At 38.3% G+C, this 72089-nt stretch overlaps 2 protein-coding genes across 3 annotated transcripts; both read right to left on the bottom strand.

The window, feature by feature from the left end:
• Window positions 1-9687: 9687 nt before the first annotated feature.
• LOC131227365 (uncharacterized) lies at window positions 9688-37849 on the bottom strand. Of its 2 annotated transcripts, XR_009162226.1 has the most exons (13): window positions 37416-37849; window positions 31370-31573; window positions 31115-31260; window positions 30657-30925; window positions 29265-29353; window positions 14983-15130; window positions 13964-14403; window positions 13308-13822; window positions 13162-13222; window positions 12323-12601; window positions 11387-11648; window positions 10217-10630; window positions 9688-10183 (listed from the first exon to the last, which is right to left on the bottom strand). XR_009162226.1 is itself a non-coding variant. In XM_058223151.1 (12 exons), the coding sequence occupies exons 1-12, from the start codon at window positions 37785-37787 to the stop codon at window positions 10302-10304; spliced, it is 3114 nt and encodes a 1037-aa protein (XP_058079134.1). In that variant the 5' UTR covers window positions 37788-37849; the 3' UTR covers window positions 9688-10301. The 2 variants fall into 2 exon arrangements, 1 of the variants encoding a protein (XP_058079134.1); XM_058223151.1 differs by having other exon boundaries at window positions 9688-10630.
• A 26109-nt stretch (window positions 37850-63958) lies between these two features.
• Window positions 63959-65364, bottom strand: LOC131227810 (probable calcium-binding protein CML25). Its single transcript, XM_058223635.1, has one exon. The coding sequence runs from the start codon at window positions 65031-65033 to the stop codon at window positions 64473-64475; it is 561 nt and encodes a 186-aa protein (XP_058079618.1). The 5' UTR covers window positions 65034-65364; the 3' UTR covers window positions 63959-64472.
• Between the last annotated feature and the right edge of the window lie 6725 nt (window positions 65365-72089).

Consider the following 72089-nt stretch of genomic DNA (forward strand, 5'->3'; position numbering starts at 1 on the left):
ATCAAATGGGTCATCCGAATAATAGGATGGATTGGTCATTTTGAAGATCTTAAAGTATATGACCAAACTACTGAGTAATAGTTCAACTAGATGTGTACAACTATCATTCTGAAGCACGAAGTGTGCTAGCCATAAAGAGAGCATCTTTGTCATCTCTAAGACATCAGAACCCAAACTTAACTAGACGAGAGATCTTAAAAAATTACGATGAAAATTAATCTCTTTCGGACGGTGCAATTAGGAGGAACAGATGACAGAACATGGGTCAATGGAGAAGGGGAAGATTATAAATATAAACTCACAACTTATATATACAGCGATGTGAAAATCAAGTAGATTTTTACGTGCGAGAGAAACTCACATGTTCTTGCAATGTGTGGCCCACCAATAGTTCAGATCCACTTCAAACTTGGAACTACGGTCCCACAAAGCGAGCCGAAGTTAGTGAACGGAGTGGATCTCCCAAAGGACATCCCAAGTGGATCCCACCCATGCCACAGCCAATCATGTATCTCGAAGGTTTCACAGGCATTAAGCCTCACCTAGCAACTCCTCATCAAGTGTGTTGTGGCCCATTGGAAACTCAGATCAACCCCATTTTGGACTCAACACAAGCCAAATGATCAAACCAATGAAGTGGATCTATCATGAACATCTCGGTGGACCCCACACTGATTGTGCACATGCACAAACCTCGTGTAGCCGCACTACACCGAAACCTAAGGCCCGCCTGAAAATACCAACACCCATTCGAACTCCTGCCTATGGCAGGATTCAAAACCGAGGATCGTCCGATTAGAAAGGGACCCACTGGTAGGGCAGGTCGACGGATCAGAACCAATCCCAAATTCCAACCGGCAAGCTTCACAAACTGGCCCTTTTCCCGGCCAAACCCAAGCTCACATGCCATTTCTTTTTCCGGCCAAATCAAAGATCACATGACTAATCTTGCGGAAATAGGGAGATTTCCATTCTTCGTGCATGCGGGAATATCCAACCTTAAAAGATGAGAGTCGGACTCTTTTCCAATAAGGAAACAAAAAGAAGACACCGACCAACCCGCCTGTTTTCACACAGCACAACTCGCCCATGTGAAGGAAGTTTTGCGGGAACCTATCGATCAGGACACTTGAAACACGGGATTTGTGGGACCCACAAGCTCTTTTTGGGCCGTCCGAACCACTTGAAATCACCGGATCAAAAGAATATGCAAGGACTTGCGAATTGCCATTAAAGACAATCACCTTCCTAGCCGAGAAACGGTTGCCGCATAAAACTCATTCGAGCAAAATCCTAGATCTTGTCCAACCAAAACGAGGCCATGCACATGAGGGACCATCCATGGAGACCGGAAGGAGAAGTGCGTAGCCATGAGTCAGCATAAACGGTGGACAAGAGAGCTGCGTAAATTGAAACTCGCATGGTGTTGTAACTGGAGTCGGAAAGTCCCTCACTTTGCCTAAAACTCTATATAAGCACATCCCTCATAGACCCTCCAACAACATCAAAACAGAGAGGGAAAGAAAGGAAACATCGGAGAGAGAGAGAGAGAGTTGGGTGCTAAGTCGACTCACTGAATCTTGGACTGAGTCAGGGCTGATGGGGATTTTCTCCCCAGGCTCGACCCGTCGAGAGCCTCACTCGACCGGTCGCGGGTGCTGGTCGATCGGTCGAGGACTGACTCGACTCAAACTCCAGCGAGCTTGGTTGTATTTTTTCCATGGTGCTCAACCAGTCGAGGGAGGTGCTTGACCGGTCGAGTGGGCCGCTCGACTGGTCGAGGACTCTGCTTAATTAATTCATATCATCTTAAATTAAAGTAAGCTTAAAGGAAAAACCCTCACCTCGGGTGGTGGCGTAGTCTCTTACTAAGTTAAATGATTAGAGGCGTACGATCAGGTTCCACTATAATCCGCATGGTTCGAATTGATTTAGATGTCATATTAGAGTTGAGGAAAACTTGACCTAAAACATTCCTTAGACAGGTTTACATGTTGTCTAAACTGATAAGTTTTCAACTTATTGTGTTTAGGCCCTTCTCATCATTGACTTGAAAATGGAATTCCATTGTTGAGGGATATATTAAATTTGGAAAGGGAAGAGGAGGATATAAAGAAAAGAAGGTTAGGAGTCGAACCAGGCCTCGGTGATAGCTCGGCGTGCAACTATCCTGGCCTTCACATTTTCTTCTCCTTTTCTCTCTCTTTCTTTTCTTTTCTTCTCTCTCTCTCTCTCTCTCTCTCTCTCTCTCTCCTTAGGAGTTGGGCATATGAGCGGAGAGGAGAACACATGCCCCCTCTTTAAAAGGGAGTGGGCGTATGAGAGGGGCATGTTTCACATCACACTTGGATTGGGTTTCTCCAATTTTTCCTTTTCTAACGATCTTTCTTCAGATCTAATTCCTCCATTATGTTAGGGTCGTCGAATAGAACTGGTGTATATGATTTTCTTGGTGATCCGAAATTTAGATTGGCCAATCTCGAAAATTCTCCTAACGGGTGTCAAAATGAACTTGATCTCAATTAACGGTCCACACTTAATGATCAGGGCCCAATTTTATGAGAATTGTGCAGTCAAGATAAGAAAATGGTTGAAAATTTTTAGTGGTTGATCGATGGTAGAAAAGGCCTAAATCTAAAATATCACCTTTCGCATTAAAAGGAAGGAACTGGCTTTAGTGTTTAACGGTGCAGGATCATAGATCGGGGTCTAAATTTTGTATAACCTCGTAGTTATATGAGACCAAAGTGTTGTCCAAATTTGAGTTAAGATAGATGGAAGGAAGTAGTTAAATCGGAAGATCAAGATTTATAAGGAGTTAATAGGCTTTGAAAGGATAACTTCACGCCTAAGGAAAAGTCTACAAAAAAGGGGTCTTCATATTTCTCACTTACTCTATATTATGGGCAATCCAAGTCATTCATATGAGCAGAAATATCCTACTACAACTATTCACGAGGTTTCTTCACTCGATAGACACCAAAATCAACGGTTAACGGGCCGATTTGTCAATTGGGTGACTTTTACAATGATCCAAGGGCCTAAATTTGACATGCATGGTTAATTTATGTACATAGGAATGGTATAAAATTTCACATCAAATGGATCATGGGAACCATGTGATCTAGAATTCAGGGGTCTAGGTTAATGACATTTTCGTAATTATTACTGATATGAGAGTTTTGAGAAATTTAATGGTTCTATATGGTTATAGACACGTTTATAAGTAATTCTTACAAATGGACTTATATCTAAATCATTATGAATAAAGAGTTATTCACCAAATTAATTAGGGAATGTACATATATCAAACTACACAATGGATGGTCAAATGACATGTTTAAAATAGGAAAACTCGATGGTTGGTACTTTAAGAGTGTATATAGGTATATGTACTACCAAATTTGTAAACAGAAGAACACAGAGTGGGTTTCCGGAGTGATTAGGGGATAAAACATCTGTATCGTTAAATTCGAGTGTCTTGTTCACATGTGTAAGTTTTGCGTATTGTAATTCTGATGGTGGGTTAAACATATTCATAGGCGTTGAACAATATGAACGGATCAGAATATCAACTTGATGTGTACGAGTGGATGTAGAAATCAAGTAGCTAGTTTACAACGATCGGGTGGTCCAAAATCAAAGTGGACGGTTAGATGTCTTTATCTAGTAGTGCATATTTGACTGAACGGTTGGTTATGATGGACAAGTGAGAATATTTAGGTATATAATGATCTTATCTTAAAAATAACGGTTAGATAGCTTGATCTATGAATGAAGATTATTCTTAACGGTCAGATTCGTGTTGGAGAATAGATGTAAGGTTAAGATAGCTAGATTGGTATCGCACTCATGTACATAATAAGTTAAATTTCATGGTAAAACTCAAGAACTTTCAATACTCAGGTATTAAAAAGTTCGGGGTGTTACAGTCTCAGTTAATGATTTGTTTTTTGTAGATAACTTTGTATATACTAACATGTTTACATTTTGATTTGATTGAAACATGTGTTATTGGTTATTAATGCTCATATGTTTGATAAATGCTCAAGTGAGTGTGTTATTTCTATTGATGCTCACATGCTTGATGAAATGCATAAGTAGTAATGTCATTGAATTTATGCTTTATATGAAAACTCTTTATAATTGCTTGTCGAATAGTTAGTCTGTAGTAATATTTAGAATTGCTTACAATGTTGGGACAGTCGAATAACCACCCAAAATAAGGGATGACCCAAGTTAGGTCGGCCACCCTAGGCATGTTTGATCGACATGGGTCAAACATGGATGACCGACAGTAGTTAGACTACGCGGGATGCTTGCACCCAATGCCAGTTGTGTCAGGATTCTCTCAGGTCAATCAAGTTAGTTTAACAGCTGACTAATCATGTGTGTTCACAATGTATAACACGACCAAATGGAATATATGATATCACATTCCCATTGAACGAGTCTACTTATAACCAAGTACAATTCACAATACAAATGAGTCGAGCATGGTGGTATGAGACATTGTGTCCAAGCTGTCAGCCTATATTACGGTAAAGAGCATCCCCATAGTAACCAATGAGCAATCATGAAGGCTATGAGCCTACTATATTATAAACAAAATGGATGTTGCGACCACACCACAATTGTATTTGGGTAACGACTCTTATGTCAATTGTGGTCATCCTCCACCATGTTGATGAGGTGACTAATCCTATATCATTCGGGTTACGTCATCCGGATCCTTTGAGATCGGTCCGGCCAGTCGATTGGGCCAATGTTAATCCCACATTGGCTGGGGAGTTTTCGCTTGGGTGATGAACTTAAAAACAGATCAAGAGACAGGTGAGGAGCCGCTACGGCCGCCTCGAGTCTTGTGATCCGATTGAGACTATGATAAAATGGTGGTAACTTAGCTTCATCAATATGCTGAATGAATGAGACTTAATAACTATTCAGCTAATATACACATCAATTGCATTGCATTAGTTGTGATTTGGCGTTAGATTCGCTTGTGAAGGAGTGTAACATAGGTGTTGGAGTCTCTTGTGAAGTAGTGTTGTATTGTAAGGGCATACATCATTTTATAATTTCATATGTGCATTTAATAAGAGTATCTAGGAAGTGATTGTCTATTTGCTTTATCATTACTAGCACTGATTGAGTCGATAACATGTGTAACTTAGAACTAATGGAACCATTGAATTATCTACTCACTCTCACTTGGGACGGTATTTTAAAACACCAACCAGGCGATGTTGTTATGCATGTGCTATCAAGATCTCCGGCGAGTAGGCTTGGATTAGCTCGTACTTTCGCCGTGAAGTCTTAGGAGTGCTGGACAAAATTAGAAAACCTTACATTTATTTTAATTTTTTGCATGTATATGTTGGAGTTCCTGACTGGGTGTACTCTGTGTGTTGATTTTAAGTATGTATATTCTAGCATATATAATCTTCATTTGTGCAGACACCACTCTTGGAATTTTACATTTTAAATATTAGTCATCTATTTCTAGACTTAGTTATCTCTACTTAACGTTTAATGTCGCTGCTTTAAAACTACTCTTATTAGTGAACCTTAACCAGACTACGCGGGCTTGTGGAAACTCGTCCACGTGCATTTTTGTTAGGTTCACATCCGGGAACTTGAGATCAGAGTCTCTATACTCGGGTGCCAATTTTCAGGGCGTGATAATCATATTCAAGTGAAAAATGAAAAAAAAAAAGTTTTAAAAGACCCAGTTAAAAAAATAGTGAACATTGAAAAGGGCTACCTGTTAAATAAATAAATAAAAAGAAATAGAAAGAAAAAAATAGAAGAAATAGTGTGAAAGCCGTTGATGGAAAAAATTAAAAATTGAAAATTATTAAATTGTAAGGTAAGTTTTGGTTTAGGCTTTGGTTCATCTGAACATTCCTTTGATTATAAACATTAACATGAAAGTAAGAAACTGAACTCCAACAATGATAAGTCTATATTTCACTATGCACTCATGGAACTCAATATTTTGAATTTTTTAATGATATGATTTATGCTTTGAACTTAATTGGGATACTTACTACGTGCTAGAGTTTAGGCGGATGTCATGTTCAACAATTGTGTAGATTTTTATTATATGGATTGTTTTTATAATTGCTTGAGTTTATAGGAGCCTATTCGTTTGGTTTTGAAAATATTTCGCTTGTTTTTCTTGAGAGTAGAAAAATGTTGGTTGGGGGTGTTAAGACTCAAATATTGCATATTTATACTCTCATTTATATTGTTTTTCCTATACATTTAAGTGTTAAATTGAGCTAATAAGATATGTTTTCTACATATGAAGTGATTTTGGAAACAAAGAAGAATATGCACTCAAAATGTCAAATTAAAACCCAAAGATGATCAAGAGTGAAGCATTTGAAGAATTGAGAGCTCAATGGATAAAGATCAAGCATATTTGAGCATGTGGACCAAAGGACATCATGAGAAAGTCAAACGATGCATGAAAACAAGTGATGAAACCAAGGTAAATGAGTCTTAAAAATTCGAGGCCAAGAAAATCAAATCCTGAAATTCCAAAGCCAGAAAAACTGCATAAACGACCCTTCGTTCCCATCGAGGACAACTTCAATCCATCGAAGATGGCTTCAATTCCATCAAAAAATTCATGAATTTTCTAAGTTAGTTGCTGGACACATTCTTTGATGCCATCAAAGAAGCTTTAATGCCATCGAAGAAGCTTTAATACCATCAACAAAGGTCCAATAGACGCTCAATGCCATCGAAGCGACGCTCAATGCCATCGAAGCTCCCTTTGACTGTGCACGAGGCTACGTAAATTCAAAGTCAGTTTGCAAAATTTTTTAGTTGGGAATTTCAAAATCAAGAAGAATACGTGCTTAAACAGATAATTTAAAGCCTAAAATCATAAAGTATAAAGAATTGAAGAGTTGAGGACTAGGAAGAAGATTTCGAGACATGAAGATCCAAGAAAATCAAGTGCCGAAGATAGAGAAAAGTATGAAAAATCAAGCAATCAAATAACATAAATAACATATTGTTCTGTCTCATTGAAGACAATTTCAGTCCGACCGAAAGTGCCAAAGACAGTCCAACAACAAATATTGGATTTTCAGAGTAAATTCGGCTCGACTGAAGGACTATTCGGTCCAACCAAAGTGATGTTCGGTGTGACCAAAAGGTCATTCAACTCGACCGAAAGGAGATGGAGTTCAAATATTTTTTAGAGAAATTTAACTCCAACCAAAGAAGTGTTAGGGTCTCAGTTCTCAGTTAAGTATTAGAGTCTCAGTTCTCAGTTGAGTGTTAAGGCCTCAGTTCATTGTGAATTAAGAATTGAGACCCTGACACTCAATTGAAAACTCTCTAAAATTCAACAAAGAACTAAGACCATAACACTCAACAGAGAATAGACACCCTAACAATACAAATAATTGAGACCCCAGCACTCAACGGAGATATGAGACCCTAACACCCAATAGAGAACTGAGACCCTAACAATACGGAGAAGTGAGACCCTAACACTCGACGAAGAAGTGAGACCCTAATATTAATAAAGAATTAAGACCCTAACACTAATGAGAGCACAGATCCTAATAATACATATAAGTGAGACCCTAATAGTTAACAAAGAACTAAGACCCTAACACTAATGAAAGCTGAGATCCTAATAATACATAGAAGTGAGACCCTAAGGGTCTGTTTGGGCGGTGGGATTATAAGGGATTAGGTGGGATGGGATTCATCTGGTCCTGTGTCAACTCCGCTCCACGTTTGGGAAGAATGGAAAAGCTTGGAATTACGTTAAATAGAATTGCATTGGTCCCGTGCTAATTTCACTCAATGTTAGCAAGTTGTTGTAGGTCCCACCATGTTGTGTGGACTATATCCACACCGTCCACCCACTTATCGAGATTATTTTAGATCATAGGCCAAAAAATCAAGTAAATCTAATGCTCAAGTGGACTCCACCATAGAAAGCAACGGGGATTGAATACTTACCGTTGAAAACTTCTTTGAGGCCACATAAGTTTTAGATCTACGTCATTTTTAGGCTCATGCCAGAAAATGAGGTTACAAAACAAATGAACAATTTAGATATAACACACGTGTATTATTCTCAGTAATTTTAAATGATGATGGGTATATCCATTCAATGTACAACTGTATTATCAACAAAGCAGGGCATTAATCTTATCCCATCGCAGCAGGGGACAATCCCTGCCACGAGTAATAATTATGCTTTTTTTAATCCCATCCCACCAAATCCCTTCTAATCCCACCGCCCAAACAGACCGTAATAGTTAACAAAGAACTAAGACCCTCACACTTAATTCACGGGTCTCGATTCGCGGTTCATGGATCTCAATTCATGGTACACAGTTTGTGAGCCTCAGATCGCGATTCATAGTTGCCCCGGTAAGGACAGGGTCTCAGTTCGCGAGTTTCATTTTGTCGTTCGCAGTTCCCCTTGTTAAGGACAGGGTCTCAGTTCGCGGTTCGCAGTTGCCCTTGTAAGGACAAGGTCTCACTTTGTTAATTTTCTTATTTATTTGTCTTTTTTTTATATATATAAGGAGGAAGGACAAAAAGAAGAATTTAAGTTGTTTTATTTATTTAATAATATTATTTTCATTCTCCTTTTATTTTCTAAAGTAGAAGAAGAATGAGTGGGGGCATTAAAAAATTAAAATAAAAAATTAAAATAAAATAAAAAATAAAACTGAAGAAGGAAAAAAATGAAAAAAGAAGAAAAACAAGAATATATTAAAGGTTTTTTCATATTCATTTTTCTTTTCTTTTCTTTTCTTTTTTTCAGGAAAAAAATAAAGAAGAAAAAGAAGAAAAACAAAGAGCAGGGGCATTTTCATCCATCAGAATGACCTGCTGCTATCAGAGGTAAAAAAGAAAAAAAGTTATGAAAAGACTACCTATTTACTTAATTAAGGGATACCAAAGGTCTATTTTTTAAATAAACCCATTGTTAAACCATGAGGATTTTAGAGAGATGAGCATTCAAAGGTCGACCCTACTCGAATGAAGGTCGATGTCAGTGCTTAGACCTTATTTGTATAGCCACTCATTTCCCAAACCACTAATAAGATTGTGAGGATAATATGATCAAAGTGATTTGAGACGGCTGGATCATCAACGGTGGGCCCCATACCATGACAATCCATATCAAAATGCTCAATCAGTAATCCGATGGTTAGGATTATCAAATGGACCATCCATTTTCTCAATCAGTAATCCGATGGTTAGGATTATCAAATCATCAACTGATTTAAGAACCTTTGAACAAAGAACCCACCAAAACTTTCCAACAAACATGTCACACTCATGAAGTCATCATGACCGTCAATTTGATGGGTCATCATGAAATGGATAATAACCCAAAATATTCAAGGCAAAAGTACATACTGAATGGGCCATCTGATCAAAATCCTGCAAATGAATAGAAGACCCAAAAGTTGAGCAATAGTGCCCATCAAACGGCCAAACTGACAGCCAAATGGATTAGATCATCAAATCACAGCAACTTTCATTCCGCGGCCCATCTACATGGTGGCCCACCAGTTCAACAGTTCCATGCCATGGAACTTCCATGAAGCACACAACATAATAGCACTTCTTGATTCTCAAAGCCAGTTAAGCAAGCCATTGGCAGAACTCACAAAAGCTGCAAACAAGCCCCACTCAATAAAATTCCTACATTAAAAGCTCCATTAGCTTAAAAAAAGTGCTCTTACATCCTCAAAAGAGAGCCATTGATGTAATGTGCCCAACTACACATTTCCAAGATACAGTTCACAACACCACTCAGGGGCCCATTTAAGATCTTACATTCATTTGATACACACATCATTCCTTTTATACAAAAATCATCATCCAACCTCAGCTACCCATGACGATTGCATTTGCAGCTAATGATAATACAATGATGATGATGACAACGTCAACAGTATCAATGATTGGGCCCTGCTATGGCTACAACCAAGTGTGGGATCTTGTATCCTACTCTCCCCACACATGACAATGTGTCACACTTGCAAGATCCAGGCCAGTCATCAGGAAGGCTACGCACATGCCATTAGTCAAAACATCGGGCATGTTTGGTAATCAGATTCACTGCAGGCATGCATCAGATTGGTCAATTCATTTCAAATAATCCATTTTTCATGCACACAACCACCTGATGAATGGCCCAGATCATGCAGGTAACCACATGGCAAGCATGGGGAGAGCACAATTAGAAATCATACTCTTGCGAGTAGCCATTGCATCCCTCATCAATGATCATTTACAGCAGCTCATTCTGCAGGCTCATCATCGGATTCCTCTGAAGTCCCATCAGATGTAACATCTGACTCTTCATCTTCATCATCTTCATCATCATGAACTGGAGCTCTTTTGGCCGTTAGTCTACTCATCGCTACCGTCTTGCTCACCCTTTGAGATCGGCCACTTGCCAGAGGAGTCATAGGAACAACAGGAACAGGTGAAGCTTCTTCATCAGAGGACGATGCTTCCCGCCTTGCTCGTCTCCTAGTCGGAGCAGGTCTAGTTGAACGGGGCGCCGGTGTCGGTGGCATTGCGGCAGAAACATCCATATCTAGGTTGACATCCAATCCTAGCATTCCTGAGCCCATTATCACAGTTGTGATGTAAGTCATGAATATCTGAAGCTCAGCATCATCTAAAATGGACCATCATTTCCTAGCTTTTTTTTTATGAAGGTTGATGTTACTGTCTAGAGTGCTACACTCGCAACATGCGCCGATGTGGCACATGCATATGAGATCACGACCATTCATTAAATGGGTCATGTGTATGTTAACCATTTTTTCAATTTCTTTTAACCATCTATGGCCCCGAAAATCAGAATGGTCCAATCAGCAGGTGTGGTGCATATGTATGTTGACCATTTTTTTCAATTTCTTTTAACCATTCGTTTACTCATACACAGATGCCACACATGATTACTGGACCAGCATATTTTTCCACTAAAACAAATTCAAGGTGGGATGCAGCAGATGAATGGCCTAGATCTCAATCAAACATGTGCAATGTGCGGGGAGAGGAGGATTTGGATCAGTAGCCACCTCATTTCTCTATCTTCTAAATTCCAGTTTAGATGTCCCTTTTAATGGATGGCACGGTCCGTCCAGCACTACACACAGATGTAATAATGATAAAATCTACTAGAAGAGCAATTTCTGCAGATGAAACAATGAGATAGGTAGCGCAAACGAACAGTGCTACTCCCTCAATTCAAGGATGCATGGATTTGCAGATCCCAAACAGGCCAAGGGATTTGGGATTCCAACTAAACAAAGAGAAATCAAAATCCCATTAGGTTTATGACTCGACTCTTTCCAAGATGCTCTTGACTTACCAAAAATAAGATTAGCTTGATCTTGTGAAACCACTTCATCTGGATGTTCATCTAGAGCTTTAAGACGCACTGCCATCCGCTTCAGCTCTTTTACGAGTTCCTTGTCCGCCGATATGGATTCGACCATGTGGCCCAAGAGTCCCCTCATACACTTTATTGCTACTTGCTCTGAGTGACGGAAATTGAGCAAGAGAACTATTCTACACAAAGCTGACATATATGACTTGCCAGCAGCTGTCTTCTTCATAGGACAGCTCACCACCTTAATATAATGTATAAAATCATAAATTAGTCTTAAGAATTTTGGTACACTTGAAAGTCCATTTCAGCAAATTACATTTTTTTTGTCTTCAAAAATTATGCAGTCAAGGCTAGATGAATGTAACTAGTGTAACGGTCACAGGCCTCTGATCAAAGAAAATACAAGTGCTATGGCTTAGAAGTAGAAATCTTAGTTTTCGTTTCTGAGATGCCTGTAATGCCTAGGGAGAAAAATAAGAGCATGGAAATGCCAAGACTGAATATGTGCAGAAAATGAGAAAAGTGACGGCTACTCACACTTCTAGGCTTAGAACCTAACTCATGAGCACAGGTTCCAGCTTGGCACACAGATATAGGGTCTATTGGTCAGATTGACTCCATGAACATGTTCTGGTAAAAAAATCAGGCCGATCCACTCATCTGGCCGGCCACACTTACTTCTTTTAATCATACAACTTTTGGTATAACCGTGGCCCACCAGGTTATTGGACCAGTCTGATTTTTGGACCACACAAGGTGGGACCTGCCTGATAAACAGTCCATGCTGGCAATGTGTGCATGTGAGCAGGATTGGCATCCTATGCATGAAAGCAGATACAGCAGGGAATCAGAGGAAATAGACTGTGGCTATGAAACATCAGGACTGAGGAGAATTGTGAGATACAGAATAATTACCTCCTCAGCAATGCGAATGGCAAGTCCTTCCTCTCCACTCTCGACGTCGAGGGAAGGCTCAACAGAACCATCAGGACCTTCTGGGGTCTTCTCGTTGCACTGTCCTTCCTCGGATTCTTTTGGGTATAGAGGAGTTTGCATCATTTGAAGCATGAAGCGGGATGCCTGGGTTGCACGCTTTCGCTGAGCAGATACCACAACTGGAGCTCCCCCTGAATTCCCATAAATGCCAGGCCACATGGAACGCATGGCAGGAATAAAAGCCTTGGAGATGCTCTTCTGCATGTACATGCAAAGACCATTGTCATTAACTGAAAGTACTGAAAAATATAAGAATTATAAGGTCCCGAGAATTGGAAAAGTTGGTTTGCTGATGCATGGGACTCATATGTATGGGAAATAGTGATCTCGTGATCCAGATAGTTGATCCGAGGAGGCCCACAGACGATGGGGAAGAACCCGAAATGTATTAGATTGGAAGATCTCACAGTTAGATCTTTGGCCTATGTTCAATTGAATGCAGACCACTGCTGTCCCTTTTTCGTCTTAAATACCTACTTTTAGGCTCCCTGTTAAGGTTTGAGTTCTTTCAGTTTAGGATTTCTGGGGCATCCCCAGTCCACTGAAAGGCCCATAACATCAACGGTCCGGGTAGCAAAACTATGGGGGATGCATGTATGAAATCCTGCACATAGCAAAATATACAATTGCACAGGCTCAAGACTCTATAATCCTTCATTAAAAAAAACTAAAGAAAGAAAGAAATCCAAAGCCATGCAATGTTTGTCCTCTTCAAACAAAGGAAGACATAGTGACATGTTGGTACATGCATTGCTTGCCTTATGATCTCCTGAAAGTGCCGGGTAGTGCTCAAAGAAGACAGACAGACATTGCTTCAACCTGTGTTAGATAAAGTGAATTAACCATCCTTCCTGCATAAATATATCAGGTAGGAAAAGGAATGGGTCAAACAACAGTTACGCACCTAAGCAACTCCTTTGTTTCATTACTGAAATATAAGTTGATTAATCTGCCCAAGAGTATAGGATGTAAAGAAGCAGGTATGGTTGGATAATTCTCGCTCAGTAGGAGAATTTTGGCAAATCCCTCCCCTAGAATAGCTTGAACTGACTCATGATCATCCGTTTCCATGGAATCATCACAATCATCTCGGTCAAGTCCAGCATTTAGAAGATCAAGCATTTCAACAGTTAGATCACCATTGACATCCGATAGTTTTACAGAAGTAAAACACTTCTTGTCATCACGTGTTTGAGATGAAAGATCCAGTCCCATGGCCCTGTCAACTTCCTGAGGACCATGCCACATAACAAGATCAAGTAGTGCCTTACTGGCCATGACACTGACTGGAGACAGGCCATTAGCAAAGGAAAGTCGCAGCTGCTTCACCAACTCTTCACTTGGCTTCCTCTCTACCAAACCAAAGAGGCCAAGGCATCTTGTAGCAATTCTCTGCACGTCCACATGAATGTGCTTTGCCTGTACTTCACAACTTTGAAGAAAATGTTAAAAACATCGTAGTAGGACTGAAAGATTTGATAAAGAGACAGTCATAAAAGGACATAAAAATAGCCGAAAGACATAGGAAAGCATGGATCTTTTTATCTTGATCACACCCACCCCAGGAAGCAGTATTGCATGCAGTAGCTCAGAGGCTTCAATGGCTGTTCCTTGCAGACACCGAAGAGATTTGATATTTTCCAAGAGGAGGCCAGTCACTGCAAGGCAATGCATCCATTGCATGAAGTCGGCAGCCCTCTCTCTACAAGGACGAGCAAGCTGCTCGACAGCACCAACGATGACTTCCTCGAATTCTCCAACAGAAGCGTGTACTTTTTTCGCCAATTCTGACACTGCTTGGGCCCAATCTCTGTCTCCACCGAGATTGATGCCATCACCTATGACCACATTATTCCCATCATCATCAACTTCATGATCAAGAGGCCTGTTCAAAAGCTCCTGAACAAAGGAACCCGCAACTTTCCTGTTGGTGGCATCAGAGAAATCGAGCATCGTGCCAAGCAATAGTAGCTGACGAGATGCGAAATGATAATTCGGCCCTGAAACGATCGCATCATATAGTTCGTGTACCCAAGGTCAGCAATCCAGTTACATAACTAAGCAGAAAACCATAAACAAGAAATATGTGCACTCCCTTGGGATAAATTATTGTGTGCATTTACCACTTTTTATATGCTGATGTGACACATCCACAGTGCATACACACAAATGCAAGTCAGTCCAAAGTCCACACCATTCATTCATCAATCCCACTGTGGATGAAGCATTTCACGAAAATCACACTTATCATGTGATCCTAAACATCCAACCGGTGACCATCAAATGGAGGGCTAAAAGAATCCAAATTCAATGACCAATGTCAGATGGTTAAGATCATCCAATCGGTATGATTTTTACGATATTCTCTATCCACAATAGGCCCATAATTTGGACAGTGAGGATTGACCCGCACATACACCATGCATATGGAGGATGAATCATCACCATGTAAATGGTAAATAAAAAAACTCATATAGTGGTCTAGTAGTTGTCCTATTGATACAATGCATTCCACTGTACTAGGGATTAGACTTCTTGTCAACTGCCATATAAAATGTGTGTCGGTCATTTGGTCTCACCAGCAATAAGATGAGCTTTCACCAATTCAACGTAATCTGAAATGGTTGCAGGAAGAACTCTCTCTAGAAGGTCATTTCTATCTGAAGCTTCAGCTGCATACACCGCTGCTTCAGTGCCTGCTGTTGTTGCCGCATCAGAGCCTTTAACCTACATGGCAATAGTTAGTGCACTTGGAAAATGCATGAGAGGATTCGGCATGCTATAAGTAAATCCAAGGGAAGAAAAAGCATTATTCAACAAGAGGAATTATAACCAAAACACAAGGCTTCGCACAGTATACTCAGGTTTCTAGTTCTCAGAAACTGGACCATGGCTTGGAAAACCAGGCCGTTGGCGTCTCATCCTGTCGAACGGCTACATTGTGCTAATCTTTAAGGCCTATGAGAAGCTACAATGAGAAGAAGAAGAAAGATGGAAGAGAGAAACAATGTGAGAGAGAGGGGAGAGAGAGAGAGAGAGAGAGAGAGAGAGAATGTGATATGCGTAGGGTGTATTGAAACCCAGCCCTCTACTCTTATTTATAATGGTAAAAATGTGAATGGAGCCTATAGACCTTATTAAATGGACTTGGTCCCAATGGGCTTTATTCAACTATCAACCTTTCAACACTCCCCCTCAAGCTGGAGCATCATAATGAGACCCAGCTTGGAACCAGGGTTAACGTAATCAAACAAACAAAAAAACTTCTTTGACCAACAAATAAGTTTAGATCAACTATCTAGCTGAACGAAGGTTAGGCCAACTGCCCAACACAATCATAAGTCCAAACAACTATATAAAACAAATAAGAACGAACCAACTATCCAATATAAACAATGAATTTGGATCAACCATCCAACTCAACCAAGGTTGGGCCAACTAGCCAACACAGTCATAAATCCGGACAACTATTCGGAATAAATAAGAATGGACCAACTGTCCAATATAAACAACGAGTTTGAGCCAACTGCTTGGAGTAAACAAGCCCAGTACAATCATAAGTCTGAGCCAACACTGGGAGAATCACCTGGTCCAAACAAGCTCGAACCAAGTATCTGGTGCATAAACGAGTTCGGGCCAACTACCCGGTACATAAATGAGTTGGGCCAACTACCCTGAATAAATACTAGTCACATCACACATCTTGGCAAGAAGAGCCTAAAGCAAAATAGTTGCTAAGTCGTCAAAGAAGAAGGTGGTGAAGAGACAAGCACACGTCACAGCCAAGGTGTGCCAAAACGGTACGTAACGGTAACGGTGGGAACCGTTACGCGTTTTGGGGTCATACCGGCCATTACCCGATTTTGTACCCCGTTACGGCCCGTATAGGCCGAATAACAGTAACTTTTTTTTTTTTCATTTTAAGCTCTGTTTTTGCTGTTTTTTTGAAACCTCTTGCTTCCAAACTGTTTCTCACTCCTTCTACTAGTAATTTCGACCAACCTTGGCTAGGTATTTGAGATAAAAACACATTATATTACGGATTTTCTTGAATCAAAGCTCGGTGGGCCATTTTTCAGAAATTCGTCAAAAATAGGTATTTATACTTTTTTTAACATGTTTTGTTGTTTTAATCATACCATATGATGTGTTAATCATAGTGGAACATGTTAATATGCATTTTACAGATTTGGGGTGCCATTTAATAATTTTTTTATATTTTTTTCTATTTACGCATGAATTTTGGCCCCTTTTTTTTAAATTCGAAAAATCAATTTTTAATGGTTGTTTTGTTGTTTTAATCATGTCATTTGATGTGTTAATCATAGTAGAACATGTTAATGTGCATTTTACAGATTTGGGGTGCCATTTTATATTTTTTTTATATTTTTTTCTATTTACGCACTTATTTTGGCCCTTTTTTTGAAAATTCAAAAAATCATTTTTTAATGATTCTTTTGTTGTTTTAATGATGCCATATGATGTGTTAATCATAGTAGAACATGTTAATGTGCATTTTACAGATTTGGGGTGCCATTTTATATTTTTTTTATATTTTTTTCTATTTACGCATTTATTTTGGCGCTTTTTTTGAAAAATTCGAAAAATCATTTTTTAATGATTCTTTTGTTGTTTTAATGATGCCATATGATGTGTTAATCATAGTAGAACATGCTAATGTACATTTTACAGATTTGGGGTGCCATTTTATATTTTTTTTAATATTTTTTTCTATTTACGCATTTATTTCGGCCCTTTTTTTGAAAATTCGAAAAATCATTTTTTAATGATTCTTTTGTTGTTTTAATGATGCCATATGATGTGTTAATCATAGTAGAACATGTTAATGTGCATTTTACATGTTTGGGGTGCCATTTTTTATTTTTTTCTATTTACGCATGAATTTTGGCCCTCAAAAATAATTGCAAACACCTAAATGTAAGATATTCTCATATTACATTCATCCTAATATATCTATCATTGATAGCAAATAGTTAGAAAATTAAATATATGAATTTTGTAGTCAAATTCAGGTTATTTGGTTCATAAATTCATCAGACAGTCCGATACAACTTCTCACCGAAGAGTGGACCGTTACACCACCATAAACATGTTCCAATTTATAAATGAATGCATATTTGGAATGCTTAGAATATTTCGGATTTAATACATATTTTTTCATAATTTTTTAGCAAAAAAAAAATTTGCGCCGCTACGGACCGTTACGCCCCCTTATCCGTATCGGTTTTGGAGGTCACCGTTACGCCAACTGATACCGATACGGGACACCTTGGTCACAGCGCAACAAGAATCCAATCAAATGCCTTCAACCAGACAGCAAACAAATCAACAAGGGCTTCAACCACACATCAAAGAAACTTCAAATCTAATAACACATAATTTAAAACCCTAAAAATTCCAGCCGCAAGCCACCCCCTCTCACCAATCACAACAAGTTAGTGAGTTAAAGGCTCATGACTCTCAAAACAAAACCCAAAAAAAGAAGAAGAAGAAGAAGAAGAAAGAAAGAAAGAAAGAAAGAAAGAAGAAGAAGAAGAAAAAGAAGAATGAAGGGTGAAGAGAAAAGGGTTAATAAGAAGTTGTGTAGGGAAGGAAATAGGGAAAGAGAAAGGAAAGAAAAGAATATTAGGAAGGGAAGGGAAGGGAAGGGAAGGTAAGGAAAGAAAACACAACTTGTTGAAAGATTAGAAGAATAAAACTCATAGAGTTAAGAGAAAGATTAAGAAGAGGGGGGGAAGAAAAGAAAGAAAATGAAGAAAAAGAAAAGGAAGGAAATGGGGGAACCACAAGGAATTAGAAAGGGAAACAGAAAAAATAACAAAAAATCTGCTCAATAGGGGGGAAAAAACAGCAAACCCTAGCCAAGGTAACACAAAAATCTGCTTCAATAAGAAAAAATCTAGCAAACCATAATCAAGGCAACATAAAAAATCTACTTCAATAAGAAAAATCCAGCAAACCTTAGCCAAGGCAACAGGAAAATTTGCTTCAACAGAAAAAATCTAGCAACCCTAGCCAAGGCAACACAAAAATCTACTTTAACAGGAAAAATCCAGCAAACTTGATGCGGGACATGAAATTCAAGTATGATATGCAAGATTTTCAGGCTTAAGATCACACTAGTTCAGAAACAATTACACAAAATTCCACATCCCACACAAAAGTTCAAACACTCAATCAAGGGGAATCTTATGCGAGTCCAGGCCTACACATGCTAAGGCCGAATCAATCAAAATTATAAACCAAACAAGAATCAAAAGAGGGTAAATTCATCCACACATGCACAGAAATAATTCCCCCAATCCAAGGGATTCAGAAATTTCAATTCGGAAAACCCTAAGGTTAAAGAAAGGGCATAAAATTGAAGATTTGAGTAATTTAGGGTTAGGTTTAGGGATTTTAGGTGAAAGGTGAGTGAAAGAGATCAGAGAGACGAACCAGAGAAGTACCGCACGCGTAGACAACAGCAATGGCCTAAACACACGTGTGTATAATCCTGACCGCACATGTGTGGGGCCTACTATTTAGAAAAAGGCCACCTTGGCCCTGGTTGGTTAGGGATGGACTCTAAAACCCCCAAATCTCAGCTCGATCCGATGCACAATGGATTTGAAGCGTAGGTGATTGTAGGAGAAAAGAAATATGAATGAAAGAAAGTGGGGACGAATCGAGATAGGTGTGGCTTCGCACCACGGTAGTCAGCCCTTCGAGGAAGAGAGGGTGCACTCAATTGAATCTCCACAACTCAGAAATTTATAAGAGTAGAAAAACGTAACAATTTTATTAATCTTCATTAAATGAAAAAGACTACAAGGGATGCATATTTATAATAAAACCCTATACCCCAAAACTCGCACCATATGCGCAACCTATTACTTAGCGACGAAGTAATAAAAAATAACAACTAATCAAAGCAATATAAACCATTCATGATATTTCTAATAACAATAATAAGCAAAACCCAAAGTACTAGATTAATTAGAATAATGGGTTATGATCATGAGAACCCATAGTGGGATTCACATGATTATCGAGTCCACTCCAATGAACCAAAACGCAACCCTCTAACTAGGAGGTCCTCCCTAGACGTCGTCATTAATCCAGATCGATGGTGGGGCCCTCCTTGCGTATGTGCGTGGAGAGGGGGGGGGGGGGGGGGTTAGCGTGCATGTGCGCGAGGTGTCCCCATCAAAACCTTAGTCAAGGCAACACAAAAATCAGCAAGTCCTTTAAAAAAAGAATTAAAGAAGAACGAGAAAAAAATGAAGGGAAAAAGAGAGAGAGAGAGAGAGAGAGAGAGAGAGAGAGAGAGATCCTTAAAGAAGAAGAAAAAGAAACCCTAGGAGCACTTAGGCTATGATACCATGTTAAATGGCTACATTGTACTAACTTCAGGCCCTATGAGAAGTTACAATGAGAAGAAGAAAGAAGCACAGGAGAGATGGAAGAAAAACACACACACACACACACACACACAGAGAGAGAGAGAGCAAGAGTGTAAGATGTTAGGGTCTATCGAAACCCCAGCCCTGTACTCTTATTTATAATAGTAAAAACGTAAATAAGGCCTACGGGCCTTATTACATGGACTTGGGCCTAATGGGCCTCATTCGACTATAAACCTTTCAACACTCTCCCTCAAGCTTGAGTATTCTGATGAGGCCCAGCTTGGAACAAGGGCTAACAAGAAAAAAACGAAGGGAAAGAGAGAGAGAGAGAGAGAGAGAGAGAGAGAGAGAGAGAGAGAGAAATCCTTAAAGAAGAAGAAAAAGAAACCCTAGGAGCACTTAGGCTATGATACCATGTTAAATGGCTACATTGTACTAACTTCAGGCCCTATGAGAAGTTACAATGAGAAGAAGAAAGAAGCACAGGAGAGATGGAAGAAAAACACAGAGAGAGAGAGAGAGAGAGAGCAAGAGTGTAAGATGTTAGGGTCTATCGAAACCCCAGCCTTGTACTCTTATTTATAATAGTAAAAACGTAAATAAGGCCTACGGGCCTTATTACATGGACTTGGGCCTAATGGGCCTCATTCGACTATAAACATTTCAACACTCTCCCTCCAGTTGGAGTATTCTGATGAGGCCCAGCTTGGAACAAGGGCTAACATAATCAAACTTAAGAAAGAAAGAAATTTTTCTCTAACACATCCCACCATAGATTGAAAATAACATAAAATGTCCGTAATAGGGCAATTCTAGCTACTATTCATGGCCTATAAATAGACAGTTCATCATCAGCGTCAGCATCTCAGATTTCTCCCAGAAATTGGGGGTTAGCTTTAAAATGGTAGGTTGGTAAATGTTCAATGAACGGCTAAACCAAACATCAATCTTCCTCTTTTAGCTAGGCTCTACATTTGGCCATGGCAAAGGTCATTAAAAACACCCACATTTTAGCACGGTCCCACTCCCACGTAGTACTAATCCCTAGACCAACTAATACATGCACACCCCAAAATGCAAGCAAGAAAAGGGGGATCATTGGGTAGTAGCTAGAGATCACTGAGCACAAAGTGCATACACACACATGGAGTTACCTCATATCGGGTAATAAACACAAGCACCTAAGCTGGCACAAAGGAAAATGCATGCAGCGGCATCAATAAAAAGTGGAAAGGGCATGCTAAAGTAGTTGACTATAAAGAATAAAAGGGAGTGCCATTACTAAACACCTTTAACATGCCAACAAATCATGCCCAACATTGCACTTCACCCCAACTATTGCATGTTGCCCAAAGGGGGAATTTGAAAACACTTGGAGGTTGATAAGGAACCATGACATGCCTGCAAGTAGAAAACAAATATTCTAGAACAAGAATTTCAACACAAATGCATTTTGTAGTAAGTATTGTGATGCGTGGCAGATAGACCCTTATTCCTAGAATAGACGTGTATTCTATTTGGAAAATGCCAATATGTCATGGAACTCCTTTCAACTTGGCATCTGACCGTTATGTTTGGCAAACATCCATCATATGCGTCCCAACTTCAATTGTCCATTCCTCTTATAGTACACTTTGATTACATGATCCAATGGCAAGAAAAATGGCCAATCTAGACTGATTGAGCTAGAAAGTCTGAGCATTGTCCATGTCTCTCAAAAATCATTTTGATCGAACAATCCAACCATTTGATCAATGGATAGGAAATTGGATGGTCTAGATTGATTATGTTGCTAAAGGCTTGTTCAATGATGTAAAGTATCCAACTTGTGGGTCGACCGTGATTTCTCATGGCACTCAAGAATCACATTGATTGGATGTTTCTATCCATTCCATCAATGACCAAAAAAAAAGGATGGTTGTGATCAATTATATTGGAAAAGGTCTGAACCTAGTTGGTTACATCAGTACTATGTGGGTACTGGGAGATTTTACAACATGATTCATAATATTAGTCTCATGATCAAATGAAGATGAGGAGGCAAAATATAATGAAGCTTCAAATGAGTTCAACTCTAAGTATAAGAAAACACCATGCAATGGGAAGGTTTTAGACCTCAATATCAAGGGGCATATTCGCTAGGCCCAAAAACGAACAATACAATGAGTATCAGATGCTTTTTCATTTGACCCAAAAAATTATGAAAATTATGGGGAGAATAGGGGGAAAATGTAAAACACCAGAATCTATTTTTGTTTGTGTTTGTGTTTTGAGATGCACTCACTGGTGTGTCATACTATTCTTTGATAGCAATGTTGTCTATATGCCTAACTTGTTGAAAGTCACGCCAAATAGACATGATAGAATACACATCAAGCATGGTTTAGCATATTATAGCTTCCTTTAGGGTTGAAATGAAAGAAAGATAAAAGAACAAGAAAAAAGAGGGCCGATTCAACCTTTATATCATGTAATTTGGGGGGGGGTGGGGGGGGGGGGCTACAGATATAATATCCAATTTTTAAAACCATGGCACCAGGGCACTTTCTTCTTACATACGGTGAGGCTCTATTGTTTCCTCCTACTAAACCAACTTTGCCAACCACAAGGATAGAAGCTATCTCTGACTAAACTGAAAGTTTACAAAAGGAAAAGAAGCAACCCATTATTGGTAGCATGCAGATTGAACCAAGCAAGTTTAAAAGCAAACAAGTGAAGGTGGATGAAAACTGCAAGTTTGATTCCTTGAATAGTCCACTCCCCTCTCATGAGTTGCTAGAGAGAGATGGGAAATTAAGGAGCTCAAAAACATGAGAGCCCTATTCTGTCTTATTATCTTTTTATATGTAGGGTTTCCCCTATTTACAAATAACATCCTAATAAACACAATTACACGTAAGACCCTACTTTGCATATTTACAGATAAACCCCTACATATTGAGAAAAATGTTTCAACAATCTATACGTGAATTTCTCTCAGCTCATCCGTGCCGAGGAACAAGCCAAAGTAAAGGCCGGGACGATCTTCCTGTGGCCTTATTAAGTTGCCCCGATGAAACGAAAGAAGATTGAGGAAAACCCCGTTGGATATGGGAACGGGAACGACCATGTCCCCATCCAACATAGAATAGAAGTGAACAATATCATTGCCTCTGCCCAAGGCAATCAATATGCTCCCCAGCAAGGGCCCCAACCATACCAACCAATACCAAGCACATCAACCCCAACAAGGATATCAACCACGACCACTTCAACAACAACAACAGCAACCAAGGGGGAATGCATAGTACCAAAATCGGCAGATGATAATGATGGCCAAGAAGTTTACTCCGCTAACACAAACATACAGTTAGATCATGACAACGCTAGCATAGAAACAACTCTTCACGCCACTCTAACCTAGGTCCCCACCAAATCCTCTGCCACCCAACTGTAATGAAAACAAGTACTGTGCATATCATCAATCTCGAGGCCATACCACGGATTGTTGCTTCACTCTAAAGCATGCAGTCCAGGATTTGATTGACAAGCAAAAGATTGTGATCACCCCGCAGACTACTGCTGTCGCTCCCACCAACATCCTCCAAAATCCCCTGCCATAGCATCAAGCATGTCCAAGTTCATCGGGCACCTTTACAATCAACAACATCGAGGAGGAATGTTCACCATACTCCTTTTCTCCCATCTAGTCCATTCATGCAATTTCATCCAGCCCAGCAAATTGGCCGCTAGTTTTTGAAGGGGCAAAAACAACTCCCTCAGTAACAGAGCCCCAAGTCTTGCAAGGGGCATTCTCACCACATCCATCTTTGTTGCCTCCAATCTTCTTAGAGGCAGCTCTGGTCAATCCTACACCAAGTCCCCTCATCCTGTAAAGGGCAACCCCAGCACCAGAACCCATGGTTCCACAAGGGGCAAGACCCACCATATCAAACTCCGAACCCCTCATATTGCAAGGGGCACTTCTAGACCAAACCCTTATGGTACTACAAGGGGCTCCTTCGACCCAACCATAATTCTCAAGCCCTTTGATGGGGACATCACGCACAAGCCCCCTCTATGCACATATTCGAGGAGGCAGGCCCCACTTTCGATTTGAATTAATGACGACATCTTTGGATGGCCTCGTAATTAGGGGGCTACATTATGGAGCATTGGAGTGGACCCGATCATCACATAGATTCTACCATCGGATCTCATGATTGTGACCCACTACTTTAGATGATCTAGGATTTGAGTTTTGACTATTTTTGTTATTAGAAACTTCATGAACGGCTTTGATTAATTAGATTAGTATTTATTTGCTTTAAGCTTTGGTATTAGTGCGCGTACATGGTGCAAGGGTAATTGTCTTTTTTTCGGTTTAGGGTTTTCTTATAAATATAGTTATCCCATGTAGGTATTGCAATGATATTTATGAATAAAAATTCATGCGTTCTCTTCTTCTCTCTTTCTTTGGGTTGAAGAATCGAATTGGGTGCGAAGCCCTCCCTTCCTCGAAGGGCTAACTACCGTGATGCGAAGCCACATCCGCTCCAAACCACCTCCATCTTCTTACGTACAAATTCAATCACCCTCAACACCCCTCCCATCATCAGATTCACCTCTTTTCGCATCTAAGTTTTCTCCTACAGCAGTGCACAAGCAGATTTCAGATTCTGGCCCATCTGAGGGGCTGAAACTTCGGCACGAAACTTGGTATGGAACCTGTCCATCTCTGGCCGATCCCAGCCTAGGAGGCGTTTCTCGATTTTGTGGGCCCCAAGCATGTACAGACGATCCATCACGCACGTGCGTCTAGGGCCCTCTGGCTGTCCAGCGTGCGCAATCTTCCCAGGTGGTCTCTTCCCTTCTATTTCCTTCTCTTTTGACTTTAAAAACTCCTTAATCCAAATCCCTAACCCTAAAAAGTCCCAAATCCCAGTTGTCCCCAATTTGCAAACCCTAGATTTTCCCCCAAATTGAAATTTAGTGAATCTCTTGAGTTGGGAACAATCCTTTGTAAGAATGGATGATTCTTACACTCCTTTGGGCTTGTTTGGCTTATAATTTTATTTGATTCAGCCCTAAAGTTGTGTAAGCTTGGACCCCCATAGATTCCCCTTTTTGAATGTTTGATAGTATGTAAGATGTGGAATTTTGAGATTATTTAAAATTGGTATAATCTCAAGCTTGATCTCTTGCATTCCATATTTAATTCAATGTCCTGCATCACCCTTTCTTCCTACCTCACAACTTGGTGCATGCCAGGAGAGCTCCCTTCCCATAGAGAACTTCCCAGGGTAGTGTGCACGGTCCCATGGTTGGTCAACCAGCTTTTCCCTAAGGGCTCAATTGGGAGCTTGAAAATGGAGGTAAATGGGAAATGGAATTGGAGGTAAATGAATTGGAAGTAAATGGCTTAACTCGGTAGTGTTTGGATAGGAGTAAATGAAATGCATTTGAAATCCAAATATTTTGTTTGGATGAGAGTAAGTAGGAGGAATTGGAATGCAATGAAAATGTTCAATATATTCACTGGAACGTATGTGATATCCCAAATCAACTTTAACATCTCAAATTAGTGTACATATGTGATATTTAACAAAATGATTGTAATAAGCCCATTTAAATATACACTTTAGCTAAAAGTCAAAAATAAATAAAAATTGAGCCTTGGGTGGTTCACAACATAAGGATCACAAACAAGCAACTTGTTAATGCTTTTTAACTGTCCATTTAGATGGCCAACCTTTGGACAGTTTGGATCAATCTACTGGTGTGATTTTAGTGATGCAGCTGGTAATTGAATTGTTTTAAGGTATCATTAGCATGCCATGTGTATGGCGGACATGTATGTAGCACCACGTTTGTTTCTTATGCAACTCTCCAAGGTAGCTCAAAAAGGCATTTCGCCCCCATTTACTTCTAAATCCTCTCTCGTAGAGAGGATTTCATTTACATACCCATTTACTCCCATTTCATTTCATTTACGTGCATTTACTTCCATCCAAACACACCTCAAATACCATTTACCTCCATTTACTCACATCATAACGACCCCTAAGCAACCTCGGTCCCCACAAGACAAATGGTTGTGCTCCTGGGAGGGCCCTCATACCCTCCACAGCATACCCCCACACTAGTAATGGCACCACTTCTTCAGTACCCTCAAGAGCAAGTATTCCTGGAAGGGAGGATAGTCCCCTCCTATGATGAAAAGGCAATCCCATGGCACCACCCTGAGTGCACTAAGGTCGGGAACATGAACCCTAACGTGCGGTGTTTTTAGAGAGATAATCAAACAAGAACAACACCTAGGGAGCCTTGTTGGGGCTTACTAACAAGACTAAAGCCGCCTACGATGTAACGACTTAGCATAAAGCTATCCCTGTGCAAATCTACATTTAGGAGTTGTTGTGCACATCAAGAGTGCATCGGAAACTATTTGCGAAAACTTTAAATGATGCGCACATCTCTCCGGATGTGCCGCCCGAGATGATCACCCATATGATAGGGCAACTTCTCACTCCCCAAGTAATCACATTCACTGACGAGGAGCTACCACCTAAGGGACTCAACCACGGGGGTTCACTCAATATAGTTATCCACCATAAGGACCTCAGGGTTGCATTGGTTCTCATTGATAACAACTCAAGCTTGAATGTTTCCTAATGAGGACTGTCGATCATCTTGGAATCGAACCATCCTCTTACAGGCCCAGTAATATGAACATGAGAACCTTCGACAATTCCCAGAGACAAGTAGAAGCAGAGAGACATTGAAGAACAAATTGGACCAAAACTATCAACAATTAATTACCTTTCAGGTCCTTGATGTCTCTACATCATTTAACCTCCTGTTAGGGCGGGGGTCATTCCAGCGACCCTCCACAAAAGGGTCAAACATATCTCTGGGAATCAGGTCATATCGGTTCTAACTGAGCCTGAGTTCATCCTGGCAATTGCATTCACTGCTCTTGAGCCAGATATCCTGGTGATTGACATTCGGCAGTCTAAGGAGGGCATACCATACCATAGTTTCAAGTTTGAAACAATAAATTCCATCACCAATCCATGTCCTCTCACTCCTGACTATGTCATTCCCCCTGTTGAGTGTCCAATGCTCAATTATTGTACTGAGTTCCATGAAAAGGCTATGATAGTTGAACTCCTCATAAATGAACGGAGATGGGGGTTGGGAAACCAACTATCACCTAAGGAGCAAACCGCAAAATTCAAAAAGAGGCAGCCATTCAAATGCACATAGCACACCCGTCCAATTTGTCAAGCCAGGGGAATCTGTGAAGATAAAGAGCCAACTTGTGAATGCTGGAAATAGAACCCACCTGTTTTTGTCTTTCTTTGGCGTGTAGGCTGACTTGTATAGATGAGGTAGTTTACTTGGAGTTGCAAGGGGAGGTGTTAGGCGCCCTCTCTACGTGCGAGTGTACGGTCTCTACTTCGTATGGTTAGCTAATTTTAGGGGATTTGATGAGGAAATGCAAAGAACTAAAAATAGGACCAAGCAAACTCAGATATTTGATGTGGCGGGATCCAAGATTCCAGCAAGCCATAGAGCATATGTCCAGAAAGAGCCTAGAAAAGCAAGGAGGTTAAAAGGAGGTGGTGATATAAGAATGATATGTAGGAGGACTACATTACCATGAGTTCTGATGGGACAAGATCCGGTAATCCGACAAGTCACAGAGCATACGTAATGGAAACCTAGAGCGGGGGATTTAAGAAAGGATGTGATGATGCAATTGGTGACGTATGAATGCAAATGATGATGGTGGCTCGATCATTGACTTGCGACTTGAAGCGGCTTGGAACTTGTAGCCCAGGTAGGCCTAGGCTCAAAGGAATGACTCTAGGAAATTAGGAGGCTAGGAGAGGGCTAGAGGAGGTTAAAGAGGGAGCAGGAAGGGATGATGGCTTGGAGGCTCAAGCTCACCCTCTCACTCTCACTCACTCTCCTTCTCTTGGTGTATGTCAGATGTGTTGAAATGAGTACAAGAGGATGGGTATTTATAGCCCCTTTGGATGGCAATTTGGCAAATGTTGGGACTTTGGGGGTAAATGATAATGTGGAAGCTTGGGATTGGTGGAGAGGAGGTGCCACATGGCACATGGCATTCTCTCATTGATTGGGAGGGGTGGTAAAAGGGTAATTAGTGGGAAGTCCCAAGGTATTTGGCGTTCTAATACAACTATCTCATCCAAGAGAGCAACAGTTGGCTGATCTAAGCTCATTAAAGACTGGAGTGGTACTTCTAGTACCACCACCCCCTTAGTTTGTCTTGATTTTTGGTTAGCTCGCTTGGTTGGTCTCGCAATCTCCGGAAGGACTATGGTTCGAGTCTGAAGTGGTCTCTGATGAGGGCTGGGATTTTATTTATTTATTTATATTATTTATATTTTATTTTATTGGGGGGGAGGGTCCGCATTTGGCTTGCATTTGGTTTGAAATTGTCTTGGATTTAGCCAAATTTGGAGTTTTGGCTCAAGCTTAGTTTGGCTTGGAAAATGGTTATGGCTTGGGTGGGTAATGGTTAGGGCTTGGCTAATGGCTTAGGGAATGCCTAGGCTTGGATAATAGCGTAGGAAATGGCTAGGCTTAGGTAATGACTTATAACTTAGGGAATGGTTGGGCTTGGGTAATGGCTTAGGTAATGGTTGGGCTTAGGTAATGGCTTATGGCTTAAAGGTTTAGGTAATTGGCACTTGAAGGTCATCCATGCCTCATCAAGTCACTAACCTGGGCGGGTTGCCTATAGATGCCCCTATTTGGTAGAGGTTGTGGACAACCGAATGCCAAAGTAAGTCGACACCCCACCCCTCTAATCAGTAAAGATTGTGGTTAGGTCCTATCACCTGTCGTAGTATCATCATCAGCTTACTGTTTGGAAAGGAGATAACTCGCACATATCACGAGGGTTTGAAGAAAACATTGTGATTACCCCTACGTTTTCTAGGACATTACGGGCGACCAATCACAACCCTTTCTGCAACATGCACTTAGCAAAAGGAATTAAGCATGGCAATATTCGAAAAATCTGCTCGTATGTTGATACCTTATGATAATTCATACAAAGCAACTCATGCAAGTTTGATGAATTTTAGAAAACATTACAAAGAATTTGGGGTGACAGATAGTGTATTAGCATCACACTTTTCTTCAAACTGGAGTGGAGCAATGCGAGAACCAAATGTGACTGGCATGATGTGATGGGCTGGTGGTAAAACCAACAACACAGAAAGGAACTTGCAATATACTAGACACAAACATAATACAATGAAGTTAACTCCCATTTGCATGTGAAAGACCACAGTAGATTACAGAAACACAACAGTACAATCTGTTCATAAGTGTTAAACCAAGCTTCACCAGAAATACCATTATCCCAAGAAGATACATGTGAACCATGTAGCAATAATTGTAAGCAAAGATTAAAGAAAACAGTAGCTTACTTGCGCTTCAACCTGCAAGTGCCTACATACAGTTCTCCAATAAAGAGTGACCTCTGCTTCCATTAGCTGAATGCCTGGGACACATTGTCCTGACAAGGATATTCAACAAACAAGTTAAGTAAACAGAATCACAAAATACTGACATTGAAATGGCATCAATCCATTTTTGATAAACCATGTAAATGGGATGTCTCAGCTCACAGTATGCACGCAAAATACATCAAGGGGGCTGGGTCCACCATATCGGATAATATCTAATATCCAAATGGTGCAAACTGGAGTAAGTCCAGTTTACATTGGTATAGAAAGGATGAATAGCAAAGATGTTTTCAAAAGACTGTAGGAGAACAGTTCTAACCCTTCGCACATTTTTCCTGACCACCCAAATGTTTATGTTTTCAGTAAGTGTCCACTAGAAGTGTCCACTAGACTTATAGAATTTTGCTAATCTACAAGACACTCATCAGACTGTCCCCATCAGGTAGATGCACTGGTCCAGAAGAAAAAAAAAAAAGGTTGATCCACTCATCAAGTGGACCAAGGTGGACAACATATGTACGTTATTTGCAGACTTTTTCCTCTCTTCTTTTAACCATCCCTTTTCCCCAATGATTTAAAAATAAAAATAAAAATAAAAAATATCCCTTACTTCCATACACATGAAGCCACCTGATGAATGGACCCACATATTCTTGGGGCAAGATATTCACTTGGCGGACCCACCCATTTGATGAATATCTGGGATCTCATGCACACCTGTGCCTGCATGCGAAGCGGAATGTAGAGAGCCATATGCAGGATTAGCAACCTTTGTAGACATGGCTACCAATCTTGTTTCACTTGGCAAAATCCAACTTGGAATTGGCCAAGAGTAAACTGTAAAAGTCAACTTGGCTGTGATTACTGGGTAAGTGGTACAATGGCCAATGAGGATACAACTACCAATGAAAAATGAGTGTGAGGTCTTATGCATGCTTTATACTAAACATAATCTGTAACATCTTCTAGGTTGGCTTAATTATGTGATACTTTAACTGTATAAACAAAGTAGGAAACTGTGAGGCCTACTTATTATAGAGTTACTAACTAAAGAACTCAAGCTCTTCTAGAACCACATGGTAACACAAATGTCACTAGTGATTAATTTTACACCGCATCAAGGTTTTCCAAAACTTTTACCAACAAACATTTGTAGATTTGTTTCTATACATTTGGAACATCTGTGAAACATGTCCACATCTAAATTCTAATAGAACAGTAGTATGTCAAGCCACAAGGCTAGTACACCATAAAAGTTCCAGAACATTTTCTAGAATAACCATCTAAAATTCAAGGATGATACATTCAAGCATGTGTGGGTTTACAAACAACTTATTTTTAACTTCTACTGACCTTCCTTTGCTTCATCAGCTGATCCTAAAAATTGCCTGATACTCTGACCATCTTCTATGTGCACCATCCCAGCTTTTAAAAGAGCTTCCATCACAGCCTCCCCAACAGATTCATATGTCTCAACATCGAGATACTTAAGAAGGACCACAGGATCTCCATTACAACATTTCATCAGCCACTCATCTCTCATCAACTTGAGACACTCATTTGTTACAGGTAAGGACCTATCTGCAAGCCCCCTCTGAAGAATAACAGTCCGAAGCTTGATGCTGGGAATCAGAGCAAAGTGAAATAAAAGGATATCAATGTCTGCACTATAACACTATACAAGGCTGTACTAAGTGACAATATTTACAATACTGCCATTGCGCTACTTTAACAGCTTCTACACCCACCACCAATTAGATCCAATAAATACAAAGGAAAAAAATCAAACTGGGAATTAGTTGAGATATTACCTTAGGCTTTGAAGGGGAAACTTATTAGCCAAAACACAGTATGCGGCTCTGCGGACTGACTCACTCACATCGAGTGTGCATTCGATGATAGCTGCTGATGTGGTACTTGAAGCAGGCATAGATAGAACTATTGTTTTACGAACCTCCTGAATGCGTTATACCAACCAAAAAAAAAAAACCTTATCTGGATCAGAAAATGATCATGATGATGACAATAACGTTAACAAAACAATGATGATGATGTGGAAATCATACAGCATTTTGTTCACGAAGCAAAGCTTCCAGGAACAGATCAATAATGTCAGCATTCTCAGAGTCGTTGGCAAAGCGTGCAAGGGCACGAACAGCGAAAGTACGAACTGCTGGGACCTTATCCTCGACCCTTTGCTTCATACAGTCTATCACTTCATCCCAAAGTTCATTGCTTACTTCTGCATCGTCTGGCAACCGCATTATGATCTACAAATTTAAAACAACGGATACTAGAATTACATGCATTCAAGTACTCCAAAAAGAAAGAAAACTTGGGAAAATTCACAAAAAAGACTAGAAAGTTGAAATGTAATTCATGACTAGAGAGATTGAAAAGGGCCCAAAATATCATTGCAGAAGAGACAAGCATTGGCTAAATAAAAGCCAATGCCGAGTCTCCTTTAACTTCTTTTTCCCAATTAACTTGTCATCACATTAAAGTCATGAATTTCACTAAATGCAAGACAACAGGTAGTATTACCAAAATAGACAATTGATAATAAAAGAATATTTTATGAATTCACCAGATAACGGGGCCAGGAACAATAGCCTACCAGACCATCAAACTGTCCCCTGGCTACCTTTGATGGACAATTACAAATTAATAATGGGAGACAATCACAATTTAAGCATAGGCCATCACTTCAATTGGGGGACAATTAGGCCTCGGTTGGCACTCTGGATTCGGCATGTTGTCTTGGAGGATATCGTTAATGTCTAGAAGCCTCTTCCATACTACGTCTCAAGGCGAGTTGGAATTGTTCTTCTTCCAATGCCTAATAATTTGGCTTCCTTATTTGCCTTAGAAAGTTTAGATGGGGGGTCGAAGGTTTTTTATTTGAATCAATAAGGGCCTGAAAAAGAAGTTGGATCTCCTTTGGGGCTTTAAGACACGGTTTTGCATCTCCACCCCGACATAATAAGTGTAACCTGAGCCGATTGGTTTTGTTAACAAACTTGGCCCCACACAAATGATGCAAAATCTTCAATTTTTCAGAATTTAGAAAGTGGACTAAGAAACCGTAGTCTCAAACGTCGGCCGGTGATTCAATTGATGACATATCTACACTCTGTGTTAGAGAAATTAGTATTTTAGCAATAATAAAATATGAAAAACAAAAAAAGCAATGAAATATGATAAATAAAAGCAGTAATGAAATATTATTTATAACATAAACAAAAGTATAATACATAAATAAAATAAAAGTCATTGTTGCGTTGTACTTATAATCTCCTTCAACATTACATACAAGTACACATAACACATTACATCAGTTTCAAATTTCAACAAATTAACAATAATTTTTAACCTAACCTCCTTCACATTGTTGTTGTTGCATGTGCAGTCTCATCTTGAGACTCGTTCTCCTTCTCATCCTCCTCATCAATATCAAAACTATTACCTCCACAAATCGGATGCAACCAATCTTGATGAAAGAGAGCTTCTATGCTTGCTCACGACCCTACTCCCCATGCTAAAAGCAGATTTTGATGCCACTGTTGAAATTGGAATTGACAATATGTCCCGTGCCATCGCCGATAGTATAAGGTATTTTGCTTCACTAACTCTCATCTTCCACCACTCCAAAACATTGAAGTCTAAGTCCTGGTGTCTTACAATTGGCTCTTTGAGATACAAGTCTAGCTTTGATTCCTTCGTCTCATTATTTGTATCTTCTTGTACTAAGAAAGACATGTGTTCATCGTCGAGCATATTGTCATCGCTTGTAAAAACACCAAGAGCTCTAACTTCTTTATCACCTGATGTGGTTGTGTGTAAAGTAGAAACATACGAAGTATACAATTCTTTGATTACATCACAGACCTTGGAGGTTTCGGTTATCGCCCTTTAATCAGAATAAATCTTCATAAAAATAAATTTAACATAACTCATCTTGCACCAAGGATCTAGAACAACCACTAAGGCCATTAACGAATGACATTAGTCCTAATACTTATCGAACTTCATTTGCATACCAAGTACCATCAGTTGTAAAAAATCTGGACCACCCTCACTGGCACTTTTTCTTAGGACTTCCTTGATCTTACAAACAGATGGAACAAATATATTTGTTGTGGGATACTTATTTCCATAATATATCTTCGTGCAGTCACAAAAAAAAACTTGAGAACCTTATGAACTTGTTTTACTTTGCTCAAATCATCTTCAGTAGGCAACCAAGAATACGTTTCATCACGCCCCGCATATTTAGGAAATGCAAGTTCCAATTACACAGTCGAATCCGACATTTCAAAAGTCAAATTCCAACGTGTGCATACATCTAACTTCAACAATTTTAAGCCTTCACATTCAAACGTTGGATTATATCACTCCATATATTCAACCTTGAAGGTGACCCCCTTATATATTTTATACTCTTTCCTATGTTCTCTATAGTGGGGTCAATTATTTTCAGTCATTCTTATACAATTAGGTTTAGTTAGTGAGCCTAGCCTGTAATATTTTTCCCTCAAAAAATAAACTGTCAGTTGCCTTGAACTGGTTACGTAAAAATGAAATTACATTGTCATTTGTTGAAGTATTATCTAAAGTTATTGAAGAAATTTTATTTTCAATGCCCCATTCTCGTAGGTAGTTATATATGCAATCCGAAATAACCAAACCAGTATAAGAATGAATAAGGTGACAAAAGTTTAAAATTTACTTGCAAAGTTTCCAATCTTCATCAGCATAGTATATGATCAATGAAATGTATCCATTTCTTTGATTAGACGTCGTCCATAAATCAGAAATTAAACTTATTCTTAAGACTGATGTCAAAACTGCTTTCAATTTTATTTTCTCATTTATATACATCTTCATGCACTCCCTCTTCACAATGGCGCGGGAGGCCTTCTCAAACTGAGGATTAAGGAATTTACTGTATCACATGAAAACTTCACTCTCTATCATTATAAATGGTTTTCTTCAATGATCACAGGTCTTTCATACCACTCTTTTAGCTTCTATTTGTCAAACTTATAAATGCAAAGTTTACCTTGAGACTCATCCCCTTCATACTTACAAAATGAAAGTAACTATTGATCTGGATTTGAAATTTTTGGTATATTTAAACAACTTTGCTTATGTCTGTTTAAATGAGTAGTTGCCCCCCAAGATTCTTATTGTATAGTACTTTGCAGCGCATGCATATAATCTTCACCACACCATTAACTACAAGTACTTCAAAGTCATCCCACACCGCTGATCTCTTTTTTCCTTTAGTTGCAGCCGAAGACCATTTCCCTCCACAATAAGACGAGATGTGGTCGATACACCGACACCGGGGGTAGTTGTGACTTCCTCACTAGCCATTTATAAATATAAAAATATAAAACTAACTTTTAGGCACCTATCCACACAATGTGGTGTCTACTTAAATGTCCCTCTAAATTTTTTAGAATTGCCTTAGTATTTAAATCAGTCACTCATTCAAGGTTAAATAAATTGTAATGCTTTCATTTTCCAATTTAAATATCACACCAAAATTTCGACAACATCTCCCCTTATCTCTCTTGATATATTAATCACATATTTGATTCCCACGTCAACTATCAACACAAAGTGTGGATATTTGATGATGGAAACAAATGCAAAAAATATATCCAAAAGAGAAGAGGAGAGACGAACCCAAACAGGCATATGCATTTAAATTAGAATAAATGAAAGCATTCTTATCTATCCAGCCTTGAACTGTCCAAAAATGAGACAATTTGAGAATTTCTATGCCTTAAAAAACATACTGAATCTATGTCTGGCAACATAAAAATCTTCAAATGGGCAACCGATTATCCTATACTGCAATAATAAAACAAAACAACAAATCTAATTGATTGAATAATAACAAAAACATCAATTTAACATTGATATTAACAATCTAACATTGACATTAACGATAACAATAACAAAAATAAAAAATTAACATTAATTTAACAATGTAACATTCACAATTTAACATTTAAAATCACATAATTGATAACTAACAATAACATGATAACAATATGTTGATAACAAAAACATTAAGTCATTAACAATCTAAATTCTAACATTAACATACACATGACATAACTGACATTAGCAATCTAACATTAATATATACAATAATATTGATACACACACACACACACACACACACACACACACACACACACACACACACACACATATATATATATTAAAAACCCTAAAACCCTATAGAGATGTATGGATGGATGGTTGGATGGATGGATGTGATGATTGTATGTGTGTGTGTGTGTATATATATATACATATATATATATATATATATATATATATATATATAAGGTTTAGGGTTTTTATTTAATAATTAATATATATTATATATTTTTAAAATTGTATAATATAATATATATATATATATATATATTAACATTTTTTGGCACCGACCGGCAACCGGGTTGCCATGGACAGAGGGGCGGCCTACTGAGTTTAATTTTTAAATATATGTAATATGTAATATATAATATAATATAATATTATATATATTGTTAATTGGGCAAGCAGCCATGAACAACGTTCGGCCGTCTGCCCACAAATCATGATTCCATGAAAGATGAGAAGGGGTTTGGGTTCGATTATTTGCCAGACGGACAGGCAGGGCAGTGACAAATAGGGGCAAGCAGGGCAATGATAGACAACTAGACGGGGGCGAGCAGGGCAGTGACAAACGGGCACGACGACTAGAGGGTGGGTCTTCGGACAACCGAACACGTTGCTCAGGCAAAGAGAGGGGGGGGTGGGGGGGGGGGGGGGGGGTATATCAACTGACTGAGTGAGCTGAGTTCGAGTTATGGACCGATTAAGTCGAGTCAAGCAAGGGCCAGCTCGAACTCGGCTTCAAATTTTTTCGAGCTCAAATATTCAACTTGACTCGAAATTTTTTCGAGCTCAAATATTCAACTCGACTCAGCCCGAACCCAATTTCGAGCTGAGTCAAGTCAAGTTTTTTTGAGTCAAACCGAGTGAGTTAACCGAGTTAGCTTGATTCGTGTCCAGCTCTACACCCCATTGTTAGTACACACTCCATTGTTAGCCACCCCCACCAGGGATTCGATACCAAGACTTGAATTTACAAGAGTTTGAATTTAATTAATAAATCAAGTTGAATTTAATTACTAAATCAACTTTAATATCCCTAATCAGTATACAAATGTGATGTTTGACACAATGATTCTAATAAGCCCATTGAAATATATACTTCGACAAAAATGATGAAATTCCAAGCCTTGGATGGGCCATGAGCATTGGATTACAACAGAGTGACTAACCAACATTTTTTAACCGTTTATTTACATGGCCAATGTTTGGACTGCTTAGATCATTCTATTGATGTAATTTTATTGATGCAATTGATAATCTGATTGTTTTGAGATAAAATCAGCTGGCCACATGTACAACAGATTAGTAGCCTAGTAACACAGGTTACACATGCGACTCTTCTACTTTTAAAAATGAGCAAAAAAGGGAGAGGATTGGTAATCCAAGCAAAGGGGAGGGTTGCATAACTCCGCAAAAGTGAGGATTTGGAATCCCCTGGATTTGGAATTCCCTCCAATCCACACTGCCAAACAACCCCTTGATTCGGAATACCCTCCAATCCCCCCAAATCCATGCTGCCAAATGAACCCTTACAATTCAGGCATAGGCCATCATTTCCACCGATGGGAGGCCGAGGGAACCAACCAATTTGGTGGTCCAGCAGACTACCGTCATTCTCCCTCATCAAAAAGAAATTAAAACAGCCTTCAGAAACTCTTCCAGATATTGAGTAGAGACACATCCGCCATAGACGCTCTCTGAATGCCCATAGCAGAGAGACTGTTAATAAATAATAATAAATAAATAAAACCTAACTACAAATGGTAGCATTTCTATAAGTAGTCGTAATACTGAATTAAAACAAAAACGCTAGGGTATCGAAAGAGATGTAATTAGAAACAGGTTCGATGTCATTTAACAAAAAAGGGGGAAAATCAAATTTCAATTTTGCATCTGGAAACCCTATTTCTTAGGGGCAATGATCTCTACCTCGGAGATTATCTGGCAAGACCTGAACCTCGCGTTCTTGTTCGTGGCCCCGGCCGCAACCAGAAGGAACTTCAAGAAGTCTTCGAGGAATGCGTCGCAGTCGGCAGCATGCTTCTCGTCGCGGCGGGTGACGAAGATCGAGACGAACCGGACAATCCGTTCAGCGGCGGCAGTCTTGCGGGAGAAATCGAAGAGGGGTTTTAGGGTTTGGGAGAATGAGGCGAAGAAATGGGGTTTGGAAGAGGGGGATGATCGGAGGGCGGAGAGCTCTTTGAGCTTGCGGGGATGGACGGCGTACGAGAGTCGGCATTCGTCGAGAATGGCCGAGATCTGATGAGAGAGAAGATTGCCGTCTGCTTGCTTCGAAGCCATTGATGGTAAGCTCTCTCTCTCTCTCTCTCTCGATCTCTCTGAATTCGATTTGAATGTTTGGGCGGGAAAATTCGCCGTTAAAGCCAACTGCGCTGTTAGTGAAACAGCTCCTTTCTCCTGTTTCGCGACTGACCATCAACAGTATAAGTCGCGGACGCGGATTGGGTACAACCACGCCCGTACCTTCCTACGAACGGACAAGCTCTCTGAGGGGCCAGTGTGATGTATGGATTTTATCCACACCGTCCATCCATTTTTCCATATCATTTTAGATATAATTCAATAAAATTAGATATCTACAATGCTCAAGTGGACCACACACAAGGTATTAAACACGTACTGTTGAAAAAATTCCGAGTGCCGCAGAATTTTTGGATCAATCTGATATTTGTTTTTTTCCCTTGATCCATGTCTATCAAACCTTATGAACATTTTGGATGGAAATTATCAATTACAGTGGGCCCTAAGAAGATTTCAACAATGGGTGTCCTTATCACCGCTGCTTCCTGTGGTAGGGTCCACATGAGCTTTGGAACTACTTAATTTTTGGTCTTGTATACTAAAATGATATGAAAAAATGGATGGACGGTGTGGATAGAACCTATATATCACGGTGGTCCCTCAGAGCCCCTGTCCGTTCCTTGGTAGGGAACAGCAGTACACAATGCGAGTCCATATGTCGCCCTCATTGAGGCCCACATGCTGAGATGGTGTTGATGATCTAAACCGTCTATATTCTGTATTAGATGTCCATCATTAGAAAATTACATTAAAAGGATGATTCTTTTACAATCATCAGGTCTAGATGAATGCAAAAATTGAGAAGAAATTTTCTATGGCTCACATTCAACTTCAAAAATCAAGGGTTGTGACCATTATTGAAGTGTGATTATTGTTATAGTTGAATTATAATAGAATCAATGAGATGGACGGTTCGTTTATAGGATTATCTCTTTATGTGGGACACATAGGGCGAGACGCGATGGAGCTCTTAAGATGACTGCCGCACCGGAAAAAAAAAAAAAAAAAGGAACCTCGCCGTATAAGGCCTGATTATGTGGGTCCCGGGTAGTAGCTTAGTGGGTGAGTCATAGACCGTGGGTCCCACCTCGATGTAATATTTTGTATATCCATGCCGTCCATCCGTTCTAACTATTCATTTTAGGGCATTGGCAGAAAACTGAAAGAGATCTAAATTTTAGGTGGACCATACCGTAGGAAACAATGGTAACTGGCGATTAAAAACTTTTCGTAGGCTGAAAATGTTTTGTTTTTTTTTTTTTCCCTTCGTCCACGTCTGCATTACCTGAAAGTCTTATCAACAGGTTGTATGGAAAATAAACATTAGGGTGGACCTTAGGAAGTTTTTCATCGTGGGCGTTTAATGACCATTGTTTCTTGTGTTGTGGTCCACTTTGGATTTTTATATACTTCATTTTTGGGCCATTTCCTAAGATGAGCTGTAAGAAAGAGATGGACGGCGTGGATATGCTACACATACTTTGAGTTAGGCCGAATGGTCAGGGGCTCACCTAAGTCATCACTGGTTATTTTTAACTTTTAACTTCCTTCCACGTAGGGTTATAAATGAAAGGACTATTCGTGGTTGAAAAAATGAATTTGCCCTGATTACTCCCATATAATACATCATTTTCATTCACCTTATGCGGAGTGGCTTCGTGGATCCCTGTGGGGCCCACCGTAATGTAATTGTCTTATATCTAGGTGGGTCGCCTATTTCCCCGTATTATTTTAAGATATGAGCCCAAAAAATCAGAAGACCCAAATCTTAGGTGGTCCACATCACAGAAACAGCGGTTATGAGATGCCCACCATTGAAAACTTCTTGGGGCCACCGGAATGTTTATTTGTCATCCAACCTATATGTTTATTTTTCATCCAACCTATTGATAAGGTCACAAAGACATGGATGAAGGGACCACACAAATATAAGTTTGATCCAAAACTTTTGTGGCCCACAAGAAGTTTTTAATGGTCAATGGCCAGTATCTCCTCTAATGTGTTCCACTTTAGATTTAGATCAGCTGCGTTTTTTAGCCCATGCCCTCAAATGAGTTGGCGAAATGGATGAACAGCATGGATATAAGACAAATATATCAGTTTGTCCCCTTTTTTTTCTTTTTTTCTTTTGTTATTTTTTAAACGCGCACACAACCCCACACACCCACGCTAGCGGAATTTCACAACCCATGGATACTCGAACCCTTTACTGGGTGTTGAAACTCCTGAGAGTCTACCACCCGAGCAAGAGTAAGGATCTTATCAGTTTGTCCCCTTATATGTGGCTTTGATGTGTGGCCCACCTTGATAATTCTATGACATCAATAACGTCCACGCTTCCAAGAAAGTCAGAGAGAAAATGGTGGCATTCATTTTGGCCCCACCTCTTATGGCAGCACATCTTAAGATAAAAATGAAGAATTTAAAATGCTAGTGGGTCATGTAAGAAGACATAAGTGAAATTTGGACGCCTACGGTTGAAACATTTTCATGAACTAAAAATGTCTTGGATATAATGATCTTTGCATTCTCCCTTTCGACTTAGCATGGATGAGCAAATGAGCGGTTGGATTTGCATAATAATTAGGTATACTTGTATAATAATTGGGTATACCTTAGAAAACATATTATGATGTAAAACGTGGCGTGGATGCATTTTTGATGTAGAGCGGGTCGCGGACAGTTTCATGGCCAAGATGGATCAGAAAAGGCCCGGTCGACGACAGAAGTGATCCGGACCATCGGACCTTAGATCGGGCGTATCTCGCAATCCGGAATGAGTTAGCTGACGTAAAATATATGATTTTGGGGTAGAACGAGCTACTTTAGCCAACCAACCCCGCTATGCCGGGTTGCGCTGCCCGGAATTGCGAAAAACCCCTTGATTAACGGTCGTTTCCTTGTTTTAATTTCGTTTTTACTATAAATAGTAAGTTTTAGTTTGATTATAACTCTTCATCCGTTGGGCTTTAGGAGTTGCGCCCAACGTGAAAAGAGCTTAGAATAATTAGGGGAACGGTTTGGTGAAGCCAAATAGGACACTTACTATTTTTGGCCGAAAACCTTGCGCACTAGTAGACATCACGACCGTCTATAAATAGTAAGTTTACTATTTATAGTAAGTCGCGGATTCTAAGAGTTTGAGTTGTAGTTTGATTATGATTTCTTTCCCATTGCTTGATACCCTTATTTAAAGGGTTGTGAACTCGATTATCAATTATTCATCAATCAATTTCGAATTTATTAGAATTTATTTCTATTTTCTGCTTTCTTTCCTCGTGGATTCGAGAAGTCTCTGTGAGGAGTCCAGAGAAGTTTCGTGGATTCGGAATAGTTATCCTCTTGAGGAAGACGGTGCTCGACCTCACGTCCTCCCCTGCGTCAATTTTTAACATTGCCTGTAATCAAAAGAAGGTCAAATAAAAGCGTAAGTAGTCTTTCAAATCCAGGCTCAGTCCTACATGGCGTATGATGTAACTGGGCCTTAGGTGTATCGATTTGAAAAAAAATATATTCTAGATACGGAGGCATTTGTAGTGTGAACCGTATCAATCTTTACGTAGTAAGTCATTTGGGATTAATTGACGTGCTTATCAAGTCGTATGTTATGTTTGTCCATTTCATAAGAGAACGCACACTTCTAATTCGAAATTGATATTTTTTAAAAATAAATATTTTTTTTAGTAATTTCAATTTTTATTGCATTTATTTATTTTTAGAGTTTTAGATTTTTATCTTTTTTAAAAACTGATTGTAACCATGTTGAAAATGCTCCCGTAAGGTTAATTTAGAACCTTTTATCTTTGGCAAAGCTTATTATCTTAAGTTCTATTTTAATTCATTTAGAACTTTTTATTAAGGTGAGAATTTTGCTATTTTTAGTAATTATGAATTAATTTTTTTATTTGTTAGTGGTATAATCAACAAATCATACACATTAGACATCATTCAATAAAAACATTTGAGTTTTTTCTCTTTTTTCCAGTGGATTCAAGAAACTAGCTTATAAATTCAAGGCCTTTTAATCACTTGGTAAGACGATGATCTGCCTCCTCACACCCTTCCATGCGTCATATTAACTATGTGATTTTTCATCATTTATAAAGTATAGTATGCATGTGTATTTTTTTTAACATGGGCTTTTAGGGTTGTTCATGTGCTAAGCTCAGGCCAAGCAAAATAGAAATTTTGAGTAGGCCTCGCTTGAACAATTCAAAATTTAGGCTGAAGCCAACCGGAAGCCCTTGTTAATGGCCCTAAGCTTTTTTGACTAAGGCCTAAAAGTGAGGCCTTTAATTACAGTTACTTTAAGTAAGTGGTTTTAGAAAATACATTAAAGAATGGGTGTTTATATGGAAGACTCGAGGAGGAGATTATAAGGCACAAGCCCGATCTATTTGCATATTATATATGTATTTAATATTCTAACAATTGAGGCGCTACTAGTATGTTATTTCTAACCATAGATGGGCTACAACTAAAAATTATGGCTTATTGGATAATCTCAGCTTTTTTATTTATGGCATACTCATAGACGATTAAGAAGATGATACAACAACAATCTACATTTGACTAAGAATGATCCTTCAATTGATTTATGAGACCTACCAATATTAAGAGCACTCAATTGACTAAAGAGGTGAGGACATGTCCATGATAAGTTGCACATCATGGATGGTTTAGTTGTATTTAGTGGTTGGCACATGTACAAATTTGTAGTGCCATGGTGTTTTTAATTTAGCCAACAATTATAAAAGTAGGCCCACCTTTTCTTGTGATTAAGCATTCATGTGGTACATGTCAATCTATGCAAGCTCTCCATTCCATGAGCCACACTACAAATTAGCATAATTATAAATTATCTAATTCAACATCCCTACCATCCAAAATTATGGTAAGCATGTGGACATCACAACCATCCAAAATTATGGTAAGCATGTGGACAATTAAAAATAAAGACTTATATACTAAAATCCACCTATATCTTCTTGAAATTATGAAAACATGTCTACTTTTAAATTATTTAAATTAATATGCCTACATTTTTTTTTCGTTATCAATTTTATTACCTAGCGTCATTTGAATTATATACGAAATCATACGATTATATAACCGTATATTCTAAATGGAAAAACTTCCCTTCAATAATAATCTCTGGTAAGAAAACCCACAAGAGATATTTTGACCGAGGGTTTCATCGTTCAAAAGCTCATCCCCATTTGAAAACTCGTCTCCCTTTAACTGCATTTCCTTCGATTGGAAGTTGGTCTCCATTCTAACTCATCTTCTTCGATCGGAACCTCATCACCCATCTACCACATCTCCTTCGACTGAAACCCTTTTCGAAGGCATCGATTAGTTTTGAAAACCTCAGCCCTTCTTTTAAAACAACAATAGCAACAGCTCTTCTCAACTTGATCAACGGAAATTCTCCTCTCATATACTCCATTGACATCAGGAAACTCTTGTTTCACCTCACGCACCCTCGATCTCTTACTCTCAGCATTATGATAAGAATCAACCTTCTCGCGAGCAATAACAACAATTGTTTCTTCACTTTCATGCATATTTATAGATGTCTGCTTTGAGTGCATGGCCCATGTGCAATGGCAACTTTTGTCATTTTGAAATTCTGAAATTTTTTACAACTTTTCGTGTGTGTGCAGGGCTCCATATGACTTTATATTTTTTAGACAATGTAAATGTGTTAAGTCTGTGGGACATGATGATCTCGAGAAATGTATGGTAAAGTGTCTTCTATCTGTGGTGTGCAGGACATGTAGGCCCTACAAACGCATTTATGGCCCTAATACCCCATTGCATTTTGGGGCACGTTTGGATTAGCGATTCCGACAGTATTATATTATAGTCTGCAGTAAAAAAGAAAAGTAATGATTATCATTATTGACGTAGTCCAAAGGAAAACAAAGTAGTGGCGGTATGCAATACTAGTCTCCATCTCTGCTTTCCACATGTAAAGTAATTGTACTGACTAGATGGACTTAGACGTGATTCCATCAATATGTGTTATATCCACACCATCCATCCATTTTGCAAAATCATTTTAGGGCATGTCCCCAAAAATGAGCTTGATCCAACACCTTTATGACCCTAAGAAGTTTTCAATGGTAGGCATTTAATCCCCATGCTAGCTATGGTGTGGTCCATGCCTTCTTTGGAGCTCCCCCATTTTTTGTCCCATTTCATTAAATGATCATGCAAGAGGGATGAATGGTGTGGATATAGCACATACATCATGATGGGGCCCACGAAAGTATGCTACATCAACACACTTCTGTCATTTTGTATTCTCGGGTGATTTGAAAGAATTATTGTTGTTTGACAGCAAACAATATCCAGTCAAAGATAAAGAGTAATGATGTGAGTTTTACACTACATTACTTCGGTAATCCATCATCTAAATAGGCTCTCAGGGATTTGTATAAGCATAATTGGGCAGCTATTTACCCTACTCTCTAATCAAATTTAGGCCTTATTAAACCCTAATTTGATTTTGGGAATAACCCTCCTTTAATTATAATTTGGATTTTATTATCTTAATTTCCAACCGAATTTGGACATTATTAAACCTTAATTTAAATTTGAGGATTATATATAAGTGAGCTTGAATTAGAATTTGGGCATTTTGTTACCTTAATTCTAAATTGAGTTTGGGCATCACTAAACTCTAATTCAAATTTAGGATTTTAACAAGTGAGGATGAATTATAATTTGGGCATTTTATTATTCTAATTTCCGATCAAGATTAGGCATTACTAAACCCTAATTTGAATTTAGAAATTTTTATAACCTAAATCTAATATGAAGTTGGTTATTTAATTACCTTAGTCAACCTTCAAATTTGGGGCAATATTAAACCCTACTTAGAAATTGGACATTTATTTCCTATTTGAAATTTTTAATTGTACATTTTAAATACTCACATTTGTTTGGCTAATCCCTATTTGAAATTGGGCATATGTACATAGTACAGTTGGATGTTTTCTCTTGTAGCAAATAATGACTACAATGACTATTATTGTGGTTAGATGGTTTGATGAATACTAAGGTTGGACGGTGTTGATGATTTCTCTTATATCACATTATGTTACAATGACTATATGATTTATCTTATAGCAAAGTGTAAATGGTTTTTAATAACTGTGTAGGATGTTGCGATGATTTATCTTTTAGGAAACTGTCACACTATGTTACAATAACTGTTTGATTTATCTTGTAGTAAACTTTGAATGGTTTTCGATAACTATGGATCGATGTTGTAATGATTTATCTTGTAGGAAATTATCAAACAATATTATAATGATTGTATGATCTATATTGTAGGAAATTATCAAACTATGTTACAATGATTGTATGCGTTATCTTAAAGCAAAATGTTATTACTTTTCTATAATTTTGGATAAATGTTTTGATGATTTATCTTACAGGAAACTATCAAACTTCTGTTATAGGTAACTATGACTAGTCTATAATACCCGTGGTTGGATGGTTTGATGGTTTATGTTGTAATTAGGTATATATGATTGGATTGTTAAGATATGATGCATCATGAACTCAATCCAATGTATATCAATACAAACTAATGTGCATTAACGACGCTTATCAAATGCCATAGAAGGGTTCTAATAGTAGGAATTTTATATTGATTAAATATTTTATCAAACATGTTAGCTACTAACTACAAGTAACATAACGGTTACAATAATAAAACAATTCAAGTACAAATAATTTATAAAATCTTATAAACCAAAAATCATTATCTAACACTATCAATGGTTGATAAAAAGAAAACCTAACAGAATGGTCACCACCTTTAGAAGGGATTTCTCAATTTTTGAGCTCCTAGGGTTAGGGTTTTTGGGAGAAATCACTGATTCTTTATCAAATCAAATGAAACTTATGTAAGATTTATAAAATCTAACAAGAGGTAACTTAATTTGAAGGTAGAAAACGTTTATTACCTCCGATCGCACATAGAGGTGGATTTGACTAAGGAAAATGGTAATAGCTTAGGTTTCATTGAAAGAATTTTGGTGCAAGCAAACACTAAGAACCTCCTACTCTCTTTATCTCTTCTTCTCTCTCTCTTTATCTCTTTCTTTCTCTCTTCTTCTTCAATCCTAGGGCAATTCGTATGAAATGGAGGAGTGTTAAAAAATGAGACATTTATAGTGCCAGAGGTGGCCTAATTGGCCATAATGGATAGGTATTTACTATTATAACCCTATGAGAGGTTATTTATAACTTTTGGAGCCCACATGGAGGTGTACGGGTTAATGTATATCGCAGGATAGCTAGCCCTGATGATAATACATGCAAGCCTTTTATTGCCCTACAAATCGAATACACTAATCAATGGTTATGACAAGAAGTCAGTTCAATGATCCCCGATCATCAATCAGAGCCATGGCTGCGGGAATAGGTGTACGATATTTACTTAGGTTGGTGCCCTAAATTTGGTCGCGATCTAACGGTCTGAAAGCCATAACTTTAACAAAGATTGGACAATGACATTTAGCTTAAGTTCATACTTATTTTCAAGGACATTCATACATCTCATACACTCGCCTTGTGAACCCAAGTTAAATGATTTGAGATGTTATCTCCTCAATTCATTCTGCAATGGACACCAAGACCACCAAGACAAATATCTTTTATAGTTTAGTTTCTAGTAGTCCATTAACGAGTTGTTTAGAGCTTGTTTAGATAATCATGACATTTCTAAAATAAATTAAGTAATGAGCTTTTTTTGTGTACGATTCTTGGGGTTTGTTTTAACTAAGTTCATAGTGTGAGGTATTTGCAATTAGTGAAAATGGTGATTTGGTCCTAATAACTATAAAATTTTCAATTCTAAGGCCAAAATGGTAATTTGGTCTATTTGGTTTTTGTACATAAAATAATCATGATCTAACCCATTGTGTAACATTATAAATTTTTACGGTCAGAGTTTATACTCGTGCTCGAGAAAACCGGGTGTTCATAATGTATAAATTGGATGCTTTAAAAAATCGTACCTTATTTTATTTTTTTCATTTAGATTACATATAAATACATTCATGAAAGTAACATTCACTGGAATAAAATCGACTGTATTGATTATTTTATCAGAATAAAAGAATTCAGTAAATAATCAAATGCCCTCTCAATGGGAGCTTATTACATTTATCGAGTTTGCAACAGAAGTATAAAACTAAATCATAAAACTATCTTCTTATTATTTCAGTATAATTTTTCATAGGGAAATGGTCCTTTAGGTCTTCAATCTGTACATCACCTGCATCGTCTGTATGCTTGGAGAGGGTCAACGCCCTACTCATAGTGATGGTTATCCTTCAAGATTCACAATAATTCAAGAGGTTCATAAAAGCAATATAAGGATTCTGATACGTCCCGTACTCCACAACTACAAGAGGTATCAATATGCATAAACAATCTACATGAGATGCATGCCTAGCAAAGTATATGCGGTTCATCACACTTAATGATCACCACAATGTGGAAAATGATTTAGAGTTATTCGCCTCGCCTCGCATCCCATTTTACAGAGATTTGCTGACATGTTTCACATTTAACATGGATTTACGCGGTTATCCTAAGATGACGCAACATATGACTGGATGAATTGCGTGACACGATTTGTTTATGGAGCGACTATTTGCAATATCCAATCCTGGAGGTGATGTAACACACATTGCAAATTACTTACATCGATTTATGCACCAATACCTATGATACATGGAATTACATGTCGCCCTAGGGGCCGCTATCGAAACTGTATTACGTTCATGATATTTATTTGATAGTTAGAAGTGAGGTTTCCAACATATTACTTGCACCAAAGAGAGAAATCCATTAAATCATGAGAGTTTTGGAATCCAAGACACATGCCTAAGCCATAAAGGTAAATAGCACAAGGCCAATATAATAAAAGAGATGAGTAATAATGGCTAACTCAACAAAGAGGAGAGTGACAATGACCAACTCAATAAAGAGGAGAGTGGTAATGGTCAACTCAATAAAGAGAAGAGTAACAAGGGCTAACTTAACAAAGTTAGTAAAGGCTATGGTAAGGCTTGTATCCATCGCCTTATATAAAAATAATGAAAATCACTCATAATTAATATCATAACATAATCGTAAAGAGTAAATAATTGTTGATGGTAAATTAAACAATTGTAGAGAGAGAATCATAGTAACATGAGAACAGGTAAAATGCAAGATAATTTCTATAAACTTAAATTAAGGTAAGCTTAAAAGAAAAACCCTCACCTCGGGTGGTGGTGTAGTCTCTTACTAAGTTAAATGATCAGATGTGTACGATCAGGTTCTATTATAATCTGTCTGTTTTGAATTGATTTAGATGTCAGATTAGAGTTGAGGAATACTTGACCTAAACCATTCCTAAGCTGATAAGTTTTCAACTTATCGTGTTTAGGCCCTTCTTATCATTGATTTGATTTAGTTTTAATGTAAATAGAATTTCATTGTTGAGGGATAGATTAAATTTGGTAAAGGGAAGAGAAGGATAGAAAGAAAAGGAAGTTAGGAGTCAAACAGGCCTTGGTGGTAGATCGGCGTGCAACTATCCTCTGCCTTCACGTCTTCTTCTTTTCTTTCCCATTTCTTTCTTTCTTTCTCTTTTCTTTCTGTCTTTCTCTTTCTCATTTTCCTTTTCTTTTCTTTTCTCTCTCTCTCTCTCTCTCTCTCTCTCTCTCTCTCTCCTTGAACGTTTGAGAGGTGAGCGTGTGAGTGGAGAGGGGAACGCACGCCCCCTTTTAAAAAGTGAGTGGGCGTATGAGAGGGGCGTGTTTCACATCACACTTGGATTGAGTTTCTCCAATTTTTTCTTTTCTAACGATCTTTCTTTAAATTTAATTTATTCATTGTGTCAAGGTCATCGAATAGAGTTGGGGTATATGATTTTCTTGGTGATCCGAAATTTACATTGATCAATCTTGAAAATTTTCCTAACGGGTGCCAAAACAAACTTGATTTTAATTAATGGTCCATACTTAATGATCATGACTTAATTTTTGGGGAAATGTGTAGTCAGGATAGATAAACGGTTGAAAAAAATTGGTGGTTGATCGATGGTGGAAAAGGCCTAGATCTAAAATATTATATTTTACATCAAAATTAAGGAACTGACTTTAGCATTCAACGGTGCATAATCATAGATCGAGGTCTAAATTTTGTATAACCTTGTAGTCATATGAGACCAGAATGTGGTCCAAATTTGAGTTACAATAGACAAAAGGAAGTAGTTAAATCGGAAGATCCAGATTTATAAGGAGTTGATAGGCCTTGAAAGGATAGTTTCACGCCTAAGGAAAAACTTACCAAAGTGGGATCTTCATATTTCTCACATGGTTCATATTGTGGGCAATCTAAGTCGTTGATATGAAGAAAAATATCCTACTACAACTACTCACGAGGTTTCTTCACTCGATGGACATCAAAATCAACGGTTAAGTGAATGATTTTTCAATTGGATCGCTTTTACAATGATCTAGAAGATGAAATTTGACATATATGGTTAATTTATGATACATAGGTATGATATAAAATTTCACATCAAACGGATCGTGGGAACCATGTGATCTAGAATTTAGGGGTGTAGGTTAATAGCATTTTCGTAATTATTGCTGACATGAGAGTTTTAGAAAATATAATCATTCTACATAGTTACAGACACGTTTTTAAGTAATTTTTACAAAAATACTTATATGTAAATCATTATTAAAAAAGAGTTATTCACCAAATTAATTAGGGAATGTACATATATCAAACCACGCAATGGATGGTCAGATGATATGTTTAAAATAGAAAAACTTAATGTTTGATACTTTAACAGTGTATATAAGTAGAGGTGGGCAACTTAGGCCCGATCCGGTTGATCCGACCCGACCAGACCCGACTCGGTACCGTTTCGAACAGAACTGACGGTCTGATCGGGCCTGATCGATTCTGATGGTCCAGATCCAAAAGTATTTTGAATTGGGTTCGGATAGCACTATATCCGAACAGATCCGGTCCGAATACCCGGACTGAATGGGTCCGAACCGACCCGGACAGACCTGACCCAGTTTTGATGTTGGGTATACAATAAATATCAGCTTGATCAAAAACTTTTATAGCCTCCAGGACGTTTTTAATGGCCAACGTTCACTCAACACTGTTTCCTATAATGTGATCCACTTGAGATTTCTATGTACCTCATTTTTATTCTCATAACATAAAATGATCTATAAAAATAGATGGAGGGCATGGATGAAACACATACATCATGGTGGGGCCCACAGAGCACCGACCATGGGCCATTTGCGGGTGGCAGGGGAGTAGGCGAGTAGGCAGTAGCCCATTCGTCAGTACGCGCTCCTCAAGCTCTGGGCGTTCCTCGAGCTCCGAGTTGTATGAACAGTTCAAAGGAGATCGAAGTTATATGGCCCCCACAGTGATGTATTTATTATATCTACACCGTTCATATACTTTTAGAGATCATTATATGACATTATCCAAAAAATGAATAATATCAAAAGATCATCTCGACCACATCACAAATAACAGCAGAGAATGATTTTCGCCGTTAAACAATTCGTGTGGTCTACTTGATAGTTAGATCTGTCTTATTTTTCGTCTCAAGCCTTAATACGAGGTCACCAAATGGATGGACGGTTTGGATATAACACATAACCCATGATTAAACCCACATAACTCGCTAATATAGATACAAAATCAAAACTGTGCATGTGCTTGCGTGAAAAGCAAGTCTTGCAATTTCTTGTCGTGCACGTAAAGTAACGTCCAGTGAAAACCTGAATATGCAAGTGAAAAGCTCTTTCAGAGCCATGTGAGACCCACCTTGATGTATATGTTTTATCTAAGCCATTCATCCATTTTGACATATCAGTTTAGGCCTTGAGCAAAAAAATAGCATATATTAAAGGTTGAAGTGGACTACATTATATAAAAAGTTAATTTAAATTCACAAAGATTCGAATCATACCCAACTCGATCCGACTCGGTTTCTCTGACCGAGTCGGACTCGGTTCGAGTCAGATGAATCATGCATCGGATCTATTCGGATCAGGTGACCCGGGTTTGATTTCGAATCTGATCGAGTTCGGGTTAAACCATTGCCATTTCGGATCTGATCGGGCTGAATCCAATCCGCTCCGATATAGACCGATGCCTACCTCTATATATACATATATGTACGACTAGTTGTGTAAATGAAGAATACAAGGTGAGTTTCTAGAGTGATTAAGGGGTAGGATATGTGTATCGTTAGATTCAAGTGTTTTGTTTACATGTGTAAGTTTCTCAGATTGTAATTCTAATAGTGGGTTAAGCATATTTATAAGTGATGATCAAGATGAACGGATCAGAAGATCAACTTGATGTGTGTACGGGCGAATGTAGAAATCAAGTAGCTAGTTTATTACGATCGGGTGGTCCAAAATCAAAGTAGACGGTTAGATGTCTCTATCTAGCAGTGCATATTTGACTAGACGGTTGGTTATGATGAACAAGTAAGAATATTTAGGTATATGATGATCTTATCTTAAAATCAACGGTTAGATAGCTTGATCTATGAAGGAAGATTATTCCCAACGGTTAGATTCGTGTTAGAGAATAGATGTAAGGTTAGGATAACTAGATTGGTATAGTACACATGTATATAATAAGTTAAATTTCATGGTAACACTCGAGAACTTTCAATACGTGGGTATTGAAAAGTTCGGGGTGTTACACATTGGTTAAGTAAGTCATAGGTAAATCTTCATTAAACTATGATTGTTTCGATTAGTTAACAATGGGTCGTGTAGATCTTGGCCCTAGATGAATAGATCACAAGGCTAGGCCTAATATTTAAGTGATCAAGCACATTCTATAGCTTCTTAAGGGTAATTAATTGAGCTTGTATAGTTTTTTGATAGTAAATACTCGTGTATATGCTAGGGTCAAGTGTGGAAAAATCCGGGGTGTTGTAGTTAGTCCTTCAAAATTTGCCTTACGCTAAAGACTTTTCTTTCATTGGTAATAGCGTATAAGGTTTTTTAATGAATTAATAATGGACAAACAAGATTTAAAATAAGGTTGATCATCAATTTTATTAAGTTGCAAGTAAGAGCAATACAATCAATGAATAAATTTTAAACTAAGTAGAAAAATAAAGATAATTACCTACGAATGCCAATCTGAACAAAATGACCGAGGTGAGCAATTTGCACGTTGTGACCGGTGTGATCTACTAAGTAAGAACTTGGTGATAGATGGGATTTGATGATGCAGGTCGTGGATATTTAATATACTCATAAGGCGTACTGTAGTTATAATATTGGACAATAGTATATTTAAGCTAACTATGGATTTTGAACTTGTTACAGCGTGGCTAGACAGAATGAGAATATCTAAGCTAAGAAGCTAAAAACTAAGATATACAACGTTGTGCTGTAGAGATTAATTGATTATGTGTGGCGAGGGCCCGGAGCTCCTCATCGAATGTTGCTTGTATAGGCTTGGAGTGGCAGTAGTCGAATTGAGATTTCCTTGCTGGTTCTCAAAGATGACTCGGCCGTGTCCTAACAGGATTTGAAATCTTTATGCCATCGTGATCTAATCTCCTTTTAATTCCAGATGAATCCATCTTCTAAACTTCTAGTTTTCTAGAAAGCATCAATTGTGTTTGGAAAATTTCTTGTTTCAACATGATTGTGTGAGATGACCTCGTTGTGTATATCCTGGATTATGAGATATTCGGCATCGGTGGGACTTTAAGTAACTTTTTACATACGTTATATGTTACATGTGTTATGCGACGATCACATGTTCTTCAAGCAATGCTCCTCTTTTCTCAACTACAAACGTGTGTAGGGGTGAAAGGCTACATTTCGCCAAAGGATGTGGATTGGGAATTTCTTGAGGTGTTTGCCTCCCATCATTCATACAATACTGCCAACATGCCACGACATCTCATTGGGCAACTTAGACTGTTCCAGGCCAAGTGTATACACAATGGGCTGGTTAGATGGATGATCTAAATTAATGAGAATCGGGTTAATGGGCCCCACATTTTCATGTTTGAATTTGCGGGTCCCACGGCACTGTTTCACGCTTCTATGCTTCATTCTTTCCTTATTTTTTCTTAATCTTTATTTATTATTTTTGAAGTGTTGTTGTTGCTAATGTCTTCTTTTGTGTAAAATGTTTATAATGTGAGTATTTTTCATTCAGACCGATTGATTGAGGTAGAACTTGAAATGGCCTACCACTCCATGAGCTCTACACAACGAGTCTAATATTGATGTATGTGGTCCAAAAATAGAATTTCAATGGCTCCCTTTCTTCTAATCTCACGTGATGTGTATGAGTGTCCCATTTGGATACTAATAGGTGGATTGGAATTACATCCTACAACCTATGAAATGGATAATTTACTTTGATAGTTTGGCAGTATTGCTGGATACAAGTAAGTCATATGGTTAATTAATGAAATACGGGTAAACTAATCGGGCAATTAGGAGCCTAGTCGTAGGAACTGGTCGATGTACGGTTACTTTAAAAAACTGAAAAACACAAAGTGGGTTTTTAGGTGGATTGATTTGATGGTTGGTCGAATGAATGACTTACATTAATGAGTCACATGAAGGGATGGTACATGGGCGAGCACAAACCTTGATTTCATGAAAGGTGGATGATTGAGTGGGTTTAATACATATTTAATGGTTAAGATTGGGCAGATTTACAAATGGACAATAGTTTTTGTGTACATTAGTGGCGAGAGTGAACATGAACATACTTATATATATGTACATATACACATATTCATGGTGTGTTGCTATGTTCCACGTGTCGTAGATTTGTGTTATTGCAATCGATCTTTTTAAATGGTTGACTTTACACTATGTTCCATCTTACGTCCAACATGATTTACGCTTGATGAGATTAATCCCATGACTAGATCCTCATGATTGGTCAAGATCATGGACCCCACACATGCATGTGATGTTCTTCGATGCTCTCATGGTACTTATTAAGGTGAACCCCACAAAACCCAATGAAATAGGTCAGTGGGGCCCACAATCAGTACATGTCACCACATGGACCACACGGACAATTTGCTTTGCCTATGATGTCTCACACGGTTGTGTGGTTCTCCATGCATGCAAAGAGTCATGACCATATGCATAGTGCAATATCCATTCAGTTGGTCCCACAAGACCAATGACTGGCCATGTGGGGTCCACTTTTTTTTTTTTTTTCAAACACACCCTCACACACTCACGCCTTAGTGGGATTTCACCACCTATGGATGCTCGAACCCTTGACCGGGTGTTGAAACTCTTGAGAGTCTACCACCCGAGCAAGAGTAAGGATCCATGTGGGGTCCACTTTGCGCTGCCATCATGGGATGCATTTGCCTTAGAGGACCACATGCGTGGGAAGAGAGAAAACATCCACAATAATTAGGGGTGTACATCGAGTTGAACCGAGTCTAGCTGGCCTCAGCTCGACTCAGCTCGGCCACTAGCTAACCTCAGCTCGAACTCGGCTAAGCTCGGTCCTCAAGCCTGACTGGCCAGCTCGGCTCGGTTCGGTCAGCAGCTTGGGCCAGTTCGAGTCGAGTTTGAGCCAAGATCGAGCCGAGTTCCCCATTGCAGCATTTTCACAAACACCTGTACTGCACCTTCGAAATCTCATGGTATTTGAGACAACAGTAATGGTTTTACAGGTATTTTATCGAACACCTTCTAAGCAACATAAAATCAAGAAAGGGTGTTAGTTTCATATACATACCTTCCTTGCCAAAGCCACACTTCTTTGAGTCATTTCATCAAACACTTGGTGAGCAACATCAATATTAAAGTAGCCGAGTCACCGAACTAGTTTGATCTGAGTTCGATTTGAGCTGGGTTTGATTCGAGTTGAGTTGAGCTGGGCCAACTCGAACTCATTTTTGAGCTAAAAAAATCAGCTCAACTCGGCTCGAACTCAACTTCAAACCGAGTCGAATCAAGCTTTTTCGAGTTGAGTTGAGCCAGCTAACCGAGCTAGCTCAGTTAGTGTACACCTCTAACAGTAATGCATACTACGTTCACATCATAAATAGGCCAGACAAAACATACAAATGATGGGCAATGATATGAAATTATTTGTGTCCATGGACCGTTCATGGTAGGGCCCACATCAAAAAGAGGCACTTAATCAAAGTGGTCGTGGGCCCCACAGTCTGGGCCTTAAACAACAAGGCCCAAATAGAAAAGATGCAAGTCAAGCTTTTGAATAGCAGGTTCATCTTCTCCATCTCTCACTCCAACTCAAACACCTCCAAAATCCCAATCCTTACTAAACGCCATCGCGGCCACCACCATCATTCAACAGCCTTTAACCATCCATGTCCATCAAGAATACATGAGAATTTCATGTGTAACAAGAACCCATGGGAATATCATCTGCAGTTGAAAGATTTCTAGTTTTGGCTTTGTATTTATCAAGGTCCTAAATTTGTTGGGCTGGGCTTATTCCTATTTAAGAGTGTTTGAAGGGCTATCAATGGGCTGGATTCGGACAAGGCCAAGCCACACCTGCATAGTAGGACTTAAGCCCAAGCTTGACCTAGGCTCGTGGTGGGCCAAAATAGAAAAGTCCACCCCCGGTCCTATAAGTTAATAACCATCTCAGCTTGAGCTTGGCCTTAGCCCAAGCTGAGCCTATTTACCACCTCTAAAATTAGAAGTCATTTAGAAGAATATTAATTGCTATTAATAATTATTTAAGAAAATATTTAATTACTATGAATTGAAATTTATTTAGAAGAATGTTAATTGCTATTAATAAGTTGTCTAATCTATATTAGTGATTACATATTTAAAAAAACATGTAATTTTTAAATATATACCCTTGGAAACCATAAATGAGTATAATGGGCCAGACTTGGGTTGAGTATTTGCCGGGTCTTAAGGCCCTAGCTATGGTTGTTTTTTGTTTTTTGTTTTTTTGTTTTTTTTCACCCCACACCCACACCACATACTCACACACCCACTTACACCACATGGGCACTCGAACCCATTATCTCAGTGTTGAAACAGAGTCTATCTACCATTGACCCATTGAGCTAGACTCGGGTTAGGTTGGGTTAAGTGTCAATATTGATGGTTGGTGCTCAGATGGGCTCTCTCACAAACCCATGTGCCCTTGGGAAAATCCATTCAACTGCTAAAAGAGCTTTGATAAGCCCATACAATAAAGTTTGTGTACACACCACATATATGCTACCATGACATATAGGCGTGAGATCTGATCCATCCATCAAATTGGTCCAAAATTGTAAATGTTTCCCAAAAATAAAACCTGGTCTAATCAGCATGTGGGCCTTGATAATGAAAACATGTGCATGGGTTTTAAAACTTTGGCCATGTTTCTTCAGAGCTGTACATTTGTTTTGCAAGCTGTGTCCCACTTGACCAGCGGATTAAGCTGATTCTTGGTTAGGGCATCAATTTAGTGGTGCCGTTCTAATGAATGGATCTTGGACCTGTCCCGCATGCTAACACATGTGCGGCCATGTACCTGAGCTTTCTCCCAGGGAGGAGTGGGCTTAGTAAAGCTCTTATGTATAGGGCCTACCTTAATGTATGTATTGTATATCCACGCGGTTGACCCTTTTTCCAACTCATTTTAGAACGAGAGCCCAAACCTGAAGCAGATCCAAATCTCAGGTGGACCACACCACAAGAAACAGTGGTGATTGGACACTTACCATTAAAAACTTCCTAGGGTCTACCATAATGTTAATTTACCATCCAACCCATTGACAAGGTCAAACAGACCTGGATGAAGCGAAAACAAAAATAGCAGGATCATTCAAAACTTGTGGGCCACAAGAAGTTTTTAATGGTCAATTGCTACTGTTCCCTCTGGTGTGGTCCAGTTGAGATTTGGATCTACGTTAGGTTTGGGCCCACGTCCTAAAATAAGCTGAAAAAACTGATGGACAAAATGGATATGCAACATATACATCAAGGTGGGCCATGGATACGTCCTAACTGAATCCCAGCCCATCTAATACTGTGTTGTTCGCGTGACATTCACTTCAGAGAAATTTCCAACTGTACGACTCATTTATGGCCCATTTCCCTTTTTAAGCCCACTTATTGTTAGATCCAGAGAATAAGCCCAGTGTACGGACAGCTTTTCTCAGGTCGAAAATGCCCCTGCAAGCGGATCGGCTGGCGCTCGAAGACGAGCGCTGACGCTCCTCGAGCTCCAAGTTGTACGAATGGTTCAAAAGAGATCAAAGTTACGTAGGCCCACAGTTATGTATTTATTATATCCACAGCGTTCATCTATATTTCGAGATCATTTTGAAGCATTATTCAAAAAAATAAAAATAAAATCATATACAAATATCAACTGGATCACACCACAAAGAGCAGTGGTGAAAATTGATTTTCACCGTTAAAAATTTTGTAGGGCCCACCATAACATTTATTTTCCATCCAATCTATTCATAAGGTCACAAAGACCTGGATGAAGAGGAAAAACAAATTTCATAATGATTCAGAACTTCTGTGACCCCTAAAAGAGTTTCAATGGTGTACGTTCAAAGAAGCATGGTAATGTCTTATGATACAGGCAGATCTCTGGCTACGGATTATAACCGTAGCTATAAATATCATAATTCGTAGTCATAAGAGCCTCTCCCAATAATCAAACCCGAATCGGGGTGGGCTCGCTGAACTGGCGCTTCCCCCGCCCTCCCCACTTGCTGGCCTGTCCAGCGAGGCCACTCCAATCTGGCGGCCCACCTATAGCTACGGATTATAATTGTAGCGATAGGTAATCTGACGCCCACCCGCACTCCCTTTTTCTTCTTCTCCTTTTTTTTTTTTTTTTTTTTTTAAATTTTTACGTGGAGAACTTTATTCTATCTACAATTTTCTCCAATACATATTTATATAAATATGTATATATAAGCATATAAATTTTTTTTTCTCTTTTTTTCATTTCTTTCTTTATTTATTTAACAAGAATATCTTCTAAACCAAAATTAGTTACTTGACGTACCCTATATGATTTTGGGGTAGGAGAAGCTACTTTAGCCAACCAACCTGGTTATTTTCCAAGATTCCATCAGGTCGGTGGTCGAAAATCCATTTCATTCACTTCGTAGTCAATTTCAATCAGTTCGCGGTCAATTTCATTTATTTCATTTACTTCACGGTCAATTCCATGCATTTCACAATAAATCCCAGTGATTCCTCTTCACTTCACGGTCAATTCCATGCATTTCACGGTCAATTCCCTTCACTTCATGGTCAATTCTGTGCATTTCACAGTCAATTCCCTTCATTTCACGGTCAATTCCATGCATTTCACGGTCAATTCTAGCGATTTCCCTTCACTTCACGGTCAATTCAATTCATTTCACGGTCAATTCCCTTCATTTCACGGTCAATTCCATGCATTTCACGGTCAATTCTGGTGATTCCCTTTCACTTCACGATCAATTCAATTCATTTCACGGTCAATTTCCTTCACTTCACGGTCAATTCCGTGCATTTCACGGTCAATTCCGGTGATTCCCCTTCACTTCACAGTCAATTCAATTCATTTCACAGTTAATTCCCTTCACTTCAGGGTCAATTCCGTGCATTTCACCGTCAATTCCCTTCACTTCACGGTCAATTCCATGCATTTCACTCCATTCACTCCCTTACACTCGAATACACGTCCAAACTCATCTCTGTCATCCTTATTCCCTCAAATACACATTAGAACTCATCTCTTCCATCCCTATTCCTTCTTGTCACCGATTTTCTTCATTAAATCTCCATCCTACTATCGCATTATATCTTACATGTTCCATTCTACTCAAGGCTACTTGCATTCGTTTTCTGAGAGGACGTAAATGTATTGATAAATGTGAAATGTTGTACGCTTTTCTCTGAAGAACGTGTTTCACATCAATGCCGGGATTGACCGTGAAATGCATGGAATTGACTGTGAAGTGAAGGGAATTTACCGTGAAATGCATGGAATTGACCGTGAAGTGAAGGGAATTGATTGTGAAAAGCATGTAATTGACTGTGAAGTGAAGTGAATTGACCGTGAAATGCATGAAAATGACTGTGAAGTGAAGCAAATTGACGGTGAAGTAAAGAGAATTGACCGTGAAATGCATGGAATTGACCGTGAAGTGAAGGGGAATCGTCGGGATTGACTGTGAAATGCATGAAATTGACCATGAAGTGAAGGGAGTTAATCGTGAAATGAATGGAAATGACCGTGAAGTGAAGGGAATTGACCGTGAAATGCATGGAATTGACCATGAAGTGAAGGGGAATCATCGGAATTGACTGTGAAGTGAAGTGAATTGATCGTGAAGTGAAGGGAATTGAAGGGAAATGACCGTGAAATGAATGGAAATGACCGTGAAGTGAAGGGAATTGATTGTGAAATGCATGGAATTGACTGTGAAGTGAAGGGGGATCACCGAAAATGACCGTGAAATCGACCGGGTCCAGATGGGGTCGACCCCGTTCCCCCTCAAAGCTCTTTGGGCCATACCTGAGTTATAGATTTATTCCGTGATTTTGGTTTCCACCCAAACTTGTTGAGGAAACTATAGATTCTTAATATACAGCAATTCCAAGAATTTAACATTAGACCCTCTGAAATTATCTCACATACATCCTCTGCATTGACCTTCACGCTAATTGCTTTCAATGGGTCCCGGTATAAAGAAGAAGTGGAGCCCAAACAGTTTTCAGCCAAACAGGGTCGACTCCATGCATTTCACGGTCAATTCCTGCGATACAGCTTCACTTCACGGTCATTTCCATGCATTACACGGTCAATTCCCTTCACTTCACGGTCATTTCCATGCATTTCATGGTCAATTCCGGCGATTCCGCTTCTCTTCACGGTCATTTCCATGCATTTCACGGTCAATTCCCTTCACTTCACGGCCATTTCCATGCATTTCACGATCAATTCCCTTCACTTCATGGTCAATTTCATGCATTTCACGGTCAAATTCCCTTGACTTCACGGTCAATTCTATGCATTTCACGGTCAATTCCGGTGATTCCCATTCACTTCATAGTCAATTCAATTCATTTCATGGTCAATTCCCTTCACTTCACGGTCAATTCCGTGCATTTCATGGTCAATTCCATGCATTTCATGGTCAATTCCGGCGATTCCCCTTCATTTCAAGTCAATTCCATGCATTTCATAGTCAATTCTCTTTACTTCACAGTCAATTCAATGCATTTCACGTTCAATTCCCTTCACTTCACGGTCAATTCCATACATTTCATGGTCAATCCCGGTGATTCCCATTCATTTCACGGTCATTTCCATGCATTTCACAGTCAATTCCCTTCACTTCACGGTCAATTCCATGCATTTAACAGTCAATTCCCTTCACTTCACCGTCAATCCAATTCATTTCACAATCAATCCCTTCACTTCACCGTCAATCCAATTCATTTCACAGTCAATCCCTTCACTTCACGGTCAATTCCATGCATTTCACGGTCAATCCTGGCGTTGATGTGAAACACGTTCTTTGGAGAAAAGCCTACAACATTTCATGTTTATCAATGCATTCACATTCTCTTAGAAAATGAATGCAGGTAGCCTTGAGTAGAATGAAACATGAAAGATGTAATGTGATAGTAGGATGGAGATTTAATGAAGAAAATCGGTGAAAAGAAGGAATAAGGATGGAAGAGATGAGTTCAGACGTGTATTTGAGGGAATAAGGATGACAGAGATGAGTTCAGACGTGTATTTGATTGTAAGGGAGTGAAATGCATGGAATTGACCTTGAAGTGAAGGGAATTGATAGTGAAATGCACGGAATTGACCGTGAAGTGAAGGGAATGACTGTGAAATGAATTGAATTAACCGTGAAGTGAAGGGGAATCGCCAGAATTGACCATGAAATGCATGAAATTGACCGTGAAATGAAGGGAATTGACCGTGAAATGAATTGAATTGACTGTGAAGTGAAGGGGAATTGCTGGAATTGATCATGAAATGCATGGAATTGACTATGAAATGAAGGAAATTGACCGTGAAATTCGCGAAATTGACCATGAAGTGAAGGGAATTGACCGTGAAATACATGGAATTGACCGTGAAGTGAAGGGGAATCGTCGGGATTGACTGTGAAATGCATGGAATTGATCGCGAAGTAAATGAAATGAATGAAATTGACTACGAACTGATTGAAATTGACTGCGAAGTGAATGAAATGGATTTTCAACCATCGACCTAATGGAATCTTGGAAAATAACTAGGTTGGTTTGCTAAAGTAGCTTCTCCTATCCCAAAATCATATAGGGTACATCAAGTAACTAATTTAGGTTTAGAAGACATTCTCGTTAAATAAATAAAGAAAGAAATGAAAAAAAAGAGAGAAAATTTTTATGCTTATATATATATATATATGTCTTAGAGAAAACTGTAGGTAGAATAAAGTTTTCCATGTAAAAAACAAAAAAAAAAGGGGGGCCGGGGGGGCAGACCAGTTTATGGTACCTATCGCTATGGTTACAATCCATAGCCATAGGGGGCCCGCCAGTTTGGTGAGCCCATCCCGATTCGTGTTTGATTTTTGGGAGATGCCTTTATAGATATGGATTATGGTATATATGGCTACGGTTATAATCCGTAGCGATAGGTCAACCGTAGCTTCCGGCATTCTCATTTATGAAAAAGCAGGGGCATTTTCAACCCGTGAAAAAGCTGTCCGTGCACCTGGGGCTTATTATCGGGAGCTAAAAATAAGTGGGCTTAAAAAGGGAAATGGTCCATAAATGGCTCGTACGGTAGGAAATTTCTCTTCACTTCATCCATCATCAGATGCTCCTAATATTCACGCACATTCGCAGAGAACCGTAGGTTAGCTCCTAGTTGCATTGGGAAACTTATAACATTCAATTGATTGATCTAGACCATCCATTAGGTCTAACATAGATATCATGTGCTACCATGCAAATATTACACCAATAGGACAATGGAAAACCTACGATAGTTAGCCTTTAAACAAACGGTATACAAAGATAAGTCCAATCTATAATTTGATATATCTTTTTTATTTTTATTTTTTGGAAAACACCATGGATTGTTGCTTGTTATTTTAAAGATTCACTTTTGTTAGGACATCCTAACCAATCCATACATGGTTCGGAAAATAGATGGCTACAGAAATAAGGAAAAATCAAGGACAGATTGGATTATCCAATCAGTGCAAATTTTGCATGGTAGCAAATAAAAATATGTTTTAAACTTATTAGACAATTTAGATCCGCGATCGGATCGCCCCCAAAGTGACCAATTGCAATTAAGAGTACCATAACTTCTTGTACGCTAAGAGCACCAGAGCATTGCTAGAGAAGTAGGATAGGTTAAACCGTGAGAGATAAGCAAGACATGATAATTACATCATAACAAGAGATTTTGAAATATCGAAGTAGCTGACTGGATCTTCTTGTTGGTGCTTATCTCTAATAGGCACCATTTGAATCATTACACTTGGAGACTTGGATTGACTCATTCTGGTCTAAGGGCCGAGTCTAACTCACCCAAGTTAGGGTTTATTGGTCTGACCCATTAAGTGAATGACTTGGATGGCTAAAAAGGGCTCTATTTGCATAAACCGATCGTATGATACAATTAATGTTTTAAATAATAAATAGTGTGGTAACATTTATTCCTCTTAAGCGTAATGTATAATTAAGTTGTATAAGTTACGTAGCGTATATGTTGCTTCTAGATTTTTAATCAAAGTTGTATTTGATTACACCAATTTCATGATATTCTGTGTTTAATTAGATTAATTGATGAACAAAATTTATCATATTTAGTACAATCAATCATGATCTAAAGTAATAAAAAAAAGATAATAATTAAGTATAAGATAAAGAAAGAGCAACAAAACTAATTTTTTTTAAAGGTAACATTATTAAGGATTGAACTTTGGATTAGTCATGCACCGTATCTCAACTAGCTCTTTTAACGAGTGGGAGATAATAAAATTGATTTAATACTGTTACTTATATTATTTTATTAAAAGTATTAAAAAAATCAATTATTTTAATTAAAAATAAAAAATACGACAAATAATTAAAAATATTATTTAATTTTAATATTGTAATGAAAAATAACTAATAATCCGATCTACGTAATGTAGTCCATAAAGCATATAACATATGTAAATTATCATATAATTTAGGCCACACACGACCTAACTTTTTATCATGAGATACCTGGTGTTGAGACTAAGCTACGTAGTGTTAAGACTAAGCTGAGCTAGGTAAGATATGGTTTGACTAGTGACCCAATACCATTTAAGATTTGAATTTGCCTCATTTCTAAGCTCATGCCCTAAAATGAGCCGGCAAATTGGAAGGACGGGTGGATAAAACACATATCATGGCGTAGAGCTTTGACATCAGCTACTTCGTGCTACATAGCGTAAGTTACAAGCCACACGCTATTTAAGGTATCAGATACAGTTCTCTTGAAGGAGGGCCTGTGTTAAAACTACATGTCCGGAAGCATTCTATGTACTACAAAAGAGAAATGATACAAGAGCCCGCAATCCAATCGATCGATCCGAATTTTCCATTGAGTCAATAGTTACAATGCAAAATTATGTTGATTGGATGATCTTATTCTTCCTTGATTAGGTCTCACTCGGTAGCCATTCTTTTTCCAAGCAATGAATGAGATGGGTAAAGTTGCATAATAAAAAGTGAATCGTAGAAGACTTGAGCAATTCATGATGGTCTTGGTAGATAGATTGAAATGGTGATTTTCCCTAATTTTGTGTTAACCAACTTGACCATTCATATCAAAATATAACAATCAGATAGTTACAATAGTCAGGTCAGTGTGATATGTACATGGTAGCCTATGCAATGAGTGTTGGACGTGATGAACGGTCTAGATCAACTGATGGGATTGTCATCCAGGAGAATAACTTATAAAGCTCTGAGTTGGGCGCACAGTAGGCCCCACAGCTCAGTTATCTAAAACTGATCTGATGGACCCCAACATGGATAGATCGTGGCCACTAAATCAAGACAATCTGTCCACCCAAAAAATAAAATAAAAATCTAATGAGCAATCAAGAACAATCTCTAAGAGATAATCCATATATACAAAGAACAAATGAACAATAAGGAATTACATGATCATCCACTTACCATTTTGTACAAGTGGGGCAAATATCTAAGTGATCCAGACCATTGGTGTATTGGGCCCCACAATAAACACACGTTTCCACAGAAATCCACCCCATTGGAAAATTCTAGCATCCAACTTTTGGTGGAATTCAAACAGACAATCAGGAAAAGAGACTAAATATTGGTGACTAGGATCTTCTATTCCAGGAGATTTTTGGTGAACAGTCCATCTACAGTATGGCCCAATAGACCAACGGTCTGGATCATCGATCCGTTGGATCCACTTTCACAAAATGAAAATACAACTGTAATGTTCTTTATCATTAGATCATATGATCATATGATTACTATGAACAATTAAGAACAATCTCTAACAAGCCAATTCATATTAGATTGAAGAAACTCCAAATTCATAGAAAAAAGAACAAATGCTTCACTGTAATTCTTCGATAACGGTCGGCATTTTCATCGAACGAGTCATCATGATTTTGAATTCTTCGAAATCTATAAGACCGTTGCCATCGCAATCCACCCCACGAATCATCTTCCTACATTCTGCCATCGAGCTCTCATCGCCCAAGCTCCGCAGCACCCTCTGCAATTCCTCCGGCGAAATCGATCCGTTCCCGTCGAGATCGAATATCAAGAACGCATTCCGTAAGTCTTCCAAGACTGCAGACGAATCCACGCCGGTAGTGTTAAGCTCTATGAATTCATTCAAATCGATGAATCCATCGCCGTCGGAATCGACCTCTCTCACCATCCTTTGAAGCTCTTCTTCGGAAGCAGGGTGGCCTAAGTTGCTCATGATCGAGCCTAGCTCCGACCATGATATCTTTCCATCGCCGTTGGCGTCGAACTTTTGAAAGACGTGCTGGAGTTCATCAACTTGGGTTCTTTTCGATCCCGAGCGGCTGAATACTGAATTTTTGAGGGATGAATTGGGAGGGGATTTTGATTTCTTTCGACGTGCGAGCAATGACCGAATACCCATTTGTTGGTTTTCTGAAAGGAGTAGGTTTTTGGAAGAAAATGAAAAGAAGGAGAGAGGAGAAGGGAAGGTATTGGTCTTCTATGTTTTTTGATAGAGAGAGAGGAGAAGGTAGATGATCTTCTATGTTTTTTGATGGAGAGAGAGAGGGAGAGGGAGAGAGAGAGAGCGCTAAAAAGAGAGGTTGGTTGCAACCAGAATCCGTGGGAATCTCATATTTCAGTTGAAAATCTTCTATTTGGAGTGTTGGGGTATTAAGATAAGCTAATTTTGGAGTCGTGGGGTTACTGTAATTTTACACAGAATCGTTCTAATTACAGATCGTTTTTGCAGGACTTTAAATTTGTATGTATCCGGACCTGTTTTTGTCTGTACACAGAGAGTTTGGTGTATATACCATCAACCGGTCGGATTCGGTCGGGTCTGGATGTGGGTGGTTGGGATTCTCTCTTTCTGAGCTGTACTATCCTTTGTGTCTTAGGACCCTGGCTCTGGGTGGGTTGGTTTGGGTTTAGGCTCAGTGTAAATGGTTGGCACGTAAAGCCAATGGTTAGAATACTTAGACCCGTTTGTCATTGTTTTTGTAAAGTGAGTGATTAATTAATAAATTTTTTTCTTAAATTGTTATCAGTGGTGTGGCCCACCTGAATTATGTATTGGGTTGATTTTTTTAACCCAATGCCTGATATTGAGGGACATACCTGATGGATGGAGTGGTGTGGCCCACCTGAATTATGTATTGGGTTGATTTTTTTAACCCAATGCCTGATATTGAGGGACATACCTGATGGGTCGGGTCTGGATGTGGGTGGTTGGGATTCTCTCTTTCTGAGCTGTAGTATCCTTTGTGTCTTAGGACCCTGGCTCTGGTTGGGTTGGTTTGGGTTTAGGCTCAGTGTAAATGGTTGGCACGTAAAGCCAATGGTTAGAATACTTAGACCCGTTTGTCATTGTTTTTGTAAAGTGAGTGATTAATTAATAAAAAATTTTCTTAAATTGTTATCAGTGGTGTGGCCCACCTGAATTATGTATTGGGTTGGTTTTTTTAACCCAATGCCTGATATTGAGGGACATGCCTGATGGATGGAGTGGATCTTCTACAAAATATGTTGGGTCCCACAGATTCATGTTGTACTTCTTCCACGCAAAAAGTGTTTTGCAGGATTCTGATACGACCTTTATTTTGGTTTAAAACACTTCCATATGTGATATATCTAAGAGAAATGCTTCATTGCTGTAAGTTATAGAGCTATACTAGCTACATTAGATCACTTAGACAATCCAATCCATTGATCTAGACCGTTCATTAGGTTTAGTCCACTTTTCATTAGCTGCCATGCCAACATCTAATCAATCCGACGGGTAATAACCACTTGACCAATGGCTTCTAATATTGACGGTATAGATGGTTTACACAAAATAGGTCTGATCAACAATTTGATCCATCTATTTGTTGGGTCCCATTGTGGATTGCTTATGATTCTGAAGAATGTATTTTATTAGGCAATTGTAACCATCCAATTTGTGGCTTGGAAAAGAGATGGCTACATAAAATAAAACTAAACAAAGGATGGATTGGATCATCTGATCAGTACGATTTTTGCACGGTGGCATATGAACATGTTCGATAGTTATAGACACCTTAAATAGATTAATTATTAGATTGTCCAAGTGAATGGCTGCAACTTAGAGCATTATAACTAGAGTGCTCGAAGGAGCACTGGAGCATTTCTCTATGCTCCATCCAGAGGTGGTTCAGATATTTGAACGGTATGGATTTGGCTAAAACAACGGCACAGGTACGTTTAATGAGTCACTATTATTTATTAAACGGTGCATGACTAACAGCATATCTGATTAATGCTAGTTGATTTCAACCAGGGTTATTTTTGTCATTTCAAAAAGGCTTGTAATAAGTTCTCTGTACTTTTTTAGCTGTGTATTTTTATTCTCTTTATCTTTTTATTTTTCTCTCAATGTAGCATGTGCCACAATTCTAAGTATATAAGACACATGTAATAGATCACTATTGTGGGCCCCACCATGATATTTGTGTTTCATTAACTTTGTTCATTGGTTTTACTAGATTAGGTTATGGCGTGAGCCAAAAAAAATCATACAAATTCAAAATTCAAGTGGACCATACCACAAAAAATAGGTTTGAATATAGTGACAAATCTTGTTCAAATTTTTAGAATTTTGGAAAATATTCAAATTTTGAAGTTTTAAAAGTGATATTATATGAGATATCTCATTGAAAACAAATTCATCATCATTATCATCATCAAAACTTTATCTTAATTAATTGGGGTCGGCTAAATAAATCATGTTCCACCATTTCACTTCATCAAGGGCTAGACTTCCAATTAGACCATAAATTAGCTTCCATCTTACCCTCTTAGAGTCTTCAACTTGTACCAAGTCACTCGTAGTCAACATGGTTCTTGATTTTTGTTGACATGATCAAACCATCTAAGTCAACTTTCTCTTATTTTATACTCATTGGTATTACTGCTAAGTTTCCTAGAATGTATCATTTCTAAATATATTTTTCCTCATCTTATCACTCATCCATCCCAATACCCCCATTTCAACTACACTTATCATATGAACATGTTGTTCTTTAACCATCATTTGTCTATACACAATGGTTGGTTTTATAGTTATCTTATAAAAATTTTCTTTCAGTTTAAGTTATCACAGCCTGGATTTTGAGTATGAGCGCGCATTTCACACCTGAGATCCGTGTTGCGACTTGTACACTAAGTGTACTTAATCCCTCCAAAACATTTATGCAGAGACATAAATCTGGTATTGTTAATGTAGAGACCAAGTTCCATTCGATCACAATTACGTATCATACATCTAAAAATCAACATCCATTCAAGCTTATCTATCTCAATTTCAATTAAAAGCCCATAATCCAATCGGGGCATTATTCACATGTATAACATTAATACTTAAATCAAAAAATGGTAATATCATGTCCAAAGGTCAAAATCATAAATCAATGTCACCATTTAAAGCAACATATAAAAAATTATAATTTGTTCTAAAAATAACAATTAAAAACTAAATTAATAATTAAGATTGGTCCAAATTGGCCAATTTTTCTTTCGTCACGTAAGACTGTGTGTCTCGTGAATCCTTCTCTGACTCTGCTATGAACTTTTGTTCTTGTGCCAAAGGTTCAGCCTCGATCACATCTGTATGATTTTTTATCAATAGAGGGAAAGCTGGTCAGAATTCTCGACGTGGTTCATCACATCAAAATTAAAATAGAAAAATACACAAAAGTATACAAATAGCCATACAACAATGTAAATGCATGTAATGCATAAATATAGTGCAAATGTGTAAATGCATGAATGCATCAAGTGAGATAATCGTCCACTTGCTTGAGCTAGATAATCGTCAACCCGCATTTGCACTTGGGAGGCTTCTACCAATTTGGTAGGCATAGGTAATGCCCGCATCTACCTCTTGGGTAGGTTTCCACTAGTATTGTAGGCATCTGGTAACGATTCTACCAGGTACAACCTCTAGGGAGGTACCTTAAGAATTCAAGCATGTAGTGTGTATGCAAGAGATGAATGCACGATTGTAATTATATATTTGTAAACAATGGATTGCATATTAAACTAATATGCCAACTTATAAAAACATAATTTACATGCGAATCAACACCATATAATTCTTAATCAAAACAAACCAAAGTATCAATTCCATAATATGAAATTAAGTAACTCTACTTAACCGACACAAGCGAACATCAGATTCAACCTAACAGATACATCAAACCAATCAAGCTACTTTAATTCTAATGGAGAGGAAATACATTGAGATCACTCACCTATATTTAGTGATAATGATTACATATAGTAATGAATTAGATCAAGTTAGAACTCTTTAATAAAATCACATAAACAAAAATCATTTCCTGATCATATTAATTAACATGGTGAGGCCCACCTTTGATTAATCAATTTCTTACAATGGGGTCTACATGAAGGATTATATGAAGTCCAACTAAACTCTTTCGGATCCAACCCTTAAAATAGGATTTATAAGCATAAGAAACTAATGTGGGACCCATTGATCACATCAAAGTGGTTGATGCACAATTTCATATTCCCAATCCTAGAGTCAAACAAACCTGTTTTAGGTGTTTATTGATTGAATTGACAACATTGTCAATCGACAACACTGTTGATCGAAGAGACTCGAATTGATGGTCTATCGATCGTATCGACACGAGTAAAAATTTAAGCTTTTAGTCTTTGGATAATTTTTTACTCTATTGATCGAATAGCTGCCAATCAAAAGTCGAATCAACAGACATTAAATTCAATCATTTTTATGAATCAAATTGAAAAATTAGAGATTTTTATTAATTTAATATTTAGGGTCCAATTATGCCTATTGGACAGATCCAAACCAATCATTGGCCCTCTTTTGATCAATGAAGAAAGTGAGGTCTATTGATCAGTTGATCCGAACCACCAATGATCCACTTTATTCGAATCTATAAAAATTGATAATACTTATTGTTTAAATAGTGTGGTCTACCAGACGGTCAGATCGATATGATATTTTGGGTGGCATTGTAGTTAGATTACAGAATTTGAATAGATCATCTAGATCAAAATCGGATCTCACATGTTAGGTGATCTGACATGATATACACTGCATGATTCATTATTTAGGATATCCTTATATCGGTGTGGCTCATCTGATGGTCTAATCAATTTGAAATTTAGAATCTTAACATATTTTGACCTTAAAAATCAAGTGATCGATGTGGATCTAATCATACATCTTAAGATAGTCCAACACAATTCTTTGCGTCAAGTCGTAAGAGCACTTGTACAAAGAATTGCATCTTCTCATAGGATATTTCAATGTACAGTTAATCTAAACCGTTCATTGTATATGTATGATATAAATGTCCTACATTACCCACAAATAAGAGGAAGAATAATAGAATTTTCGTCAATCAGCATAATCCATCAAATGATCGGATTGACTTGATCCTTAAGATCCTGGCATATTTTGACTTCAGAAGATAGACAGATTGTACGGATCAAACTTCATAGGCCATTATAGTTTAATATCACCTTCTGTGCGAATTTACTAAAAGCGATTGCGTAGATGATGACATCTTTATACTATATATGTTGAATAGATTGATACGATGAATGTGCAAATAATCCAACCCGTTTATTGCATAAATATATCAAAATATGCCTAGTTTGTAAGAAACATAATGTAAAGAAGATAAGATTCTTAACTTGATTAGCTTTGGATAATGGTTTTCTCCACTCTCTCTCTCTCTCTCTCACTCTCTCTCACTTTTAGTCCATAGGTTTTTTTCTTTTATTTCTTTTAGTTAGAGTAGGACTTTCTCTCTATAATGCCCATGATTTTCACCAACTCGGGGTTTAAAAATCATCATGCGTTACTATTAGAACTTTAAATAGATATAGATGTATATACATGTCTATACTTGAAATTTCTGAAAACTTACACATGAAAACCTGTTTCTAACTATCAGACCTTAACAAAACTTCAGATACTAGAGATATAACTCCATTCATAACTGTTAGTATGTTATGATCTTAAAAAGACTCATGAGCAAGGCATGGTGGTATGTGACATCGTATCAGAATTGTCGGCCTATGCTGGGGTGACATGCATTACAAAATTGGGTGATGAGCCTCCCTGTAATGACCATTTAACACTAATGGAGGCCACAAGCCTATTATATTGGTGATAAAATTGAGTGACAACCCCTATCTTATTTGTAATTATCCTTGGATAATGAGCCCTTACGTTTGTTTGATAGTGTGATTTGGACTTTTAGGTGACAAACCCTAAGTTGGATTAAGGATTACTGGCAAGGAATTGTTACGTGTTATAACGAGTAATGTGATATGGTTAGCAACTTTTGATAGAATGGCGGTATCTGAGTTCGCCAAATTATTGTCTGAACCTGGATTAATAATTACTTAGCTAATCATACATATTATGACATTTATACACTTGTTGTGGTTGTTAAAGTTGTCATGAGGGAGTATTGGCATTAGTGCAAAAGGCATTAGAGTCACATTGATGAGGGAGTGTTGGAATCGTGTAAAAAAAATAAAATCCGCATATCATGACATTCATGCATTTAATAAATAGATAGAAATTTATTGTTTTATAATTCTATTATTGCCTATGCTTATTTATGTTCATAACATGTGTAACTTAGAAAATGATATCACTGAATTAGATACTCACTCCTACTTGAGATGATGTTTTAAAATACCAACTAGGTGATATTGTTGATACAGGTACCACCGAGATCTCAGACAGGCTGGCTTAGACCGACATACACCGTCATCGGGACGTTTTTGGAACATTGGATGAAAACAAAAGATTTTACACTTTATTTATTTTGAACACGTACATATTGGAATATGTTTGGTTTTGTTGAATTTATATTGTGGCTTGTGTAGTCCTCATTTATGTGGATACCACTTTTGGAGTTGTACATTTTGAATATTATCCATATATTTCTAAGTTTAGTTATCTCTGCTTAACTTTTAACATCATTGATTTAAAACTACTCTAGTTAATGATCATGAATGAATGTTAATCTACTGCGCAAGCACATGGGAACTCGCCCCACATACATTTTTTCTAGGTTCACACACGAGAACTTAAGATTGAAATCTTTATACTCGGGTTTTGAATTTCGGGTCATGACACACACTCTCTCACACTTTCATCCTTAAAAAGAAGAAGTCGTTAGACAAGATGGATATGGGGGATAGAGATATTTGAGGGATGAGAAAGAGATGAGAGGGATATCGGATATGAGAGATAAGAGAGATTCAAATTTTCTTTCTCTATCTCTTAAAATTTAATTTTTTTTAAAAAAGATCTGGTCATTACATAAGTAGTTGTAGCATCTTGGATTTTCACCGTTTTGAATTTCCAAAAATCCTTAAAATTTTTAAAAATATAATTAACTTATATTACCACTTACTGACCATTGGCACTCAATTATAGTTT

This window comes from Magnolia sinica, chromosome 15, assembly GCF_029962835.1.
Source record: "Magnolia sinica isolate HGM2019 chromosome 15, MsV1, whole genome shotgun sequence".
Classification (NCBI taxonomy): Eukaryota; Viridiplantae; Streptophyta; class Magnoliopsida; order Magnoliales; family Magnoliaceae; genus Magnolia; species Magnolia sinica.

Bases quoted from the DNA above. Each gene is read 5' to 3' on its own strand.
- LOC131227365 (XM_058223151.1), bottom strand. From the start codon at position 37,787: ATGGCTTCGAAGCAAGCAGACGGCAATCTTCTCTCTCATCAGATCTCG. The intron at 31,261-31,369 runs GTATGATTTCCA...TAACGCATTCAG, and splicing joins TGCTTCGTGAACAAAATGCT to GAGGTTCGTAAAACAATAGT. The intron at 29,354-30,656 runs GTCAGTAGAAGT...TATCCTTGTCAG, and splicing joins AGCTGATGAAGCAAAGGAAG to GACAATGTGTCCCAGGCATT.
- LOC131227810 (XM_058223635.1), bottom strand. From the start codon at position 65,033: ATGGGTATTCGGTCATTGCTCGCACGTCGAAAGAAATCAAAATCCCCT.